This window comes from Hibiscus syriacus, unplaced genomic scaffold (genome assembly GCF_006381635.1).
Source record: "Hibiscus syriacus cultivar Baekdansim isolate YM2019G1 unplaced genomic scaffold, ASM638163v2 tig00110006_pilon, whole genome shotgun sequence".
Classification (NCBI taxonomy): domain Eukaryota; kingdom Viridiplantae; phylum Streptophyta; class Magnoliopsida; order Malvales; family Malvaceae; genus Hibiscus; species Hibiscus syriacus.
This window is the reverse complement of record NW_024062558.1, coordinates 8,142-80,230: the sequence shown is the minus strand read 5'-3', so window position 1 is coordinate 80,230 and position 72,089 is coordinate 8,142. Positions and strand designations below refer to the sequence as shown.

The 72,089-nt window shown below is 33.0% G+C and overlaps 1 protein-coding gene and 1 non-coding gene across 2 annotated transcripts; both read left to right on the top strand.

Moving 5' to 3' along the window:
- The first annotated feature begins 7,083 nt into the window (after positions 1-7,083).
- TRNAK-CUU lies at positions 7,084-7,156 on the top strand. Its single transcript has one exon. It is a non-coding gene; the product is annotated as a tRNA-Lys (tRNA).
- Positions 7,157-42,416: 35,260 nt separating this feature from the next.
- On the top strand, positions 42,417-47,701 carry LOC120212206 (probable pectin methyltransferase QUA2). The gene is made up of 9 exons (XM_039210598.1): positions 42,417-42,517; positions 43,186-43,904; positions 44,019-44,151; positions 44,554-44,794; positions 45,169-45,394; positions 45,470-45,645; positions 45,772-46,075; positions 46,373-46,511; positions 47,131-47,701. Exons 2-9 carry the CDS (start codon positions 43,195-43,197, stop codon positions 47,287-47,289), a joined length of 2,088 nt encoding a protein of 695 aa, XP_039066529.1. The 5' UTR covers positions 42,417-42,517; positions 43,186-43,194; the 3' UTR covers positions 47,290-47,701.
- Positions 47,702-72,089: the final 24,388 nt, after the last annotated feature.

Here is a 72,089-nt window from a genome sequence, read left to right as displayed (position 1 = left end):
TTACCTTACATTTCCATGATCAAAATACATAATCATATCTCAATCCACACCATACTTAGTTAGTTTACCCTGACATCATCTTCTAATCCTTTAACTTTAATACACTTATTATCACATAACTCTGTTAGTCAGCACCAGCTCTTCCAATCTAAAGCATAAACTTTCATCAAACCATTCATATATATTCTTTCCATTTGGAATTAATCTATCAATAATTTACTTAACTTATCAAATCAGTAATCTTTTCTCATACACTATACAATTTCCTTTGCTCAACTCAACATTCCAACTCCCTCTGTCTTATAAACTAATCACCAATATACTCATTCTTAAACTCTTCTAAACCATATCTACCTCATTTTCCTTCAAATTAACTGACTGTTATTCTTTCAATTTATCATACTGCTCTCTTATTCATACACATTATGATTCTCCTATTTCAAATTCATAAACTATGTATACATATTCTGATGAACTTATCACCGAGATACTTATTATCGAACTTTTCTAAACTAATAACCACATCACTGAATCTTCTATCATTCTCATGATAACATTTGTTCACCATACTCCAACTCATACGTATAGTAGCTAAACTACTTCATCTAACTTCTCTACTTCAGAACAGTGGAGACCTTATAACATTATTCTAACATGTTTTTAACTTTTTGAAAACAACCTTTGTTGTTCCAAAGCATTTCCTGAGGTGTATGTCTTTCATCCTGCCTGGCCAAGGCAGGTGAATTACTACCACCATCAGGTTTATCACTTATCAATTCACTTTAACAATTCTTATAATCAAATTTCTACTATATCATACTAATCTTATGCTATTAGTAAGACAACATACTCCTTACACTATCATATCAGAAATTTTTTACTCCGTGTTGGCATGTACTCATTTTAAAACTCTTTTACCTTCGGTTTAAGCATAGAATCGGCTAAACCTTAGCTCTGATACCATTAAATGTAACACCCTAACCCGTATCCGACCAGGATCTGAGTCCGAGGTGTCACATTGACTTTCATAACTTTGTTCTTTAAAAATCCACCAAAATCTTAAATTTATCATTTGAGAAAATGAAAACTTTACATTAATGAATACAATCAAATTGTTTTACAAACCGATCAGAGCATATTCGATTCAAATCTTGTAACTACATGCCAACTAAGTTCTATAAAACAAATTAAATATATTTAATATGTTTATGGTCTGATATTCGTAAGGAAAATGTTGACCTGTCTTGCTCCTCTTTACTTCTCTTCTCGCTTTCCAAACCTACGTGTGAAACATTCACATGCTAAATCGATGACTTAGTGAGGCATTAACGTATAAAAGTAACTCTAACTACTTATCCATGCATGAACATATCATATCATGATGCCACACCAAAACAATATAACATTATATACAATGTAATTATACACATATACATATCACACATTATTTCCATCGCTAACCTTATTCCACTATCAACATTCCTATCATTTATATCTTATAATCATATCCTCTTATATTTATTCTTTTACTCAACATATGATTCATTTAACCGAGCAATACACACATCATCATATAAATCATATAATACAATTCATATCATAAAAGCATATACATTACATGTAATATATTTATTGTTATCTCTTTGTTAGCCCATGTACATATGTGAGAACAATAGATATGTGAGTATATTGAGGTTGTGCACAATGCTATCACCACAGCTCGTATGGGATCCCACTAGGGGTATGTGAAATTGTCCCGAAGGACCTCTGTATGTCCCAAATAACCTATGAACCCTCGACTCTTGGCATGCCAACTATACCTCTAGCTCTGCTTACCATAACATGGGCATTATATCATTTCATATATTCATATCACATAGCTCATGTCACTTTGCATGGTTTCACATAAGCATATATCATATCTTGTTCACATATATTTCATATATAACCCATATCATAAGATTCATATTATTCATTATATCAATATCATATAACTTATGTAAACATTTATATATATATATATATATATCACTTATAACGGTTCCTATATCTTATCACAATAACATATATTCATACAATCATGTCACACACATACAATAACATATAACTCATACACACATGCTCATGGTCATGAATTCATGCATAATACTATAGGAAATAGACTTGTCGCAAGTCTTATTTCCATTAAATATATACTATCTAATATGCACTCACCTGACCTCACTAGTCAATACCAATTATTTATCTCATCTTGATGGCTATTACTTAACACCTTGTCCGAACATTGCTCTCTGTTGATATCTGCACAATACATGGATCCATATAAATATTCTAATTGATATACTCTAATCGTTCATTTCTTAAACTAAAAGAAGGTTGATTACATCTTTTATTTAAGGTAAGCATCGGTACACTCTGTAGCGTATCGGTACATTCCTTAACATGTGTATCTATGCACTAACTATGCATCGATACACAAATTACATTCGATGTTTTCATTTTAAGGGGTGCATCGATACACTTCCTATGCATCGATACACACAGAATAATTTCTGGAAATTTACCCTTGATGCATCGGTACATGTTGAATGTGTACCGATGCACACTAGCCCAGAATTCCAATTTAAATTACTCAACTTAGCTCAAAAACTTCATATTTCCTCCCCTTACTTATTCCTAACTCAAATCCATATACTTAAATCCATTATTACTCATTTATCACCTTTTAAACCTCAAAATCTTGTCCTCCATATATAATTCAAGAATTACACCAACTTTGCAACATGTTTAAATTTCAATTCTAACACTTCATACGTCTTAATTAGATGGATGACAAGTCAAATTTAACTTCCAATTCTAGTTATGAACTCTATTCCAAGATTTCTCTTATAACCATGTCATCTTTAATCATTTCTAACTTAATTATCTTAGAGTTTTAAGCTACCTTAAGCTTTACTTAAGCTTTCTCACTATCCCAAGAATAAAATCCAACTTTAAAACAAAAGAAAATCTTAACTATAGACCAACTTACCTTATGCAAGAACCCACGGTGGTGGAGAGGAAGAAGAAACTGAAGAAGACTCTGGAGAATTTCTCTCCTTCCACGTGTTATATAACCTCTAAAAGAAAGATAAAAAACTTTCTTGTCGAATGACCATTTTACCCTTCTTTCTTTCAATCTTTACTAAACAATCCTTCACAGAATATATTCAATTAAATCCCTAAACTTTTAACTTATTTCAAAATAAGCACAAAGTTTTCAAAATTTGCATTTTAGTCACTAACCCTGTTTTGGAATGTTACATTTTAAGAAAAAAATCTTTTAAAAGACGAAAGCAGTCTACGTGTAACAAAAAATTCAATTTAAAAATGGTTCAAGGGTCGTTTATACATGGAAAAGGATGAGAACCTCACAACACCCTAGATCAGTACATGTCGATTATATGTTGTCTAAATAGAGGAATTTTATATAGTCGAACATAAATATAAGATGTGATCCTTTTATTTCTACAGATAATTTTAAAATTGAGTGAATAATTTATAAAATACTTGAATCGACCAAAAAGGATTTAATTCAATCGAGTCTTATTTTAAAGAGAATGTCCCTTTATTTCAAAATTTAATGAGAATAGACATCAAGCAACTCTGAATATGATTCCATTAAACTTCGAAATAAAGTAAAAGTGCCTTCAATTTTATAAAACCAAAATCAAATGTACGATTAATGAATGCAACATAAATAAATGTTATGTGCATGATGAATAAAGTCATCAGTAAAATTTACTAATTAAAATACATGAACTGTAAGAAAATATTTTAATTTTAAATGAAATTTTATTATTATTATTATTATTATTATTATTATTATTATTATTATTATTATTATTATTATTATTATTATTATTATTATTTTAAAAATAAGAATATGAATCTAACGAAGGATATCCTTTTATTCAAATATTCCTCAAAAATTGCACTCTTATCACTCAATCCGTAGATTAATCTCACAAATGGCTATTGTCTCGGTTTAACAATTATTTATATACATATACTAATTGGAAAATTATATCTATTTATTACACAAACATATAATATAACATTATGACAATTGTAAATAAACATATCTAATAAAATTTATAATATACAAAATATAATATAAAGACCCATTTATACTTTGATATTTACATAAAAATTATATCATAAACATATATTAAACATATCTATTATATTCATATAATAATGAAAAATATATAAATATATTATACGGTATTGAATATAAGGACTAACATATAGTGTATGCAAAATGACAAGCTAGAATAAAAAAATTTAAAATGTTACCAAACAGGGATTGAAATGAAACATATGCAAAATAAAATATAATTGAAAATAAATTAATATAAAATTAAAAGACGAAATAATAAAATTGTATAAAGATGAGATAAAATTTTATCAAACTTAAAACTATTAACTACCGATAACCACTATTAACTACCGATAACTACCAAGCCCAAATCTGGGGTGTTACAAGACTTTCAACGTACGCTCATTTAGGTTACTCAGCCACTATTTATAAAAATAATATATTTTGATTCCACACTGATCTGACGATGGATATTGCAAATCAAACATAGATAAGATTGAATCTTTGAATTAAATTTTGTCAATTCTGAGGGGACTTAAAAGAAAATCAAACATAGAAGAAAAAAAGATAATCAAAAAGGAATAATTTAATAGCAGTTTTGTTGTAATTTAAAATTTACAATATCATATCATTATATAAGTTTCAAATAAATATTTTATACGATATAACATTTAAATAAATAAAAACAATTCATATATATATATATATATCAAGTTTGCATGAAAAATATTATTGTCATCCTTTATAGAGAACCAAATTTCTACAAAATTAACTTTTTTCTTTAATATTTTATTCAACTTGTTATTTTATACAGGTTATTATAAATAATATGAGTTCATGTTAAATAAATATATATAAGTAAATTGTTTAATTTAATTATATATTTATAATATTTTGATATTAAACATTCAATCAAACAAAACCACCATATATGTTTTCTCATTGTTATTGAAAATATTTAATCTACTATTGCTATCTAAAACTTTTAATTTTGCCATAAACCTACAAAAACGATCATTATTATTATAATATTCAAATAAGTTAAGATTAAAAGATATAAAATTTTGTAAATTGGTACTGTAACTTGTATCGTGCTATATAAAAGCACAGCATATTTTACACTTTAGTCCATTTTCATTCAAGAATATTTTTCCTCGGTGGTTAAAGGAATCGTTGTTGTTCCTAAAAATTATGGGTTCGAGCACCAACGACTGCAAGTGTAATACCCCAAATATCAGGTAAGTGACTATATTGAAAATATTAGAAATTTGAAGATTTATTTGAATAAATGGTAAAAGATGAGAAAATGAATTAGAATAGTGTTTTGAACTAAATTGTATCAATGGATAAATTAAGAGTGTATTTTGGTCCTTTAAGGGGTAAAACGAATTTAAAATTCATTTTAATAAGGTATTAAAGAAAAAGGGGGAAGGGGAAATGAAGGTACCAAAAAGGCCATCTCTCTTTTCTTCTTATTCCCGTGGAAATAGCTCTCTTCCATGGCAAAGGTAAAATTTTAATTGGTTAATGTTTTCTTTCGATTATGGGTTGTTTTTGTAACCTTAAGTAATATGTAAGCTAAAGGGAGGGTTAAATAGGATTAAAACAAAGATATGGATGAAATATTAGATATTTAAGAAAATGGGTTTTGAAATGGAATGTTAAGATATGAGCTTTTAGTCATGTTTATTAGTATATTTGACTTGTCAAAGAAGTAAATGAAAGAGTAGAAGCATTGGATTAGTTTAAAAACAAGTTAGAAATTTTGGTATGATTCTTAGAATCCAATGATTTTAAGGGGTATTAGATGTTTTAAGTATTAAAATGAAAGAATGTTAGTATGGATAGTTAAAGAAGAGTTTGATAGTATTGTATGGTGTGAATATAACAAAATTTGACCTTATTTATGAAAAAATCGGGTTGAAAACTGGAAAATCTGGGCAAGGGTATCGGTACTGATAGAACACTACCGATACTATAGGCTAAAATGGGATGAATTATTTGAGTAGTATCGATACTGATTTAATCAGTATCGATACCGACAAGGTAATATCGATATCATGGTAAGGGTATCGATACCAGGAAACATCGAATCTAAAATTGGTATTGATACCGAAAAGGGGTATCGGTACCATAGTATAGAAGTATCGGTACCAGGGTAGTAGTATCGATACTATTGAGCTTGGAACGACCAATTAGGTTGAAATTGTTATAGAAGGTTAATAATATATATACTCTTGAATAACGTTTGAGTATAATTGTTAGGAAATGTACTAACAATTGATATTGTACGTGTCATTATTTGGATGCTTGAATAGATCGAAATCAAGCTCCCGAGTCAAGCAAAACTAAAGGCAAATGCAAAGTACCGGAGCGATCGACTTTGTGTTTGGATACATAGCGAGGAAGGTCAGGTGAGTGCATTTAACTATGTACGTACATGCTATAATAATCATAGTTGTAGGAATTATTGATGTATGTATGGTGATTACCAAATGGCACTAAGTGTGCAAAAATGTTAAGAAATTCATGCTAAGTGTATGAATTTCCGTATTGGGCACTTTATGTGCAAAAAGATAAGAAATTTATACTAAGTGTATGAATTTCCGTATTGGGCACTTTATGTGCAAAAAAATAAGAAATTCATACTAAGTGTATGAATTTCTGTATTGGGCACTTTATGTGAAAAAAGATAAGAAACTCATACTAAGTGTATGAATTTACGTATGGGAAATATGTGTATTAACATAAGAAATATATAATAAAGAAGTAGATTTTTATATTGGTAATGAGTATGTGAACCACACAGGTTTTAGTAATGGTTGAGAAATGATGGTAATAGCACTAGCAACGTAAATGTTAGAATGTTTAAATTTTAAAGTATGTTTTACAATAGTTACTAAGTTTTATTTAATGTATGGAAAGAATTTTATGAATGAATTGCCCGTCTAGCTCAGTTGGTAGAGCGCAAGGCTCTTAACCTTGTGGTTGTGGGATCGAGCCCCACTGAGGGCAATTCATAACGGAGGTCTTCCACGGAAGCTGCTCTCAACCTAGCGTTGGGGGCAGCCTACTACCCTACATCCCCCTTAGCCCATTACATATGGGAATAGGGTCAGCTAATTGGTTTAAGAATTTTATGAATTAGTTTTAGAGTATGAACTGCTCTAGAACAAATAATTAAAAAAAATAATGCATATGGGTGCATTATTGGCATGAAAGGATGCCTTAGCTGAAATACATATGGGTGCATTATCGGCATAAAAGAATAATGCATATGGGTGCATTATTGGCATGAAAGGTTGCCTTAGCTTAAATGAATATGGGTGCATTATCGGCATAAAAGAATAATGCATATGGGTGCATTATTGGCATAAAAGGATGCCTTAGTTGAAATGCATATAGGTGTATTATCGGTATAAAAGAATAATTCATATGTGTGCATTATTGGCATGAAAGGATGTCTTAGCTGAAATGCATATGGGTGCACTATTGGCATGAAAGGATGCCAAAGTTGAAATGCACATGGGTGTATTATCAATATAAAAGCATACTATAATTAAAAAGGTATAATGGTGTATGATAAACGTGAATGGACATTATTAATGAAAATAAGGAATAAAAACTAATGATTATTATAGTAGAGACTGCTCTAAAATAAAAGATTAATAGGTCTAACTGTGCATTTGACAGAAAGGTGTCAATTATGCTAGTTAGATAAAAGGCTAAGTTTCTTAGAGGCTTAACTGTGCAATTGGAAAAAAGGTGTCAATTATGTCAGGTAGATGAGCTGTTAAACATTGTTGAGTAAAAGATGAATGGTTAAACACTGTTGAGTAAAAGAGGAATGGTTAAACATTGTTGAGTAAAAGATGAATGGTTAAACACTGTTGAGTAAAAGAATAATGGACTAGTTGTGCATTTGACAGAAAAGTGTCAAATATGCAAGTGAAAAGATAAATACCTTTGATAAAGGAATAAAATAATTATAATGTAATGTGATATGAATGGTATATAAGTGATATGAAGGGATGTTATAAAGGAAAACGTAAACAAAACATATTAGGCATGAAAGGATAAATATGATGGACATTCTAAGAATAATTTTCATGATGGTATGAAAGAATTATGGTTTAACTGAGAAAGTCTTAATTGGTCCTTTTGAATGATGAAATTAAATTATTCATGTAGTATTTATAAGATATTGTCGTATAATTGTAATATCCTTGCAGTATTATGTCTCACTAAATAAATATTTAACGTGTGTTTATTTCACGGGTAGGTAAAGACAAAGATTAGTTGCGTAAGGAGTGCAGCAGTAGCAACATCTTTCCTCAATTAAAGGTTGACTCATCAGTAATATTATTACAATCTTATTCATTTTGAGAACTTAGTTGGCATGTAATTAAGCTATAGTAAATATTTTGTACTGTACTTAAGTGATAGTTTTAGTATGTTGCTTTCATAAATATCATATTTTTAGTGGATCAAATTGAAACAAATTTTTACGGGTTTTCTAATGACAAAAAGTTTTATAAAGTGATATGACCTTTGTATCTCATATACGGAAGGGTATACGGGATACGGATGTTACATTTATTGGTATCAGAGCTACAAGTTTAGCCAATTTTCGACCGAAATCGAATTTATTTTAATGTAAAAAGGATTGCATTCCCTTAAGATTGTCAAAGTTACTCATATGATGTCAATTAGAGTGTGATTGACGCCACTCCTTACTAACTTGAGTGTTATTATTATGTATGTTCTAATAGATGTTGGAAACTAAGGAAAAAAGTGAGAAAGTTGATAATATTGAAAAGAGGGTCAAGATTATCATCGATCCAAGAGAATCTGACATGGCTTAAGTATCATGTCTTAGAAGGGAAAAAGCTACTAGGGATTTTCCTCCATTCTGTGGAAGGAATTCCCCAGCATTTAACGACGTTTCTGACTGTGAGAAATATTTAAGTGAAGCATTAAAGTGTTTAAAGTATGGTTAAATTGAGTAAGTAGAAATGAATAAGCGGTAAGTACATTGACCGCTAAAAGCTTATAGAAAGAGGAGTTGTTAGTGGATAAACCGATTATGAATTGTTTAAGAATAAATGTTAAGTTTTATGAATCTAATAGAGTTATTTTTTTAGAAAGTAATTTGTGAAAATGGATTTACTACCCATTTCACGTTTCAATGGATTATTATTTAAAATTGAGATTAATTCTCGGGAACTTGGAAAAGTGTCAAGTTCGTAATGAAGGGAAAAAGAGTAAATTGGTTACTTGTATAATTTTAGCATCAACTGCTATGAGGTTATCGCTACAAAATTTTCAAGTCTTACTTATTAAATGATGTGGATAATTAGACTTTCATAGACGAGATAGAAAATATTTCAACTACTCGAGAATATTTTAAATGAATCCGTAAAAGTTATAAGTATTACCAAAAAAAGGAAATGAAAGATTTTAAAAATAAAAGTATTATATTCAACTTAATCTCGAGTGAGATGATAGCAGTAAACCCTAGAGGGGGATCATGGTCCAGGAGTGAGTTGGACAGGTAGTAAACATTTAATAAAGATTACAGGGGATGTGTTCCATGTGAATCTGATGAAATTGTCATATGATGAATTAAGATCATATTGGGTTATGTTGTTTGTATCTATAGACGATTAGGTTAGAAAGATATATATATATATATAGCTTTTCTGGCTAATATGATAGATACTCAATTGATTAAAGAATAATTGTATGATAATTTCACAAAGGTTGGGAAATTATAGATGTATTTCCAGATAGAATTATGGGGTTATTTCTAGATTGAGAGGTGGAATTCAAAGTTGATGGTTATTAAAGTATTGAACATGTTTCTCTGATTTCGTATCCAATGACTTAAACAAGTTAAAAGTATTAAAGGCTCAATTATAAGATAAATCTATATGATTATGCATAGATTTTGGCGGTTAAATAAGACTCTTCGAGAGAAGAATTTGTTTGCTAAACTATTCAAATGTGAAACTTTGGTTAGCAAAGACGGTTTCCTGTGACCATGTTATTCAGTATAAGGTATAAGAGTAGATCCTAAGAGAAGCTCATGTTGTAGTAAATTAGAAACTTCCAAAGAATGATCCTGAAGTGGATTTATTTGAGGGTTGTTGGTTACTATCAAAGGTTAGTGAAAAAAAATTTGACATTAGCCTTACTGATAACCAAGTTTAAAGGAAAGATATGTCTTTTTATAGAACGAAAAAGGGTCAAGAGAGTTTTGAAATACTATAAAGGATTGTAATAGAGACACCAGTGTTTATACAACTTGAGTTGGACAAAGAATTGGTGGTTTTTTACTAATGTATATCCCAACGATTAATAATTTAGAAAGATATTCTTTTTAAGACATTAAATACGTTGACTATGCATTTAGGTGAAATCAAGAGGTATCAAGATTTAACGAATTGGGTTGGTGACCTGGTTTGAATAGAACCATCACAAAAATAGAAATTCGATTAGAATTGAATCATAAAAAAGAACCAATACAGATTTGAACTAGAGAAATCCAAAAACAGTGTAATAAAATGATTCCCCTAGTTGTAGTATTATGGTAAACGCACAAAGCCTTTAAATTTGAGGATGAATTTTCTTAAGGGGGAAGTGTAATACCCCAAATATCAGGTAAGGGACTATATTAAAAAATATTTGAAATTTGAAGATTTATTTGAATAAATGGTAAAAGATGAGAAAATGATTTAGAATAGTGTTTTGAACTAAATTGTATCAATAGATAAATTAAGAGTGCATTTTGGTCCTTTAAGGGGTAAAACGAATTTAAAATTCATTTTAATAAGGTATTAAAGAAAAAGGGGGAAGGGGAAATGAAGGTACCAAAAAAGCCATCTCTCTTTTCTTCTTCTTCCCGTGGAAATAGCTCTCCTCCATGGCAAAGGTAAAATTTTAATTGGTTAATGTTTTCTTTCGATTATGGGTTGTTTTTGTAACCTTAAGTGATATGTAAGCTAAAGGGAGGGTTAAATAGGATTAAAACAAAGATATGGATGAAATATTAGAGATTTAAGAAAATGGGTTTTGAAATGGAATGTTAAGATATGAGCTTTTAGTCATGTTTATTAGTATATTTGACTTGTCAAATAAGTAAATGAAAGAGTAGAAGCATTGGATTAGTTCAAAAACAAGTTAGAAATTTTGGTGCGATTCTTATAATCCAATGATTTTGAGGGTACTAGATGTTTTAAGTATTAGAATGAAGGAATGTTAGTATGGATAGTTAAAGAAGAGTTTATAGTATTATATGGTGTAAATATAACAAAATTTGACCCTATTTATGTAAAAATCAGGTTTAAACTAGAAAATCTGGGCAAGGGTATCGGTACTGATAGAACAGTACCGATACTATAGGCTAAAATGGGATGAATTAGTTGAGTAGTATCGATACTGATTCAATAAGTATTGATACCGAAGAGACAGTATCGATACCATGGTAAGGGTATCGATACCAGGCAACATCGAATATAAAATTGGTATCGATATCGAAAAGGGGTATCGGTATCATAATATAGAAGTATCGGTACCAGGGTAGTAGTATCGATACTATTGAGCTTGGAACGTCCAATTAGGTTGAAATTGTTATTGAAGGTTAATAATATATATACTCTTGAATAACGTTTGAGTATAATTGTTAGGAAATATACCAACAATTGATATTGTACGTGTCATTATTTGGATGCTTGAATATATCAAAATCAAACTCTCGAGTCAAGCAAAACTAAAGACAAAGGTAACGTACCAAACCGATCAACTTTGCGTCTGGATACATAGCGAGGAAGGTCAGATGAGTGCATTTAATTACGTACGTACATGCTATAATAATCATAGTTATAGGAATTATTGATGTATGTATGGTGATTACCAAATGGCAATAAGTGTGCAAAAATGTTAAGAAATTCATACTAAGTGTATGAATTTCCGTATTGGGAACTTTATGTGAAAAAAGATAAGAAATTTATACTAAGTGTATGAATTTTCGTATTGGGCACTTTATGTGCAAAAAGATAAGAAATTCATACTAAGTGTATGAATTTCCATATTGGGCACTTTATGTGCAAAAAGATAATAAACTCATACTAAGTGTATGAATTTTCGCATGGGAAATATGTGTGTATTAACATAAGAAATTTATAATAAAGAAGTATATTTTTATATTGGTAATGAGTATACGAACCACATAGGTTTTAAAAATGGTTGAGAAGTGATGGTAATAACACTAGCAATGTAAATGATAAAATGTTTAAATTTTAAAGTATGTTTTACAGTAGTTACTAAGTTTTATTTAATGTATGGAAAGAATTTTATGAATGAGTTTTAGAGTATGAACTGCTCTAGAACAAATGAATAAAAGAATAATGCATATGGGTGCATTATTGGCATGAAATGATGCCTTAGATGAAATGCATATGGGTGCATTGTCGGCATAAAAGAATAACGCATATGGGTGCATTATTGGCATGAAAGGATGCCTTAGCTGAAATGCATATGGGTGCATTATCGGCATAAAAGAATAATGCATATGGGTGCATTATTGGCATGAAAGGATGCCAAAGTTGAAATGCATATGGGTGCATTATCAACATAAAAGTATACTATAATTAAAAAGGTATAATGGTGTAAGATAAACGTGAATGGACGTTATTAATGAAAATAAGGAATAACGACCAATGATTATTATAGTAGGGACTGCTCTAAAAAAATATTAATAGGCCTAACTATGCATTTGACAGAAAGGTGTCAATTATGCCAGTTAGATGAAAGGCTAAGTTCCTTTGAGGCCTAACTGTGCAATTGGCAGAAAGGTGTCAATTATGCCAGTTAGATGAGCGGTTAAACACTGTTGAGGAAAAGATGAATGGTTAAACACTGTTGAGTAAAAGATGAATGGTTAAACACTATTGAGTAAAAGATGAATGGTTAAATTGTGTTAAGTAAAAGAATAATGAACTAGTTGTGCATTTGACAGAAAAGTGTCAAATATGCAAGTGAAAAGATAAATACCTTTGATAAAGGAATAAAAGAATTATAATGTAATGTGATATGAAGGGATGTTATAAAGGAAAACGTAAACAAAACATATTAGGCATGAAAGGATAAATATGATGGACATTCTAAGAATAATTTTCATGATGGTATGAAAGAATTATGGTTTAACTGAGAAAGTCTTAATTGGTCCTTTTGAATGATGAAATTAAATTATTCATGTAGTATTTATAAGATATTGTCGTATAATTGTAATATCCTTGCAGTATTATGTCTCACTAAATAAATATTTAACGTGTGTTTATTTCACACATAGGTAAAGACAAAGATTAGTTGCGTAAGGAGTGCAGCAGTAGCAGCAGCTTTTCTCAATTAAAGGTTGACTCATCAGTTACATTATGATAATCTTATTCATTTTGAGAACTTAGTTGGCATGTAATTAAACTATAGTAAATAGTAATGTACTTAAGTGATAGTTTTAGTATGTTGCTTTCATAAATATCATATTTTTTAGTGGATCAAATTGAAACAAATTTTTACGGGTTTTCTAATGACAAAAAGTTTTATAAAGTAATGTGACCTCTGTATCTCGTGTATGGAAGGGTATACGGGATACGAATGTTACAGCAAGGGTGATTGAGCATTCAATGTTAAATGGTTGAGAGTACTTAAAACATATACTATTTTGTAATCACCTTTAGGCTAATAATATATATATATATATATAGTTATTTTATAAGAGTTGTTGTCCAATAATATCATTATTATTATAAAATTCAAATAATTTTTGCTTTAGAAAGGTAAAGAAAAATCTTTCACTTAAAGAACTATAAGTAAATTATGTAGTATATATTTATTGTTAAAAATATTTTATTTGTACCTTATAATTTTCATTTGCTGTAACATTTAAGGTAATTTATGATAAAATTATAATTTGATGCTTCAAAAATGATAATTTTATAACTTAATTCCTTTAAAATTTGTAAAACTTAAATGAATATAGATTAAATTATAGTTTGACACCTTAAAAGTTTTTGGGTAAAGTACACCAATGGGTCCCCCGACTACATGGAACTACATTGTTGAGTCACCGACTATTAAAAATTATAAAAAGTCTCTTAAATAGAGTGTTGTTTTGTTAAGTCCCCCAACTATTAAAACTTACAAAATTGTAACTTTATCATTCATATATTCCAAACTCGTCTTTTTTCTTTAAAAATTTGACAACCGTCTAAGCTAGACATAAATCTATTAACTCGACTCTTCGTTTACATTATTTTGTTGAGTCAATACTTGAAAGCAACATCAGCAGCAATAGACATCATTAAAATATAATTTTATCATATCCTAGTCAGCGTGTTAACATCCAGTTCAGACGAACATCAATTTTTTAATGGGAAATGACGAGTTTGGAACATATAAATAGTCAGGTGATCCATTTTGTAACTTTTAATAGTTGGAGGATTCAACAAAACATCATCCTATAGTTGGAGGACTATTTTGTAACAACGTACTATAATCGGAAGATCATTTGTATAGTTCACCCAAAGTTTTTTAACTCAACTTTAGTTGCCAAAATTATTTTAGAGGCTTCGTCCCTGATCTGCTGTGGCAAATGTCAAGACTTATGAATAAGGGCATTTTCTGATAAAATGAAAGAGAGAGCATGGGTATTTACTGACGTATTTCCAAGCTCTTGCCGCTTCTTTTGTTTTTCTGTGTTATTCTTTCTGGTGAGAAGATGACAACACGGGGTGGTGGCGCAGTTGGCTAGCGCGTAGGTTTCATAGCTTTAGAGTAATCCTGAGGTCGAGATTTCAAGCCTCTCTCGCCCCATATAATTTTTTTAAAATTTTCTTAGTCATGGTAATGGATGTATATGCCCATACTCATCTTCCTTTCTAAACCATAGAGATCAGTTTATCGTACCAGACAAAAGAATGCAATTGGGATGTTTATGAAATTAAAAATCGAAGTGAATTCGAGCCGAATGTATGAATGCATGTCTTTACCTATATGTTCTTTAACTGGAAATGGAATCAGTCGCCACTAATTCAGCTGTATGGGACTTGTGCCCTGTCGATTATGTGTGTCTCTGTCTGCAACTCATCTAAGTTACCACGTGAACGTGACTGAACTTCATTCGATTTTGTTAATTTGTTTAGTTCAAGTGATTTTTTGAAAGGAATGGGGAAATCCCAACTTTAGATAATCGATTTCGGAAGGTCTAATTCTAGTTTCAGTCCCTATACATTTGGAAAGTGTCATTGATACTCGTCAAGCCCTCAACCTGCATAATTGACCCATACCAATTCAAGGAGTAGGCCTCTCTGTGCTACCAGGTCAGGCTTTCTGGGCCATTTTAAAATGGGTTTTGCATAAGCTTTTCTGTCGGCTTATTTTCTATTTACACAAATTTATTCTTCCAGTCTTGTGGTCCTCACTTGTTCATTTACTTTCCCCATCTCTTATTGGTGATGTTATAAAGTGGTGGTTGCAAATACAATGAATCGCTGCTTTCATTGGTCATGCTTTTGTTAATAAGACTGTTATTTTCTCATGCCTCATCTCATTACAAGTTTGCTTGTGTGGCTAAACCTCGGCTACTTTCATTATTTTATGATATTTGGTACCATTTTGGATGCCCTCTATAGGAGTAGGTGGCAAGGAAGAATGTAGGATTTTAGGTTAGGGGATGAATTTATAAAATTTTAAGTAGGAAATAAATTATAAAATTTTAGATGGACGAAAACACATTTTCAATAAATACAAATAAAATATCTAAAATATATAAGAATTTGAAATTTGTAATCGCCCCACCCGCCCCCACCCCCACAAAGTCCATCCCAGACAGTAAGAGTCATTTAAGTCAATTTCAACTATGAAATCCCATTCAATTTGAGAGGGTGATAGATTATGTCAGTACATAAATTTGTTTGGCCTTTTGGGTTTTGAAGATAGAATTGTGTGCTTTAGCAAATTGTTGTTGGTCCTCTCAAAAAATAATGGAAAAGTCATAATCATGACAAGTCTCAATAAAGTGGGGGCTGCTTCAACAATTCCACCATCAAGTCAATAGGAGCTTATGGAACTTGATATTTTACATGATTCATAATTCTTTAAGATTCCACTCAACCAAATTTATACACATGAACCGACGTAGAATTTTATGTTAAAGGACGAATTTTTAAAAATTTATATGAGAATGAATATATAAAATTCTACTAGGGAGATCGTTTGAGAGATAAACATGGAAATTGGATATTCAGCTTTACAAAGAGTGTGGGAAGCTGCTCGGTTCTTCTTACTGAATTATGGATAATCTATGAAATTGTGTCATGCTCAAAGTCTCAATATGCGAAAACTTGAAGTAGAGGTGAACATGGTCGAGATAGTTAAAATTATTAATAAAATATCTAACACTTTACGAGGTCATGCTCTCGTGGATATGATCGATAGACTCAAAGGTGAAGAAGTGCAATTTAGTTGATTAGTAGAGTCCATAAGGTATCGTCGATACTTTAGCTAAGCTAAGTCATAGCAAACCGTTAGGAGAAATCTGGTTTCATACACCTCCCATGATGATAGTTGATGTATCTAACAAGAGGCGAGCCCTCACACTAACGTATTTACATTTTCTTTGCTTGTAAAAAAAATAGAAAATAACAAATAAAATATCTAAAACAGTGGTGAGACCATAAATTAAAAAATGAGAGTTCAAAATTTAAATACTCATTTTCTTTAACAAAATGGGTATGTATATTTTCTTTTTTTTTTCTCATTTTCTTAACATGATGAACTAAATTTAACAACTAATCAAAATAACAGGTATGCACATTGTCTCCAGAGGGACCAAGTGCATCCACCCATGATCTAAAATATATAATTCCTTCGTCCCATTAAATATGTTTCTTTTTGTTTTTAAAATTATCTCATTCAAATTGTTTTATTAGAAAAGTCAACAAGTAACAACATCTATGTTTCCTTTTTTATCCTTATATGTCTCATTCTTTTACCGCAAAATTAGATCAATAATGCAAACAAAATAATTAATTAGCAAAATAAGGCACCTTCAAATCGCAAAATTAGATCAATAATGCAAACAAAATAATTAATTAGCAAAATAAGGCACCTTCAAATTTATCTTGGAATCTAGGCCATTTGCTATAGTATTCGTGGAGCTCGTCACGCCCACATGACGAGTTTCATAAAATATATTAAAAATTAGAACTCGTCATATGATATGGAACAAAATTGTATGGAACTTGTCACGCCCCCGTGACGAGTTTTAATTTTTTTAATATATTTTATGAAACTCATCATGTGAATGTGACGATTTTGTGTACTGTAACAAATGACCTAAATCTCAAAATAATTCTAAATCACCCCATTTTTCAAAAAAAAATCCGCATGTATTATTTCCCTGGTTTTGCCTTCTTTGCACCTATTAAAATAAATCTATCAATCACTTCTTTTTAGAGATAATTTTTTCATTTTCTCGATCAAATATATCTCCTAAAACTATGTGCATGGTAATTATGTAATAATTTAAAACTTTCAGAGAAAAATTATCCGAACAGTACCCTCGATCTACCACTAGTTCAATTTCCACACTTGAGAGTGAGTACTAGGTTGAGAGAGTGGTATCCCATGGAGAATTCGTGAAGGCCTCCATCATTTCAACTACCATATCCGTATGGAGGTTGCTTGCTCTCAATTAGATGCTTACACCAACCAGTAAACAGCAGAAGCTTGAAGATAAATAGCTGCTTTTCAATACATCATTGTCAGGCAGTAAATTGTTGATTCATGAACCCCAAATCATTTACGTTTTTCCCCATTCCTAGTCTTATCATCATACGCAGAGCTTTACTCCATTTTGGAAGCTTCTGGTTTTTGGATAAATTTCGAAGTTTGCAGGGTATCGGGCATGGTGACAGGGGACCTAAGCAACTAATTCACATGCAAAACCATTAAGATGATTGCCATATAAGAAATGGCAAAAGCCCTTCAAAATTGTGACACTTTGCCTAATCAACCCAAAGTTACTTTGAACTCATCACATGTTGTGGGGCACTTGGTTTTGAGGCTACTTAACCAAATCAAAAAGGTGGGGATTGTGGGCCTAAGCTTTTAGAATATGTTAATTATTTCTTTTAGGGTAAAGTACACAAATGGTGTTCTCATTATATGGTGTTATTTTATTGAGTCTTAGATTATTAAAAATTACAAAATGATCCTCTAACTATATGATGTTACTTTTTTTAGTCCCTCGACTACTAAAAGTTACAAAATGGTCACCATATAATCGAATGACCATTTGTATAATTTACTCTATTTTTAATAGTATGAGTGATTATAAGGATAGTATATGTTCGAAATTTTCTTAATAAATTGGCAATGCATACATCTTGTAAACGCAACTGCTCGAGCTCAATACCTCTAAAAAGAATAACATTTATTTTTACTATTGATACCGTTTGATGGATTCAACACGGGAATGACTTTCAATTTTTTTCAATTATTATTCGGAGTGGGTTGTTAGCATCTTTACGTTGTTTTTATGCTCCGGGTCATCTGCGTAATTAATAATTATAGCTCAATTTTTGCACTCAGTTTGTGGAGAGTGTGGCTCCCATTTCGTCTACTTGTAATGTCCATATCAAATTCACAGAAAACTATGGGTTGTTTAGGCTATTATGCATTTAGGATACTACATGACCCTATATTTGTCTCATTAGTAGTACTTAAATCACTCTAATAATGCATATCAACTCAATCTAGTTTGAGTTTGAGTTTGAGTTTGAGATAAATGTTTTCGTTTTAATATATAATTATAAATTTCATTTCTCTTTTTTGTAAGTATACAAATGGTTCCCAGCTATTAGTTATATAATATTGTTTTATTGAGTCTCTGATTATTAAAAATTATAAAATGGTATTTTGATTATAGGGTGTTGCTTTGTTGAGTCCATCGACTTTTAAAAGTTACAAAATGGTAACCGGACTATTCATATGTTTCAAACTCATCCTTTTTTCATTAAAAATTTAAAAGTCGTTTGAACTCGACGTTAACATACTAACTGAGATATAATAGTCGTTTGAGATTTTGAGATTATGTTAAAATTCTAGTTAGCAATTTAGCTTTCAACTTATACCATAATGCAGTTGATTGATGTATTAAAAAGGTTTGTAGACATGCAAAAGGCAAGACTGAAAATTAGCTTAGCCTATAAAAAAAGAACGAAAAAAAAAACACTCGGGTTGTGTAAAGGTTAAGTCATGACTTGAATTTCGCTGTCTAAGTGGTAATGGCTGCATGCAACAGCTCATCTTCCTTTGTGCTAAAGTATTTTGAAAACATTAATTATATTATCACAAAATTAAAATGCATTGTATGTTTTTTTGTTTACTAATTTACATGCGTTTTTGTTTACTGGTAAAGTAGACAATAATCATAGACAATGGTTGGAGAATTCATCTGATAGTATAGGTCTGATAATTTTGGTAGTGTGGTCTCATTTCTTGGTTAATATCAGTCTTTTTCTTACTCTCTATTGCATGATTTATTTATAGTTCTCTGAACAAGGGTAAGTTGAGAGTTATCAGGACATTTGTATTGATTTGATGTCATAAGAAATAATGATTTAAACTAATTTGTCAGACCACAGTATATCAACATGTGACCTTTGGTAATTGTTGATGATCACATGCAGAAAATACCCGCGAGTGATCGTTGTTGATAGGTCGTAAGGTAAACTTTATGTTCACGAAGATTCACATAAATCTTATGTTCATACATCTAAGAATTTGCGGGATTACAGATTGGCAGCTAATAACACTATTGTATTAAATTCAAACAATAATACTTTTATTTAAATTTTCTTATGTATCAAACAAATATCAAGTGAGATGACTAAGTGTATGTAAAACGGATAATTTTTTTCTCAATTCTTGAGATTTTATTTTGACTAATTTAAATTAATTTTGGTCGCATGTTTAATTTTAATAAGTGAATTTTCTAACGAAATATTTTTATATACACAAAAATTTAAATTTAAAATCTACTTAAATAAACTTAAAATCATACCCTTTGTAAAGTAGAGACTTGGACAGAAAGCATGTGACGTGATATATGGCACCGACCGACGCACACACCATATTAATGCCAACAATGATAGGTTCTTCATTCCCACCTTTGGACTTTTGTCCCAAACCCTTTGCAATTTACACATGCATTTTATTTTTTATTTTATCTTTTTGAAAAATAGCCACTGTCGGCGTATAACTACAAAACTATGGAAATTATAAGCTACGTATTCTTATTTATTTTTATTTTCCCATATAATGAAGAAACCTAGCAGTCAATGGACGGGCAGCGCAGGTGTTGAAACCCAGGTCTACTGCTCACTTTTCCATTATGGGAACTGCTTATTTGTTTATGATAGTATAATTGTTTCCTTCATTTAATGTGATTAACTAAATTATTACTTTCATTTTATCTCTCTGTATTCATTTACTGCTTAGCATAATTAACTTATATTAAAATATATAAAAATTTAATTTTATTAATTTAAGGTTATTATAATATACTATTTGTTCTAAAAAAAATTTAATCATTTAATAATGAAATCTTAAATGCTATTATAATTTTTTATGCTCAAACCTAAGATTTTAAGAGTATTTGAGTTTTCATTTAATAATGTAAACTCAAATACATGGACGAAATCAGTAATTTATTATGATGGGTTAAAGTATTTTTTATTTTTCATAAATATACCTTTTTTAATTGGATGGACATATTTTTTTATTTATTTTCTCTCTATATATATATATTAATTAATAATTAAAAAATGATGGGGCTCAAGACTCCTCTTGACTTCATGAATATTCACTATTACTCAAATATTCTTATAATCTCTTAAGTTTTAACTTTAGATTTAAAAATAATAATAATAATCTCTTTAATCATAGAGTAGTTTAATTCATAGAGAAGTAGGGTAGGGTTTTTAAATTTATGATTTCTGGAAAGATGTAGAGTTTAGAATAGATAGTACCTAATCTCACTTATTTTAGGCTGTAATTGCGGGTTCTAAATAATAATAGTAATGGCATTTAATGTCATCGACGTCGTTTTCATTGGGAAACGTATCTGAATTGCCTTTGACCTTTTCAGATCTGTCCACTGGGAATTGTATTTTATAGGAGAGGTTTTGACGTGCGATAGTTTAATTTAAGATTGAAAAATAATAATTTTAGGATATAATTAAAAATAATAAAAGTTATAATATTTTAGGTTGAATAAAATATAAAATGTTATATTTTTTATTAAATTTTTTTGTTGAATAATAACGAAATTTAAAAAAAATAAATCTAAAATATTATTACTTTTATCATATTTTTAATTGCATCTACAACCATAATTTCTTGAGCTTCAATCAGGTTGTCGCTCCTTAGATTTTCATAGTGGTAAACGTATATGTAAACAGACAGATTCAAAGTCAAAGGAGGATCACTATCCACTTAGGAAATGTAGCCGTTGAATTTGTGTACACATGTACTTCTACTTTTTATATATCCACTACCACTTTAACATTTCCATACCTTAACTTTGCCAACCAAAATAACTTTTTTAAAATTTGCATACTTATCATTTAAGGAGAATTATCATAAATCAGTCCTCAAAGCATAACTCTCATTCTAAATTGGTCTCGAAACTTTTAAATATTTCATTTTCATTCCTAAAATATGACTATAATTTTAAATTAGTCCTTAAACTTTTGAACTTTTCAATTTCATCCCCAAAATATAGAATTTATTCTAAATTGATCCTCAAACTTTTTGAACATTTCATTTTTTTATCTCAAACTATATGTATATTCTAATCACATCCCTATTAATAAAACAAAATTTAGTTTAAATAATAGTTGAATTATTTATATATTTGGATGGATTTGGGGATGAAATTTGAGTATTCAAAAGTTTGAAGACAAATCTAAAAAGAGGGCTATAGTTTAGGGATGAAATTAGAATATTTAAAAGTTTATGAACCAATTTAAAATGAAGATCATAATTTAGGGACATATGATGTAATTAACTCTAATATTTTAAGTTATTTATAATATGATTTAATACCTCAGCACCTTTATATTTTAGTTCAATTTTTTTTTGTTATGTATATTTCTTCCCAAGTTGTCCTTTCTACTATTCTTCTTAATTATCTTTTGACATTTTTTTTCTTCCTTTGTCTTTATTAATTAGATTGATTCACATCGTACACCTGATTTTAGCTTGTGGTCTCTAAACAAAGATTTTTTACTTACACAAGAATTAAACTTGAGATCTACTTAAATGATATCAAGTTGTCTACCACCTAAATTAACCTATTCCGTTAATATCTTTGTACATTTTAAATATTTAGGGGGTGAAATCTTAAATTTTACGAAAAAATATAAGGATTGCGACTTATTCTGACCTTTAGAATTTGGCAGAGGAACAACCCCACAATGGCAGTTTTTTTAAGCTTTAGAATTTAGCAAAATAAGAATGAAAAGTTTTAGAACAAAAATTACATTTTTCTCATTTTATGATTTTTTTATAATGTGATTGGTGAGGAGGATATTAACGCAAAGTTACATTATAACGTTTGGTATAAATTGAATTTTTTAATTAAAAATCATTAATATGTTTGACTATCTAAATCATTTTTATTAATTGGATTTCAATAATAAAAACAATTGAAGGAATCAAAATTACACTCACTTAAATATAGAGAGAAAAATGAGGATAGTAGTCACACAAAAATTCATATATAAAACAAAAATATTAAACTTAAGGATAAAAAAAGCAGTCTCTTGAGAATGAAGTCCAATATTAGTAACCTTCATAAAATTTATTGTCTCTGTCGAACGAGACGTTTTAGAATTGATAAAGAAGTGGTGAAAAAACCAAACAATTTGACAGACTATTTTACTACACAATTCTAATTATATCGGCAAACAATTTTTTATCAAAAAAGAGATATGATAATATGTGACCACCAATAAAACCAATCAAAAAATAAATATCTTGAGAGTCTTTGTGCGAGCACCAACACAACTGCAAATGTATGCAAAAACATACCGAAACTCATAAGAACATGCCACAAGAGTAGAGAAAAATGTACCACATGAGCAGAGAAAAGTGTGACACAAAGGCATAATTTCTTATAGGGCTGTTCATTCGGTTAATTTGGTGACCGAACCAACTGAACTAGCATTAATCGAATTAACCGAACTTTTTTTTAACCGTTAATCGAACTGAACTTTTTTTCGAAAATATTAACCGAACCGAATAAATTTCGATTAATTCGGTTAATTTTCAAATTAGCCGAAAATTTTTAAAATTTTCTAATTTATATAAAAATTAAATATTTTATAATTCAAAAAAAACAGGTTATAATTAATTTAAATAATATATAATTATAAAATAAAAATTTTATATAAAATTTTTAATTAATTAATATTGATTTAGGTTTAAAAGTTATTGGATCTTAAATTATTAATTGAGTTTTAAATGGTTTGGGCTGAGCCCATATGTTATATATAATATATTTAATATTTTTTAATTCAGAAAAATAGTTTACAATTAATTTAAATAATATATAATTATAAAATAAAAATTTTATATAAAATTTTTAATTATTTAATATTGATTTAGGTTTAAAAGTTATTGGATCTTAAATTATTAATTGGGTTTTAAATGGTTTGGGTTGAGCCCATATGTTATATATAATATATTTAAAATTTTATTTCGGTTATTTCGGTTTATTAATCGATTTTGAACCGAATTAACCGTTAACCGAATATCCAAAAAAAAATTAACCGTTTCCCGACCGAACTAATTCGGTGGCCGACCGAATTAACCGGATTAGTTCGGTTCGATCGGTTAATTCGGTTAAAACCAAATTTTGAACACCCCTAATTTCTTATTTAAAATTGAAAAAACTCAAAAAAATGACATAGTATAAAAAATAAGAAAAATTATAATAACTGACAATCAACCACCAATATTAATATTAATACCGTCGTAGACTAAAAAATTAAAAAGAAAAAGAAAGGTGAAATAAAATATTGATAAAAAAAGTAATTAAAAAAGACTTAAATATTGAGAAAAAACTTAAATTTAAAAAAGGGAAAATTCTCCTTCAGTCTTTCTTTTGATACATAAGATGAATTGACTGACTAAATCATTTTGAAAGAATATGATTATAATTTATGAAATTACACATAATAATCTTCCAGAATATTATCAAGGATAATTTCATAAACTTTCAATATTTATTAATATTATTATATTTTTTATAAATCGCGACATGATATCATTATTCATCTTGATGTATTGTTTGTAACATAAATTCATATTTCTTTTATATTAATTCTCCCTAAATCTCGTGTCGAAACGAGTTTTAAGCTCCATAATTATACTGCATTTATTTATACTGCATTAATTTATTGTAGATTTTTTATCTGGTTTTAAAAAATAGTGTATATATATCCGTGTGTGTATTTTTTAAAGAAAAAATAATCTCAGTGACCAAAAATCTCATATAATATACGATTTTAACCAACTTTTTCCGGATTTGCCAAAATGACCAACAAAATCGCAATGCGATCGCTAATTCGCAACGCGATCTCCATTATCGCAAATTCGTGTTGCATTTCGCGTTGCGATAGTTGGAAATCGCGTTGCGATGGTATACAATGTCGTTGCGATTTTCCCAATTCGCAATGCGAATAAGTAAATCGCAACGCGAATTGGGAAAATCGCAATGCGATACTGACTATCGCAATGCGATACTTACTATCGCAATGCGATAATATAAAATCGCAACGAGATACTGACTTTCGCAACGCGATTCTGACTTTCGCAACGCGATTTACATAGCGCCATTCGTATTAACGCGTATTTTTTTTTCAAATTCCAAACACGAATTTTTTCTTAATAAATCGGAAACTGAACCGTCCACAGTAATCGCAACTCATAACCTCAAACCCAAAAACACAACACTCAGTCCCATCTCCATCTCTCACTCTCTACGGCGAAATCCGTCCCCATCTCCGAAGATTTCCGTCCCCATCGCCGGCGAAATCCCTCACAATCATTCACAGTCAAAAATCCCTCACAATCATTCAGAAATGGAAAATCAACCTCTGAGGGTTAGTTTTTTTTTTATTTTTATTTTGAAATTTTTGCATTATTTTAGGTTTTTCATATTGAGATTAATGATAAGTTTACTGGTAATTTCAATAATAGATTAACCATTTCACTTAGATTTCTTATTAAATTCATTCGATTGCTGCCAATACTGCTAAACTGTTTAGCCTGTGAAGTTAGTATTTGTCTTTGCTTTGTCTTTTGGTTGAAGTAATGCAGAAGAAGAATAGTTTCAAGAATGAAAATCGCAACGCGAAAATAACTATCGCAACGAGATAATCGCAACGCGAAATAAAAATCGCAACGCGAAACCAAAATCGCATTGCGATTTTCATTTCGCGTTGCGATTTTCATTTCGCGTTGCGATTTTTATTTCGCAGTTGCGATTTTCATTTCGCGTTGCGATTGTCTGGTCACGATAGTCATTTCGCGTTGCGATTCTCTCGTTGCGATAGTCATTTCCGCGTTGCGATAGTCATTTCCGCGTTGCGATTCTCATTATCTCGTTGCGATTTTCATTTCAACCAAAAGACAAAAACAGTGTTGCAAATTTTAGTTTCAAGAATAAACTACTATTTATGTTTATTGTTTTGTTTTTGGTATATCTTGACAGTGTAATTTTTGGTATATCTAACTTGGTATGTTTATTGTTTTTTGTAGAAATTTTTTCGGCTTCATTGACATTAAGGAATAAAGTTAGCCTAGCCACTACAATTGCTTCGAAGCTTTCACCTGTACAAAGAAAATTGTTTGAAGAAACCTGCTTCGGGCCATGGCTGAGAGTACAGCATCCGGGTGGAGATGCTAGTTTGACCCATTTGTGGCTTCAGACCATGACTAGCGATCTACCCGACAGTATACAACGTGGTGAGGAAGAGATATGGTTTCATTTTCCACCGGCGTATACTTGTTTTGGGTGGAAGGAGTTCTGCTTAATCACTGGTCTACGATTCGGACACGATGATGTAGGCCGGTACACTCGTCATATCACCCGTCCATCATGGTTATCCAGGGTTTTTCCTGATGAGTCAATAGAGAAGCCAAACTTACACGTCGACGACATGAAGAAATTGTTTAATAAGAAAGATGGTTTTACTCGGATGAATGACGTCGATGTTGTCCGAGTATGCCTTCTACTACTTTTGTATGCCGGCTTTTTAGGCAGAGAGGCCAGACAACCTATTCCTCAGGAGCTAATATTATTGGTAGAGGACCTAAATGCATGGAATCTGTTTCCGTGGGGTTTGTATATATGGAAAGCTACCTGGACTAAGTTGTCGTCTGCCTTTAATGACCGCAAAAGTTTGCGGGGCGATGGGTCGAAATACACTTTGTCAGGCTTTGTTTGGGCCTTTAAGGTAAGAATTTCTATATAATGTTTTCAAAATTATAATTAATTATTTAACAATTACTAATGTTTGTTATTATATTGTTTGTAGATTTGGATATTCGAGGCTTTCCCCAGCATGCGGACATATGCATTAAAATCCTCAGATGATATTCCTAGGGCTATTTCCTGGAAGAGGAAACGTATGTTGGATTGGGAAGACTTAATACCATATGCGACAATAAATAATGTAAGTTAACACAAATACTATCATATATAAACAAGTTATTAATAGTAGACGTTTAACTTTGTTTTAGTTTTTATATTTTTAGGAGGCCAACACTCCATTAATGAGACTGACACCCACGGAGGCTGAGCTTGCCACTGATTGGTAGCAAGCTAGTCAGCATTTTTTTGATGGCACGAATAATGAGCAGCCTCCACTTCCTCCACTTCGAGAGCCATCACCTCACCCAGAGCCATCACCTGATCGACCCGACTATACACCTCTACAACGAGAGCCATCACCTATCCCGTCACATCATCGAGTCTCTTCTCCACCATCACCTCATGATAGGCGACCGACAAAGATGCCACGACTTCTATCTCCCTGTTCTCCACCTCCACGGGATGAGTCAAGGGAGTTACGTGATGAGGTCAATGCCTTGCGTGAGGAGATCGGTACTCTACGCGATAACGATGGTGCATGGCGTGTGGAGGTGTCTACTTTACGTGGTGAGGTTGCCGCTCTACGTGAGATGGTAGTATCGTTGCAGAATGAGGTTCATACTCTACGCAACGAGGTAAGTTTAAGATTTTCCATATTTAACTTGATGATAAATTTACTCGTAATTTCACTTAAATTAACCATTTCACTTAGATTGCTTAGTAAATTTATTCGGTTGCTGACAAAACTGCTAAACTTTTTACTTTAACACTGTGAAGTTAGTATTTGTCTTTGTTTTGTCTTTTGGTTGAAAGTTTGAAATATATTTATCTTTGTTTTCACTGTTTAAATATCATGTCTGTTTATTTACTGATATTTGTATTTTTATTTAGCGGACCGATAAGGTGGATGCTTTACGTCGGGTTTTTCTTGCACGACAGAGTTCACGCATCAGACGGCGTGCACGTGCTATTAAGTCTCCGTATACCCCAATAGTGTGAAGACACCGCAAGAAGAAGCCCGACTCGCCTATCATCCCTCAAGAGTCCACTCCTATCGTTGAAGAGGCCCCTATCATTCCTCGAGAGTCCCCTCCCACTGTTCAAGAGGCCACTGTCATCGTTGAAGAGGTCCCTCCCACCATTCAAGAGCCCGATTCACATGGCGTCATATGTAGGATTCTTGAGAAACCCTCTGACGTGCCGGACATGATGGATTCAAGTTGGCTCTCGTATGAGTTACCGGCCAGTACCATACCGGTATCTGAAGAGGAGAGGAAACAACTACCGAACACAATTCTGGATAACACCTTTTGGGCTAAGACCGCAGTTGATTTTTATCTACATGAGCGAAGCCAGGGGTGTTTCACTGACATATGCAAGCTCAATGATGATATCTATTTGTTGCTTGATCGGTCTTGGTGGGGCGTATTATTAGGGGTCGAAGACAATGGCTATTTCGATGGAGGGGTAAGTCTTATATTTTTCTTATATTTTCATTTGATTATTTTTTTTGTAAATTTATGTAAGTTACTAATATGTCTTTTTTTGTAAAACAGCATATCGATGCGTGGGTGTCACGTCTTCTAATAATTAGGAAACTTAAGGAAAATAAAAGAAATACACGGTATACAATTATGCCGACGTCTTTTAACGCCGTTCACTTGAAGAATCAACGAGATGAATCATTTGCGTTGGGCAATGGACAAGCTAAACTTTATCCTGCATGGTGGGAGGTCGATAAGGTTAGTGTTTATTTTAGATTGAGTTTAAAGGTATTCATAAATAAGTGCGCAAATGAATGAATTATTACTTATGATTGCAGGTGTTTATCCCTGTTTTGGAACGTAATCATTGGCTTCTCGTCGAGCTTCAGATCCCATCCCTTAAGGCAATAATATATGACAGCATGATAAATTACATATCATTGGCTGATTTAAGAGATATTATTAAGGGATGGAGCTCTTATTTGGCTAAATACTTGGATGCGATAAATTATTGGACTCGTTCTGGAAACAAGAAGCCAAAGAAGCTCAATATTACAGTTAGCAGAGACGAGACCGCACCACAATAAACGAAAGGACCCAGAGGGGATTGTGGTCCTCTCGTATGCTTGGCGTTGGACCGTTTGATCACAGGAAGTATAAAGTATCTACCTCCCACCGATATAGATAGAGCTGCAGTAGGCTTGTGGTTTCGACATTATATGGCTAGATCGATATATACGAGACGCTGCCTACCTGCATCCGCGTTATAAAAATGTCCATAAACAATTGGTATGTTTATAGGCTTGTGGTTTGAAAATGTTTGGTTAAGTACCTAGAATTCAATAATTTGATGTTTGTAGGTTTTAGATGTGTAGAAAGTGTTGTTTTAGCAAATGTTTGGTTTATGCAGGTTAATCTCAGAAGTGAGCTGCGTGAAAATGATGTATGGCTGCAAAAGTTGATTCAATAGTAGAAGTGTTATTTTCTCTAATAATTATTGCTTATTTTTTGATTGTTTAATTGATTTGTAAAAGGTGATTTGTAAAAGTTGATTTGTTTAATTGATGTTAACATAATTCTTATTTGTGCTTTTTTAATTGATTGAAATGTAATGGTTGATTTTGTTGATTTCAATCTGCATTATGTTGAAGGCAAAAAGTACTATCGCAATGCGAAATGAAAATCGCAACGAGAGAATCGCAACGCGAAAATGAAAATCGCAACGCGAAATAAAATTCGCGTTGCGATTTTCATTTCGCATTGCGATTCCCTCGTTGCGATTTTCATTTCGCATTGCGATTCTCTCGTTGCGATTTTCATATCGCATTGCGATAGTAATTTCCGCGTTGCGATGGACATTAAGATGATTGCCTATTAAGTGATAACAACTGGAACAGATCATAGCAATTTTCAAACTCAAGTTACTAATACATGCCTAACTGAAAATGTTAAAAGTTCACACATAAAATCTACATAATACAACGTTTGCATTTAAAAATCACCTAAGTTAACAGTCCCAAAAGGTGAAGCCAGTTGTGATTGGGATTTTAAAGATGATTGCGATTTTGATTGCCTTTTTCTTGACACCATATGAGCTTTGGATTTTGATGATGATCCATATTTTGGTAGAGGAAAAGATGATTGTGATGGCAATGGTGATCCACATGTCAACCTTGTATGACCACTTTCCTTGCACCGACTACATGTCGATCTCTTCTTCTCTTCACCCTTAGACAGTATACGATCGTGACTTTTTGGTCGGCCAGGTAGCCTTCTGTCCATGGCTGGTGGCAAAATTGTTTGTAAGTCATCTGGTATGTCCCACTCAGAAGGATGTGAAATAGGGTAGACAATCTCGGCATAAGTCTGTCGATATACTTCTTTAGTGTAGCAATCCATAGCGTATGTGCTTGAATCATCTTGGTTTAGATGAAGAGCAACTTTTATAACATGGCCACATGGATAACCAGATGTTTGCCATTTCATACAACTACACGTCCTTGCATTTAGATCGACAAGCCCATTTAAGTTATTATCCAGTACTTCAAACAAAGTGTTTGAACATGGTTCAACTCTCCATGACGTTGACTTCACAACACGTTTCGTTATCTTTTTTTCAGTCCATGGTGTAACACGATGTTCCAATGTTCATGTAAATTTAAATAAATAATACTTAGTAAAATATATGATAAGTTATGAATTCAAAGAAATAATACCTGCATGGTTTCTTTTCTTGTAGTACCACTGTTGAATAGAGGCTCGAAAAAACTCCATTAACATAGTAATGGGTAATTTCCGGGAATGACGACTTAGAGCGTTAATTGATTCTGCACTATTAGACGTCATGAAACCATATCTTGCTCCAAGTTGATGTACTCTTGACCATCTTTCAAACCCGACATCTTCTAGTGTTTGAGCACACTGAGGCAAAACACGTCTTAAACAGTTTATATGCTTATTGAAATCTACTTCCCGATAAGCCTTTACAGCCTTCCAGTATGTCCATTTGTGCTTTTTTATACCAGCAGACCTTGATTTTAGATTTCTATACAAATGAACACCACAAAGTCCATGAAAAACATCTGGGAAACACCTTCTAACAGCGTTGTCAATTGAGTTTGCCCTATCGGATATGATTGTCAGATTGCTAATAGGACCTATGCAATCCCTAAGATGCCCCATAAACCATGTCCATGAATCAGAGGTTTCATATTTGCCAACCCCGTAAGCTATTGGCAATATCCCATTGTTAGCATCCATGGCTACTGCTAATAAGTTTACTCCAAGGTATCGACCTTTCAAATGTGCTCCGTCAACTATAATAACTGGGCGCATGCAAGTAATAAACGAACGAATCTACAAAATAATATACACAAGAAATATAATCATTTAAATGTGAAATGCATGTAACTAACAGAAATGAGTCAACAGAATTATATTGATTTACTAACCGCAGCACCAATGTCGATAAACAGTAACTCAAGGCGTCCATCTCTATCTGTTTTGATATGAGTTACCGACCCAGGATTTTTCAGCTTTAAATTGTGACAATAAGCCGGCAGTTGGGCAAACGATGCTTCTGGCGACCCCCTCAACAATTCCAAGGCATAACATTTGGCTCTCCAAGCTTGAGAATATGATATACTAATCTTGAACCGAGCATTCATGTCAGTCATAATTTCATGTCCCCGATATACCCTGCCATTCAAAAACATTAACTCAGCCAGAAAACCACCCAACACCTTTTTGTTTGCCTGTCTATGGTGAGGAAAAACTTGGGTTCTTGAACATGTATGTTTATCAATAAAAGTCCTAACTTGAAACATTGCGCAATCTTTTATCCTCTTTGCAATCATACGCCACGTACAGATTTTTGTCAATCGTACACCTTGTTTCGAAACGATCTTTGCTTGATTTGTTAACTTTTAGTTGATAGCCATCTTCCACACATTTCGTATACAAAGCTATCTTCAAGTCTTCCTTTGTATCAAAACAATCATCTTTCTTGATACGAATAACTTTTGTGTAACAATCAACTGCTTTCTTTGCCAACTCTTCTTCCGGTAAATGAAGTAATTCTGGCATATTCCAGTTATACTCCCGTGGCATTTTCTTTTCTTCGGGGACTTTTTCTTCTTCTTTTTCTTCTTCAGGATTATATGAATTACAGAATGGATGTTCAACATGTTCATTCACAGTCGTAACTTCCTCCTCATTATCATCAACAACATCTTCCTCGGCAACGGGTGTTTCATCATCAAAATTCGGGTATTGACCAATATCAAAATCATTACACGTAGGGTCTGTTTCTTCTTCTGAAACATCATCAAAATCCGTGTATTGACAAATATCAAAGTCCGGGTATTGACCAAGATCAAATTTCGAATAATGACTAGTACTCACAATTTTTTCTCTTAGCTCATCATCGTCTAATTGGTCAATACGAAAACCGGAATTTGGTGCTGAAAGTTGATTTGGATTTGGATTAGAGAAAGGCTGTGGGTTTTGAGACCCACTTAGTTGATTACTACCCGCTACTGACCCAACGATACTACTTCTAGGTTCAACAACATACAATGTAACATCATCACTTGAAACATTAATGTAAGTAATGAATCGTTCAACATCTTCATTGTCGGTTAACAAATAAACTTTACCATTTCTCTGATAAGATAGCCTAAATCCACTTAGGGGCTCTAAATTCAATTTCTTTGAAACACGTAACATTAGGGTTTCATAAGTTAACTTCTTTAATGAAAGTTTTAGTTGAAGATTCATGGGTAAAGGCATATATTGTAAAACACCATGAACATTCTCCCATGACCCTCCAAAACACAAATCTATCCAAACATGATCAACATTAGATGATTTCATGGTTGTAACTAAACAAACGAGATGCGAAACTAAGACCTTTTGCCGGATGGGGAAGGATGTCGTTGGATATTGGAACGGATGTCGCCGGAGAGAGTGATAGATGGAGATGGAATGAGTTGCGATTTAGGGATTTAGGTTATGAGTTGTTGCTGCTGCGTATATATATACACAAAAAATTTGGCTTGCGAAACTAAAACCTGTTGCGAACTTTGAAACTCGCATTGCGATTCTGTATTATCTCGTTGCGAAAGTCAGAATCGCGTTGCGAAAGGCAATCATTACTATGATCTGTTCAGTTGTCATCACTTATTAGACATGTATTAGTAACTTGAGTTTGAACATTGCTATGATCTGTTCAGTTGTCATAACTTATTAGACATTCATTTGACTATCGCAACGCGAAAATGGCTATCGCAACGCGAAAATGGTTATCGCAACGAGAAAATCGCAATGCGAAATGAAAATCGCATTGCGATTTTCTCGTTGCGATTTTCATTTCGCATTGCGATTTTCATTTCGCATTGCGATTTTCTCGTTGCGATAGCCATTTCGCGTTGCGATAGTCTGTTTTGCCTTCAACATAAAGCAGATTGAAAATCACAAATCAACTATTACATTTCAACACAATTATGTACACATCAATTAAACAAATCAACATTTACAAATCATCTTTTACAAATCAATTAAACAATCAAAAAATAATAATAATTCTTATTTCTTCATCAATTATTGAATCAATGAATCAACAACTTTGTGACCCCGTACATCCATTTCACGCAGCTCACTTAAGGATTAACCTGCAGAAACCAAACATTTGCTCAAACAAGACTTCCTACACATCTAAAACCTACAAACAGCAAATTATTGAATTCTAGGTACTTAACCAAACATTTTCAAACCAAAAGGAGTATATATGTTAACAAAACTTGCATTTGACTTACCAATTAACAATGGACACTTTCATAACGCGGATGCAGGTAGGCAGCGTCTCGAATATATTGCTCTAGCCATATAATGCCAAAACCACAAGCCTACTGCAGCTCTATCTCTATCAGTGGGAGGTAAAAACTCTGTGCTTCCCGTCGTCAAACGCGCCAAGCAAAGGTATACGAGAGGACCACAATCCCCTCTGGCTCCCGGCGATTGCTGTGGCGCGGTCTCGTCTCTGACAACTGTGACATTGAACTTCTTTGGCTTCTTGTGTCCAGAATGACTCCAATACTTAATCCCATCCAAGAATTTAGCCAAATGAGAGCTCCATCCCTTGAAAATATCTCTCAAATCAGACAGTGATATGTAATTGATCATGCTGTCATACACTATTATCTTCAGGGATGGGAGCTGAAGTTGGACGAGAAGCCAGTGACGACATTCCAAAACAGGGATAAACACCTGCGATCATAAGTAATAATTCATTTATTTGCGCACTTATTTATGAACACCTTTAAAAAATTTAAAAAATAAACACTAACCTTATCGACCTCCCACCATGCAGGATAAAGTTTAGCTTGTCCATTGCCCAACAAAAATGATTCATCTCGTTGATTCTTCAAGTGAACTGCGTGAAAAGCCATCGGCATTATTGTATATAGCGAATTTTTTTTATTTTTCCTCAGCTTCCTTATTATTAGTAGACGTGACACCCACGCATCGATATGCTGTTTTACAAAAAAATACATATATTAGTGAATTACATTAATTTTTAAACAAATTAATCAAAATCATATATAAGACAAATATAAGACTTACCTCCCCATCCAAATAGCCACTATCTTCAACCCCTAATAGCACACCCCACCAAGACCGATCAAGCAACAAAAACATTTCATCGTTGAGTTTGCTGATGTCAGTATAACACCCTTGGCTCCACTCATGTAGATAAAAATCAACTGCGGTCTTAGCCCAAAGGGTATTATCCACAATTGTTTCCGGTAGTTGTCTCCTCTCCACTTCAGATACCGGAAGGGTACTAGCCGGTAACTCATACGAGAGCCAACTCTCATCCATCATGTCCGGAACCGGTGGGGGTTTCTCAATACTTCGATATATTACCCCATGTGAATCGGGCTCTGGAATGGTGGGAGGGACCTCTTCAACGATGACAGTGGCCTCTTGAACGGTGGGGGGGGAATCTTGAGGGAGAATAGGGGCCTCTTGAACGATTGGAGGGGACTCTTGAGGGATGACCGGTGAGTCGGGCTTCTTCTTGCGGAGTCTTCGCACCATTGGGGTGAACGGAGACGTAATAGCACGTCCACGCCGTCTGATGCGTGAACTCCGTCGTGCAAGGAAAACCCGACGTAAAGCATCCACCTTATCGGGCCGCTAAAAAAAATTAATACATAAATCAGTAAATAAACAGACATGATATTAAACAAAGATAAATATGTTTCAAACTAGCATTGTATTCACCCAAATCATTATTCTATCATAGTTCACAAAATGCTTAGATAACATTCCAGAAGTAAGCACTTAGAAAACATTTAAAAGGACAACATATATAAACATTCCAGAAGAAGAATAGTTTACTTTCGCAACACGAAACTTAAAATCGCAACGCGAAATGACTATCGCAACGCGGAAATGGCTATCACAATGCGAAATGAAAATCGCAACGACAAAATCGCAACGCGAAATGAAATCGCAACGACAAAATCGCAACGCGAAACACAAATCGCATTGCGATTTTCATTTCGCGTTGCAATTTTGTCGTTGCGATTTCATTTCGCATTGCGATTTTGTCGTTGCGATTTTCATTTCGCATTGCGATAGCCATTTCCGCGTTGCGAAAGTAAACTATTCTTCTTCTGCAAATTGAAACTTGAATGGATTGCATTACTTCAACCAAAAGATAAAAACAAAACCAAAAACAAATACTAACAAAAACAGTTTAGCAGTATTGGCAGCAACCGAATGAATTACGAGTATGAAAAATCTTAAACTTACCTCGTTGCGTAGAGTATGAACCTCATTCTGCAACGATGCTACCATCTCACGTAGAGCGGCTACCTCACCGCATAATGTAGACACCTCAACACGCCATGCACCATCGTCTTTGCGTAAAGTACCGACCTCCTCACGCAAGGCATTGACCTCATCACATAACTCCCCTAACTCATCCCGTTGAGGTGGAGGTGGAGAACAGGGAGATAAACGTCGTGGCATCTTTGCCGGTCGCCTATCTTGCGGTGATGGTGGAGAAGAGGCTCGATGATGTGACAGAATAGGTGATGGCTGTCGTTGTGGAGGTGTATAGCCGGGTCGATCAGATGATGGCTCTGGGTGAGGTGATAGCTCTGGGCGAGGTGATGGCTCCCGAAGTGGAGGCTGCTCATCAACCGTTCCATCAAAAAAAAACGCTTACTAGCTTGCCACCAATCAGTGGCAAGCTCAGCTTCCGTGGGTGTCAGCCTCTGTAGAGGAGTGTTGGCCTCCTAACAATATAAAAGCTCAAACAAAGTTAAACGTGTACTAGTAATAACTTGTTTATAAACATATGGTAGTATTTATGTTAACTTACATTATTTATTGTCGTATACCGTAGTAAATCTTCCCATTGCAAGGTCTGTTTCCTCTTCTAGGAAATAGCCCTGGGAATATCATTTGAAGTTTTTATTGCATATGTCTTCATGGCGGGAAAGGCCTCAAATATCCAAATCTACAAACAATATAATAACAAACATTAGTAATTGTTAAATAATTACTTATAATTTTGGAAACATCATATAAAAATTCTTACCTTAAAGGCCCAAATAAAGCCTGTCAAAGTGTATTTGGAACCATCGCCATGCAAACTTTTTCGATCATCCAAGGCAGACGATAACTTATTCCATGTAGCTTTCCATAAATACGAGCCCCACGGAAACAGGTTCCACGCATTTAGGTCTTCTACCAATTTGATTAGATCATTTGGAATAGGTTGTCTAGCCTCTCTGCCTAAAAAGCCGGCATGCAAAAGAATTAGAAGGCATACTCGGACAACGTCGACGTCATCCATCCGAGTAAAACCATCTTTATTATTCAAAAATCTTGTCAGGTCTTCTACGTGTAGACTCGGCCTCTCCAGCTCAGGAAAAACCCGGGATAGCCATGATGGGCGGGTAATGTGTCTAGTGTACCGACCTACATCATCGTGTCCGAAGCGTAGACCGGTGATTAAGCAAAACTCCTCCCGCCCAAAACACGTATACGCCGGTGGAAAATCAAACCATATCTCTTCATCACGACGTTGTATAGTCTCTGGTAGATCGCTAGTCATGGTTTGAAGAAACAGGTGTGTCAACATCGCATCTCCACCGGGATGTTGTACTTTCAGCCATGGCCCGAAGCATGTATCCTCAAACATTTTTCTTTGTGCAGGTGAAAGCTTCGACGCAATTGTTTTGGCCAGGCTGACTTTATTTCTCAAGGTCAATTGAGCCGAATAAAAGTTCTACAAAAACAATAAACATACTAAATTAGATATACCAAAAACTACACTGTGAAGATATACCAAAAACAATAATAAACATAAATAGTAGTAGTTTATTCTTCAAACTTAAATATGCAACACTGTGAATTTCGTATTTGTCTTTGTTTTTTGGTTGAAGTAATGCAATTCATTCAAGTTTCAATTTGCAGAAGAAGAATAGTTTCTGAAAATGAAAATCGCAACACGAAAATGACTATCGCAACGAGAGAATCGCAACGCGAAACTAAAATCGCGTTGTGATTTGCATTTCGCGTTGTGATTCTTGGTTGATTTAATAAGCAATCTAAGTGAAATGGTTAATCTATTATTGAAATTACCAGTAAACTTATCATCAATTTCAATATGAAAAACCTAATAATAATGCAAAAATTTCAAAAAGAAAATAATTTAAAAAACTAACCCTCGTTGGTTGATTTTCCATTTCTGATTGTGAGGGTGGCTCTGAGAGATGGAGATAGACGGATTTCGCCGGAGATGGGGATGGATTTCATCGGAGATGGGTGAGAGAGTGAGAGATGGAGATGGGACTGAGTTGTGATTTTAGGTTTTAGGTTATGAGTTGCGATTACGGGATATACTGTGGACAGTTCAGTGTTCCAATATATTAATATTCATGTTTGGAATTTAAAAATAAAATACTTGGCCAGGATACTAATGGCGCTTTGAAAATCGCATTGCGATTATGTATTATCGCGTTGCGAAAGTCAGTATCGCGTTGCGAAAGTAAGTATCTCGTTGCGATTTTTTATTATCGCATTGCGATAGTCAGTATCGCATTGCGATTTTCCCAATTCGCGTTGCGATTTACTTATTCGCATTGCGATTTTCCCAATTCGCGTTGCGATTTACTTATTCGCATTGCGAATTGGGAAAATCGCAACGATACTGTAGACCATCGCAACGCGATTTCCAACTATCGCAACGCGAAATGCAACGCGAATTTGCAATAATGGAGATCGCGTTGCGAATTAGCGATCGCGTTGCGAATTAGCGATCGCATTGCGATTTTGTTGGTCATTTTGGCAAATCCGGAAAAAGTTGATTAAAATCGTATATTATATGAGATTTTTGGTCACTAAGATTATTTTCTCTTTTTTAAATGCTCGAGTTTTTTAAGGAGAAAGAATCAAATTTTATTGGATTTTATCCAGGGGTGTTCGACATTTTCCGGGTCGGGCCTAGATTATAAAATCTAGTTTTTTCGGTTATTCGGTTATCCGAGTACCTGGTTAATTTTTATTTTTATATATATATATATATATATATATATATATATATATAATGAATTATTTATATTATGAATTATTAGATTTTGTATTTCGAACTTTTAAAGTTTATGTTCGGATATTAGAGTATGTAATTCGAAGTTTCGAACATTTAAATTTATGAATATTTTTTTAAATTAATAATTTAAAAATAAAAATAAAAAACCCAATTACCGGGTACCCGTAACATCCGGGTCGAGACACGGGCCGAGAAATCACCAACCCGAAAGTTCCGGATACCCGGATTTGCACACCCCTAATTTTAACCAATGTTTCCTTTCTCGATTCTTTGTCATGTGACTTAATTAAATTCCAATTGAATCAAATGTGGAAAAAATACAAAAATAAATCTTCACGAGAAATTAATTTTAGAGTAAACTACATATTTATTATTCTTATTATCATTTTTGTTCTATTTTGGTCATCTAATTATTTTTTTAAAAAATTATACATAACATTTAGTTTTGATTTTATTTTGATCACATATTGTTAAAAAAGCTTAACGGTGATGTTGACGTGTTGCCATAAGGTAATACTAGGGATGGGCATAGGTCGGGTTGGATTGAATTTTCGGTTAGCTAGACCCGACCCGAAAATTATACACCCTCTACCTGACCCAAAAAATATACACCCTTCACCTGACCCACCATTTTGAGATAAAACCCGACTCGACCCGAAATAATATATTTATAAAAAAATATTACTTTTATTCAATAAACAATAGAGATTTAATTAAATAAATGTATAGAGGGGTATTATTATAATTATCTATAAATATATAAGGTAAAATTACATTTTATTTTCAGGTCGGGTCAAATATTTTTCACCCTAAACTCGAAAAACGCAAACTCGACCCGATCACAATTTTTTTAATCCGACCCAATTGTGTAGGTTCGAATCGAAACCTGTCGGGTTCAGTTCTCGTGCCCATCCCTAAGTAAAATACCATATCGTCATTGAAAAAAATAAAAAAGTCACATCAACAATTTTGTTAATTTTTAATGGTAACTAATCAAAATGAAACCAAAACGTAACGTTATATATGCTTTTGAAAAAAATAGTTAGGTGACTAAAACAGAATAAGAATAATAGTTAAGGAACTGAACACGTAGTTTTTACCCTAATATTGATTCATTGTGAAAATGGATCAAGTGAATCCCGTGAACCTCTCCCCCAATTCCAAAACTTTCAATTTCCGTGTTTACGCCATTACCACACTAACAAACAAACAGCAGCTATGATCCTCTACATCGCGTTGTAGTTTGTAAACTTAGTCGGCGCCTACATAATGGACACGTCACTGATTCGATAGCACCGACAGAGGAACGCGTAGACTGGGCCCCCGTTTCTTATAAATTATTTTGGAAATAGAAAATATTGTCTTTTTTCTCTCTCTAAAAGTCTACTAGGGCTGCTGTGAGTTCGATTCTTGATGCTCAAAGTCGCATGATTATTTATTATTATTATTATTATTATTATTATTATTGTAAATTAAACGTTTAATATTTAAACCATCAGTTTTGATTTATTTTAATATTTAATTTTTTTTAAAAGCATATATAATATTTAATTTTTGTTTTATTTTAGTATTCATTAAAAACTTAACGTTAAGTTTTGAATTTTTTTAAAGTTTAAATACTAAAACGGACAAAAACGAATAGTTTATGTATTAAACCCGTTAAGTTTGTAACGGTGGAAGTATTAAAATAAAACAAAAACTAAATGTTAGATATGATTTAAAAAAATAAAAATTTAAATACTAAAATAAATAAAATTAATAGTTTAGGTACTAAACATATAATTTAACTTTATTATAATAAAATTTCATGTGTTTGGATCTTGATCCTCTTCGCCTGTCACTTTATCCAATGTGACATTATTTTATATAATAAAAACAAAGTTTTTACATTATTAATTCAAAGTCATTCACAGAGATTTATTAAAAGGATGTGAAGAGAAAAATCATATTCTTGAAAATTTTAAATTAATATATATATATATATATATATTAAGTAATTTTATATTTTTAATTAATAAATTATTTTCATTTTGATAATTTTATAAGTTTATTCGTACTAATATAAGATTTTGCGTACTATGCTGATCAATGAATCAAGAAAGTGGTAATGAAATTTTATTATATCACAATACATAATTTTAAAGATTAATTTTTATTTAAATTACTACTTGGCTGGTCTATTTGGTTTTAGCATATTGAAATTTCTGACCGACAATTGTCTCCCACAAAAATTTAAAATTATTATATATTTTTATTAAAAATTTATTTTCGCTTTTTAAAATTTTAAAAGTTTATCTCCTTTTAAAATTTAAAAATTTGTATTTTTACATAAATTTTTGTGTCCGAACACAGCAAAACATAATGTTTTATTCAAAACAATCGAACAAGTTTTAATAAAACAAAAGTGAAAAAAAGTGTTTGAATTTTTTTATTTGTGAAAATACTCTTCTTTCAAAGTCAACTGCAACGTTCTTGGATCTAAATTTTGATGTTGATGAGTTTCGCTCTACTGCTCCCCATTTAAATTAAATTCCATTTATGTTTTGATAACGAATTTCAAATTAACTATATCACATCCTCCATTTTAATTTAAATCTATTTTTTCACGAACTAAATGATCTCGATAATAAAAAAAATATTGTTATTCCTTAAAGTATTGGGTTCGAGTAACATGAATATTAGCAGTGTGAGCATTCGATGTATAATGTTTAAGAGTTATATATGAATAAATACTGTTTTATACTCACTCCAAATTAATAAAAAAAATCTAATTTTCTTAGTATAATTTTAAATCAAAACAAACACTATCTTCAACAGTTATCTCATAGATTTTTTATAAATTATTTAAAAAAAATATTTATTCAAAGAAAATAATATAGATATTACGAAACTAAGATAATGCCATTTTAACATTAAAAAATATTACATTAATATTATTGTTAATTTTTAATGGAGAATGATTAAAACCAAACTATATAATAAGTATGATTTCAGAAAAAAAATATTGAGTAATCAAAATAAAGTTAAGTAATAAATGTGAATGATAAAATAGATAATTTACCTTTAAATAAAATAGCAGAGATTTGAGATTTCATTAATCAAAGAGTTTGTTGTAGTATGTTTCTGAATTATAATTCTCATTTTAATTTGATCCTTAAATTTTTAAATATTTTAATTTCATCTTCAAACTATTATTTTCATTTTAAATTATTCCTTAAACTTTTGGATATTTTAGTTTCATCCTTAAACTTTGACACTCTTTCTAGATTAGTCTCTAAACTTTTAAATCTTCCAATTTCATCCCAAATTCATCTAAATATGTAATTATTTTCAACCATAGTTTAACCTAATTTTTTTAAAACATATAATAATATAACTTGACCTAACGATTTTATTAACAAGTGATGTGATTAATATATACATATAGTTTGGGATAAAATTGAAATGTTCAAAATGTTTGGGGATCAATTTAGAATGAAAGCCATAGTTTGGGGATGAAATTCAAAAGTTTGAGGACTAATTTAAAATGAGAGTCATAGTTTAGATATAAAATTAAATCATTTAAAAATTTAAGAATCAATTTAGAATAAAATTTGTATGATGAAGACATATAATACAATTAAATCGTAATTAAATAAAATAATTGAAAGATACAGCTGGACAAGAACTTCACTGGTGGCGCTCTAGCGCGTTTATTAGTAGAGAAACAGTGTCTGAAGATAAAAGCTTAGAGGAGATTTGATTTATTTTTTAAAAAAGCAACTTGTTCATCATTTATTAACAGCTTTCGCATGTATTTTGATTCATTTCATTTCATTTGATTAGTTTTTTTTTTCACGAGCTCTGTCGTGGTCGGGTCGATACAAGAACCGCCATTCCTCTTACGCCATCAGAGGGAGGTCGCCATCTAAGCAAGACAAGAAACTAATATAAGAAGAGTTCTCTTAGTTCTTAGATCATAATTTGATGAAATCTCGCTTGTTTTAAGCCTGCCTTTGCTCTATCTTCCCATCTGCACCTCTACTCCTACAAACAAGGTAATCTTTTCCTTTTGTTTTTTTGTATTATTTTGTTCCCTTCGCGTGAGTTTTCTATCTGTTATTGGTTTCATTAGATTCGATATCATTTTATATTTTCAAATGATTGATTCAAAATGGGGTTTCCTCGTTTAAATCTGGGTTGGCATTAAATTTTCGTATTGGGTAGCAAAGAGAAGTGAATTTTAATGGGAAATAAGTGATTATGAATGGAAATGAGCTGACCCTTCATTACTCTCAGGTGGCGGAACTCAGTCAAATTTTGTTGTAGGGAAATGTATCTATTTTCCTTTATTTCCTTCGAGTCTTTAAATTTCCCTTTTTAATTTTTTTCCCTTTTGCTGTTTCAGTCTTGTAATATTTCCAGGAAAAACATCATCTCCCTTTCACTGTTTAAAATTTGCTTTTCTAATAGGTTCATTTTCAACAGGGTTTATTAATCTAGTATCTTAAAATTGGGAAAACATGCATTTGATATTATTTCAGTGCAGAGTTTCTTTGCGTTAGCTAAACCATTTCATTTCTGTCTATATTATGATTTAACATTTTTGAGAGGAATATTACGGACTTATCTTGTTTCTGAGAGTGGATTTGAGTAGAATATATTTTACTTACCTCAAATTTAACAATTTAACTGAGTTGTTTACATATTATTTCCCGGATTTCAGGTTTTAACAATGTCCCGGCCTCTGCATCGAGGTGTTTCTGGAATACGGAACTCGGGCAACAGCAATGATTTTTGGGACTCTCAAGTGAAAGATAAAATGGAGAAGGAAGATTTGGATAGAAATCGCCCTTCTGATCCGAGCTATTCACCCTTCAGGTTTCCTTTTCGGGTATTTTGTCCAGATAATTCCCCTTCTAAATATGGTACCACTGAGAACGGTTTTACATCTGATCCCTTCAGTATTGGGTCTCCAAGAAGCCGGCATAAGTTAACCTTGCTATTTTTGAAGTTCAGTTTAGTTGTGATTGTGATTCTTGCCCTTACTGGATCATTTTGGTTGACACTCTCCATTTCAACATCGTCTAGAGGTCATATATTCCACGGTTATAGACGACTGCAAGAGCAACTTGTTTCTGATTTGTGGGATATAGGTGAGCTTTCTCTTGGCCCTTCAAGGATGAAAGAAATAGAATTCTGCCCTGAAGAGTCTGAGAATCACATTCCTTGCTTTAATGTTTCGGAGAATCTTGCTTTGGGTAATTCTGATGGTAAAGAGTATGATCGACTATGCGGACAAGGCTCAAGGCAAAGTTGCTTAGTTCTACCACCTGTGAACTATAAAATTCCTCTTAGGTGGCCAACTGGGAGAGATGTAATTTGGGTTGCAAATGTCAAAATTACTGGTCAAGAGGTCTTTACCTCTGGCAGTTTAACCAAGAGGTGAGTTGAGGTTTCTTTTGTAAGCCAATTTTCTCATTTAACTGCCTTCATTTCCCCATTCATTTTATTTCTTACAAAAAATATTTTTAAACTCCTTGATTTATGCAATTGCAGAATGATGATGTTAGAGGAAGAACAGATTTCATTCCGATCAGCATCACTTATGTTTGATGGTGTTGAAGACTATTCCCATCAGATTGCTGAAATGATTGGATTGAGAAATGAATCTAATTTCGTACAAGCTGGGGTAAGCGGAAATTTTCCTTAGTCCCATACTTGTACTGTTCCATTGTTCTTGGAATTTTTTCAATTTGTGTACTTTAATCTAGTAAGGTATATCTGTTTAGATTCACATATGGGATATTTTTTAAAGTTATTATTATTTTTTCTTACCTGACAGTCTAAGCAATTTTCTTTTGGGTCTAAGCATTAGCAAATTGTTAATGATACCTTTAATTGCCACCTTTGTTTTGCACATTGCAATTCTAGCAATATATGCTAAATTAGCTTAAAACCTTCTTTGTAGCGATTATGAAGAAGACTGGTGTATTTTGAAGTGCCATAATTCTTTTACTTTCTTTTGCATTAAAAATAGAAGTTTGTCTTTATAATCTCCCTACATTGTCTGAATTCAAGGTTTCTGTTGCAGGTCAGAACTATCTTGGATATAGGATGTGGTTATGGTAGTTTTGGAGCACATCTCTTTTCCAAACAGCTCTTAACCTTGTGCATTGCAAACTATGAGTTGTCAGGCAGTCAAATCCAACTCACACTAGAAAGGGGCCTTCCTGCAATGATTGGTTCTTTCAATTTGAAACAACTACCTTATCCATCTCTCTCATTTGATATGCTGCATTGTGCACGCTGCGGTATTGATTGGGATAAAAAAGGTATCAGTTAATAGTGTAAACCTTGCTCATATAGAATTTGCTGCTTCTTTCCTCATGGCTTCATCTTCCTCCCCCTACCCTCGAACGTTACATTTTCTTATTTTAATAGAGGCAATTCCTGTTGGGACAAACACATAGGTCTCAAATATTTAGTATTTTTGTGGTATCATACAAAACAAATTTGTTAATTGTTCTGTACATAACTCCTAGCCAAAGATTTGTTTTGACTGCTGCTTTTTGTTGAAAGTTCTATAAATTGGCCGCGCCTTTACCAACTCTTTGTGACCATATTTTGACTCCTATATGACTTACGCCAAGATTATTTACGTTTGAGCTTTTATTAAATAAATTTTTGTTCTAAATGTCTCCTACAGATGGTATTTTCTTGATTGAAGTTGATAGAGTTCTAAAGCCTGGTGGATACTTTGTGTGGACTTCACCTCTTACCAATGTTCAGAGTTTCATTCGTAACAAAGAGAAGCAGAAAAGGTGGAACTTTGTTCGTGATTTTGCAGAAAATCTCTGCTGGGAATTGATGTCTCAACAAGATGAAACTGTTTTGTGGAAAAAGACCAGTAAAAAGAATTGTTACAATTCTCGGTAATGCAGTTTTCTTGATATATTTTGACCTTATAAATTATTGGAAATCCTAATAAGTTAATCATTTATGTTCAGGAAGCCTGGTTCTGGTCCTCCTATATGTAGCAAAGGGCAAGATATTGAATCTCCATATTATCGACCTCTGCAGAACTGTATAGGTGGCACGCATAGCCGCCGTTGGCTTCCTATTGAGGAGAGGCCAACCTGGCCTTCTAGATCTAACCTGAACAAGAATGAACTAGCTCTATATGGTAATTTGATGTTATTTGCATACTTTTGTTTGAAGTAACAATTCCATCATGTAGGCAATGATATAAGAAATTTCTGTCTCCCATTTTGATTTATCTGTTTGCTGATCTTTCTTGATATTTTAGCAGGATTAAACTCAGAAGAACTCAATGAGGATACTGCAAACTATAAAACAGCTGTTCGTAATTTTTGGTCTCTTCTGTCACCTCTAATATTCTCGGATCATCCAAAGAGACCTGGTGATGAGGATCCTTCTCCACCTTATAACATGCTCAGGAATGTGCTAGACATGAATGCTCGTTATGGTGGTTTAAATGCTGCTTTACTGGAAGCAGGGAAGTCTGTCTGGGTTATGAACGTAGTCCCGACAAATGGACCCAACTACCTTCCCCTCATTCTTGACAGGGGCTATGTTGGTGTACTACATGATTGGTGATTCTCTTCTCTATCTAAACATTTTTATCATTTTTCTGTGTTGTCATAATATATCCTTAATAGTAATTCCTATGTATGATTTCAGCTACTTAAAAAATTACTTTTCTGATATTGTTTGGTTGTTTTCACTGAAAACTTGAACGAAGTTAGGACATTGTGTTGCTTTCGTTTCACAGTTGATTAACCGTTCTTTTAAAGATGTGATATGATTTCCATTTAATCTTTTATGAACAACATATGCCTTTCCCTTTTTGTGGCTTTATTTGTCTGATGATCCATCTGTATCACTTTCAGGTGTGAAGCATTTCCAACATATCCTAGAACTTATGATATGGTTCATGCAGAAGGACTTCTATCCCTTGAGACCAGTCAACATCGAAGATGCACCATGCTTGATCTATTCACTGAGATAGATCGGGTACTTCGTCCCGAGGTACTAGAACCAATCTATCAATTACTCAAATCTTGCCATGTTTAGCTCCTTTTATGGTTACCTTCTACAGTTTCTCTATTCCTGACATAATATAATAATTACAGTTGGTGTTTATAATAAATCTATTGCTTGATGTGTTATTACACGCCAAACACTTTTCTGCCATTGCAAATACTAAAAAACACAATTAAAAAATGTTTGAGACAAATTATCATGCTTTCGCATTTTCGTCTTTATCACGTCCTAATCTCTTGTTAGTTATGCTGCATAAAGATTATCTAAAGATTTTTTAGTGATGTTTGCTGGTTTTTATGTTTATTGAAATATAGTTTTTGGACTGATCTTAGAAACATGAGTTAGTATACTAGCAAACTACTTTGAGTATATTTCCTACATATATGCCAATGAGAACTATGCTAATATTGTAAATCTTTTTTTCTTTCATAATCCTAAATGCTTGATGTTGTGCCATCTCAAGAGTGTTAAAGAGCAAATTATTTGTTTAAAACCCTGCATCCAAAACCCATTCTATCAAATGGCCGGACCTTTCGAATGGTACCGATAATATTGTCTTCTAATGCTATGTTCTAATATATGATGCATTTGATGGTTGGTGCAGGGTTGGGTGATAATCCGTGACACTGCTCCTCTCATCGGATCAACCAGGGCTCTAACGACACTGTTGAAGTGGGACGCCAGAGTTGTAGAAATTGAAAGTAGCAGCGACGAGAGACTTCTCATCTGTCAGAAACCTTTCTTTAAGAGGCAAGCAATTTGAGAACGATTTCTCGATAAAGCCCAAGTTCAGGTCTTCGAATTCAAGCTCATAATGTGCATGTTAACTAGTCATCATAAACTCCACCATAGAAGGGGAATATATTATTTGTTTTGAACATAAAGAAGATAGAGAACGAATCTTGATGAGACCAACGGCGACAACTCCTATGGAGCCTTAAGGCAAACATAGGGCCTTGTAATTACTCAATCGAGGCAGCATCGCAAGTGAGAAACTATAGGGTCAGAATTAAAATTTTCATGTTTATGGCTCATTATGAATATACAACCACATGATTAAGATTGTGAAAGATGATTTACAGAATAAGCAAGTGCTATTAGCTGTGCAGTATAGATTTTAAAAAAGAACAAATAAGTCCTTGACAGTGCCATTTATGATGAAATTTTTGTCTTCATTTTATCACTCTCCATTTATATTGGTCAGAATTTATGCTTTTGTTGATTGTTTTGCATGCAGTGATGCATGCAACGTAGGTGTGTTTATATGGAAAGCATATAGCAGATCATTAAAAATGCAGAAACGAATGCATGTGATTCAGTTTTGGTGCGTTGTGTTAGATGGTGGGGTCTGCTCTTGGACCTACCATGTCAATGCATTGTCATTGCAATTGAATTTGAGTGTTGCTTTTCGGTTGTAAAAGATAATGTCTAGAAGTTTTATGTCTAGAGTAGTTGTATGTGAATTTGAGTGTGAGTGAACCTATTAAGTGACTTCAACTGTAAAAAGGAATGTCTAGAGATTTCAGATTCGAGTAATTGTATTTGCAAGATTATGTTGTTAATTGATTAAGATAATTTATATAAATACTATCTTATAATTATATTAGATTATTAAAAAAATTCAGCGTTTGAGTAATTATAATTTAAAAAAAGCTGTAATTTCGAAAAGTAACCCTTGATTACTGACACCAATATTTGCATTCAATTGCCCTTTATCATGAGTTATGATGTAGGCGAAAAAATTGCATTTATCTTTGGTACCGTCAATCATAATTTATTCAAGGGTTAACTAAATAGTTAATCAATTATGTTTGTATTTTATCTATTTTTTCTTATTGATTTCATAAAACATAATATATGATCACTTTCGTTTTTATTTAATTAAGATGTGATCATCACATTAACATATTAGATGACGTGGTATTTTGATATAATCACACATTTAATCTCTATTATTTACATATTCTCTTAATTTAATCTTACTTGTAATAAATTAAAATAAATTTAATATATTTATTTTTCATCAATAAATTTAAAAATGTATATTTTATTCTTATCTAAACTTTTAAAAATATATTTTATTATTAAATTATATATTTTATCTTAATTTACTAAACATATTATATCATTACTTAAATTATTAAATATACTTTAATCGTATCTTAACTTCAAAATATTTTAACATAAAATATATATTTTTAAATAAAAATAAAAATAAAATATTTTTAAATTAAGTTAGGGTAACCTACATATTTGATCACTTTTGTTTGAGTTTGTAAATCTTATGGTCACTAGATTTAAGTTATCATTTTATTAAGATTTGGTCACTTAAACGTTAGTTTCCGTGAGTTGGATGATGTAACACGTTAGTAAAAAGGTTTAATTTTTATTTTAACCCTTGAACTTTAAATAAATTACTAATCATGGATCTTTTTGTAAACCCAAAATAATTTAGGGACAAAATATCAATTTACCCCTTTTTCCATACGTTTTCTTCCCCAAACCTGATATCTTCTCTGCCGCTTGCGCGCGCACCTCGTTGATCCTTTGTTTTCATCGATAATTGTCCGAACGGTAGTGGTTGTGACTCCCAAGTTTATATCAATTCCAAGGCAATGTGCTCGACCATTGAAGTTGGGAAGATAGAAAGGATCAATAGATACTGAAAGAATGCAAGGCACAACAGAGAACCTATTCCATAGCAAAATAGATTTATCTTGGGGATCAAATATCATCTTATCCTGGTCCTTTCATCATCTCTATATTAAATTTTTTTTGATGCCTTCTTCTTTCCATGCTCTCTGCATTTGTAGACATCTACATTAACTCCGCACATCTTCATTCCTCCAGTTCCAGACGCCATTGATATTGGAGTCTAAATCATCCAACCTAGAGTCAAGGATACAGGCAACAATCAGGCATTAGTTTAGAGATGGAGATTGTAACAATAATGCCTAAAACTACATCCTTACTAAACCGTTTTCTGAACCATAAATTCAAACGAAAAACAACAGATAAGAAGAAGAGCTAGTTAGATGAAGCCTTACCTTTGGCTATGGAGGAGAGCACTTATACGGAATAGAAGAAGAGAAGATAATTTAGTGTATTTTTCACTTTCCCTTTTTCCCCATACTTTAATACCCTAATTAAAATGAATTTTAAATTCATTTTCATTTAAAGGGCCAAAATACTCATTTCATTCTTCCAGTCTTACTAATTGATCTTAAACATAATTTCTTAATCATTTTCTTATATTTTATCATTTATTCAATTTTATCATCCAAAATTTAAATCCTTTCAATATAGTAACTGACCTTTGGGGTATTACATAGCCCATCTTACTACCCTCAAAACCTAAGTGACCCAAGACGAAACGACCCCTAGACGGCCAAACAGCCTCCTAGTCTCGACAGCAACCCCAATGGCGACCCTAAATCCGACACAGCAAGGTAAACGACTAGCTCTTCTCTTTCTCTTCTTCTAGTTTCTATTCAAAAAAGTAAAAAAACAAGAAAGACAATTGCTGAAAAAACCTTTTCGATCTGCTTTCTGTTTGTCGGAACTGTCTTTCGGTTGGGCCCCGGAATTGGGCTTCGACTTGAATGAATTGGGTTAGAGTCACCACCGATCATTTTAAAACGAATTTAGGTGGGTCGGACACCATCTTACCTGATCTGCGTTATACCAGAAATGTGTCGGGTTCGGGAGTCGGTTACGATCAAGGAAGGATTAGCACCCTTGAACCACCCTTTCGGTACCAATTAATTTATCGGTTGTCTTTAATTACGAAAAAATAAAAATTTAAATTGAAATTTAGAAACTCGATTCAAATCACTTACCTTTGATTGACTGGACGACGTACCCTTAAAAAGTCAGGACATTTGTTAGAAAGAAAAAAAAGGTAATTAAAATAAACAAGATAAAAAAAGAGTATATATGATGATAATAATGATACAGGAAAAGAAATAAAAAATTTATAAACGTTAATAATAACGAATAATAATAATAACAATTATAATATAAATAAGAATATATATATACATGTAAATACGCATAAACAAAGTAGGAAAACAAATACTATAAACAAATGAAAAATAATAAAAATAACGAAAGGATTAAAATAAAATAAAGATAAAATAAAATATATAATATCGTATAAACAAAAAACATAACAAATAAAATAAAATTGAAAATGAAAAAAAAAGGATCAGATTAGAAGGGAAACAAAATTAGGGGATGATTTTGTTTAAATATAAAAAGTGTAAACAGTGACTAAATCGAATAAATTGAAAATCCAAAGGCCAAATTGCATACAGTGACCAGATTGTAAAGCGATCCAAATGTTTGGGGATGGAGGAGCTAATTAAACTTTCCCCTAATTGCATAATGGTCCTACGTATATAAATGCCCAAACAAGCCCCTATCCCCTTCATTTTTAACATTTTCAGAAAGTTATCATCTCTCTCAACCGAGAGAAACACTCTCGCCCAACCCTCCCTTTGCGATTTTCGGCCACCGCCGGCGGTGGCCGAGCAAACCCAAAACACCCAAAGCGCTCGTCTTACCCTCGAGAGCCCGGATTAGAACCCAAAACCACCTAAAATTGTTCTCTCCGACGTAGATCTATAAAATAGGGCTTCGATTTTTACCCCTCTTTCGTCGGACGGTTCGTCTTCCGATGGTTCCGTCCTCTCCGGTACCGCTCTTCGCTCTTGTTGATGAGAGAAAGGCTTATGCTTTTCTCATTTTTGTTGGTGTATGATGTGCTTTGTGTTTTGTTTTGATTTTTCTGTCGTATTTCGCTTCGTTTTTTTTGCTGTTGGTTTCTTGGTTTGGTATTATGGTTGAGGTCGTTGTGTTGGTGGTTGTTCTCTGTTTGATTTTCTGTTTGCTCGATGGTCCTCCCCTGGTACTGTGTTGGTCGTGGGTTTTTATAACCCCCCACCGGCCGTTGTGAGTCCCGACGATCTCGAGATCGTGGTTGGTTGGCCGGGGATTTCGGGATGGGTCAGTCCCGATCCCCTCGGCCGGAAATACCGGTGACCGGTGCGTGGTTTCTTGACTGCTGTTGGTGGCGTAACTTGCTTCTGGAACCTTTGATTTGATCTTGATCGTTGGATTGAGTCAGATCTAACGGTCCAGATCTAGCCGCGGAGTGATGATTATTTGTGGGTTAAACAAACCCTAATTCCCTTGCTATACTGGTCATTGATCTCTTTGTTGATCCAACGATCCCCTGTTGTACGGCGCTATGACATATGCTGGAACCCTAATTTAACCTCTGGGATGGATCAGGCCCGTTTGACTGGATTTGGACCATGGCCGTGACTTTTGGACCTGAAAAAAAAAGTAAAATAAAATAATAAAATAATAATAATAATAAATATAAAAAACTATATAATATACATTTTTAAAACTATTTCTTTTAAAAACTATATATTATATATAAATTTCCAAAAATACTTTAAAAAACTATATAATTTTCAAAAATGTCTTTAAAAACCATATAATTTTAAAATCTGTTTTAAATATTATATATTATATATGTTTTCAAAATGTTTTTCAAAATATTATATATTTTATATTTATTTTCAAAACGTTTTAAAAACTATATAATATATATATATATTTTCAAAAATGTCTTGAAAACTATATATTATATTTATTTTCAAAAATGTTTTAAAAAACTATATAATATATAAATGATTTCAAAATGTTTTAAAAACTATATATCATTTATTTTCAATTTTTTAAAATTATATAATATATAAATAAAAAACAAATAAAAAAGATATGGACGAAAATGAGTGTCAACAGCTGCCCCTCTTTGTCCTTTTTCGTGGAACGAAAAATAGGACAAAGATAAAAAGACATAAATTTTCGTTCGGTGAAGTTAAAGAATATCTTCATGTCGAATCGAATTGCAGATGGCTCCTCTGTCGCAAAGTCGAGTCCATCTTGAGGCCGTTAGTTCGAAATTTGAATCGAAATGTAGCCCGCTTCAGTTTTCTTCTCGGTTTATAGATCTTTGTTCCAAAAATTCGACTTGAAAGTAATTCTTTAACTCCAAGCTGTGGTTGACAGGCCCTTGAGATGAATGAAATCGAACTCGAAAAGTCTTCGTTGACAGATAGCTTTTCTCGACTTAAGCTATGCTGCAAATAATGTGCCTTGGAGCTGAGCGTAGTCGAACTCAAAGGTCTTTGGTTGGCGGACAACCCTTCTAGACTTAAGTTGTGCTGCAAATGATATGCCTTGGAGCTGAGCGTAGTCGAACTCGAAGGTCTTTGGTTGGCAGATAACCCTTCTCGACTTAAGTTATGCTACAAATGATGTGCCCTCGAAGCTGAGTGTAATCGAACTCGGGGGTCTTTGGCAGATAGCCCTTCTCGACTTAAGCTATGCTGCGAATGATGTACCGTTGAGCTGAGCGCAGTCAAACTCAAAGGTCTTTTGTTGGCAGACAACCCTTCTAGACTTAAGTTGTGCTGCAAATGATATGCCTTGGAGCTGAGCGGAGTCGAACTCGAAGGTCTTTTGGTCACAGATAACCCTTCTAGCCTTGAGTTATGCTGTAAATGATATGCCCTCGAAGCTGAGTGTAATCGAATTCGAAGGTCTTTGGCAGATAGCCCTTCTCGACTTAAGTTATGCTGCAAATGATGTGCCTTGGAGCTGAGCGTAGTCGAACTCGAAGGTCTTTGGTTGGCAGATAACCCTTCTAGACTTAAGTTATGCTGCAAATGATGTGCCATCGAAGCTGAGTGTAATCGAACTCGGGGGTCTTTGGCAGATAGCCCTTCTCGACTTAAGCTATGCTGCAAATGATGTGCCGTTGAGCTGAGCGTAGTCGAACTCAAAGGTCTTTTGTTGGCAGACAACCCTTCTAGACTTAAGTTGTGCTGCAAATGATATGCCTTGGAGCTGAGCGTAGTCGAACTCGAAGGTCTTTTGGTCACAGCCTTGAGTTATGCTACAAATGATGTGCCCTCGAAGTTGAGTGTAATCGAACTCGAAGGTCTTTGGCAGATAGCCCTTCTCGACTTAAGCTATGCTGCAAATGATGTGCCTTGGAGCTGAGCGTAGTCGAACTCAAAGGTCTTTGGTTAGCAGATAACCCTTCTCGACTTAAGTTATGCTGCAAATGATATCTTAAAAAATGGCTTCTCTTCAGGTCTAAGCCGATCATAGTTCTTCAGGTGGTTCCTCTGAGCGAGTCTGAACCAAATGAGACGATCTTTGAATGACTCCCCTTTTACGGGAAAGCCCACTGATGAATTCTGTCAGTCGGATATCTTCCGTTGTGGAATTGAAATCTGGCTTGAAGACATTAACTTGAAATATGTTGTTCGTTGTTGAGTTGAGCTGAACTGGATTTGTTTTGAACTGGTTCTCGAACTCATTTGAAATTGACTCTGAGAGCTGTAGATATGTCAAGTCGGTTGAGGTGTAGCTTCTCACTGCTGAGTTAAGCAACCACCATCGTTCTTTAAAGGCGTTTGCGAATCGAGTATCCTTCATCCTGAAGGCGAAACTTGACTCTAAAAGCTGCAAAAAACATGTATGCTAAAATGATGAATATGATACACCTAAGTATGTCTAAGATGCATATAACATGAATGAATTATGTGTTATCTCTTGGATGGAGTCTCGTGCTTTGTCTGCCAGTCTGGTCCATGGAATCGATTGTGCCCCATTTGCTTCTCGAGCTTGGGATTTACAGACATTTCATATCTGAGATTGTTCTGTTTGAAAATCTTTTTCTCCTTTTTCTTGTTTCAGGAGAGAAAATGATAAAAATTCTGTAAAATATTATTCGCAATTGAATCAAATTATAAACGTGAGTTCAAAGAATATCAAAGGAATCAATAGCTCTTTTAACGCTTTCAGAGTTACAGCTCTTTGACAAATGTTCAAATGGATGGGTTGGCTTTAGGTTGGCCTACTTTCTAAGGTTTTGGTAACCAAAAATGTCATTTTTTTTAAATAGCGCAACATGCTTTGGCACTTTAATTGGGTGCGGACAAAATGACGCAACTAGCATGATCAATTATTAGACCTCTTATCTCGGTCCTCTGAAATCTTCCATTTGTTCAAGTTTTGTAGGCTCCTCTAACAAAGGCAGTGCAAAAACATCGGTCTAAAAATGAAATTCTTGAAAGCTCGTGTGTAGTTGACTATAACAGGTGTTCCTTAACTCCCTTAGTCCAACATTACCGAAAATTTCTTGCTCAGATAAATTTGATTTAATTTTCCATTGTCTGGCTAGCTGAATCCATAAAGTCGGGGCGTTTAACCAATTACTTTAGAGGGACAACTTAACATTATAATCACTTTATCAGGTTTAACTGAAGGGTTCATCTCATCATAAAGTCTTCGGCCTGACAAAAGCAGTGGAGCAAACACCGAATTGCCAAGTGTCCGAGCAATGTCATGGTTTGAATACAATCTATTCATAAAGCCAGGGCTTTCGAGTTTCCTCTGTAACCAATTGCCTTAGTGGAATAGCTCAGTTTTACGGATTTAATTTCTTAAGATTGTCAAGAAGAACCTGTTATAGCCTAGGTGTTTGTTGAAAGTCAAAAATTTCATCTTTAGAGTTCAATTTTCAAGCAACTAACCTAAACCGGATTCACCTACTCGACTCTTTCATTTGTAAAGATTCTCATCGTCATTGAACGTCTTAAATAAAAAACATAGTAATTGTCATATGCAAATGATGCCCCGTGTTGTCCGCACCTTATGAAAAGAAAAGGTTGTATTGGTTAATTGTAAGAGCAGGGTACGGTGTTTGAGGGTATATTCTGGGTAAGGTCAAGGTCCTTGTTTTAAAACATGTTACTTTGTCAAAGATCCGAAACTTTGAACCATTCACAGAGTTTCTTAATTCAAATGATATTCAAAGAATTGCAAGTTTACAAATGTGATTCATTGCTCGTCATCATTAAAGTAACATAAATTTATTCAAATGTTCTTACAAAAACTTGAAAAAGTGGAAAAAAACAAGTTCAAACAGAATGCCTCAAATGATGAAATGATCTCCCTCACTTGGATGCCCCCAAGTTGTTGAAGTCGATCCAGTTCTGGTTACGCATCTTTTGTATGACCCTTTTGAATGCGTAACAGTTCTCAATTGTGTGCCCTGAGACTCCGCCGTGATATTCACAATGCACATTCTCATCATACCACTTGGGGTATGGGGGTTTCAAGGGTTCAACCGGGTATGGTGACACTACATGGGTGTCAAGAAGTTGTTGGTAGAGCTCCTTGTAGGTCATGGGAATAGGGTCGAAATGTTCCCTTTCCCTCCTTGGTTCTCTTGAATCTTGTTTAGAAGTACCTGATAGTATAGCTGCAGTTGATTTCGGTTTGGAGATCGTAACACCTTTACTGGCATGGTTGATGTTGTTAATCTCTCCATCCCGCTCTCGCATAGGAGGTTTCCTACTGGCCTCCCCATCCTTAATTTTGCCTTGCTTTATGGCCGACTCGACCATTTCTCCAGCCATAACCAAGTCTGAAAAGCTCCCTGACGTGATCGCAACTAGGTGTCCAAAGTATGGGTCTTCAGGGTCTGTACGAAAAGTTTTCGGGTTTCCATTTCGTCCAACGGTGGATGAACTTGCACAGCCAAGTCCCTCCACTTTTGTGCGTATTGCCTGAAACTCTCGTTATGCTTCTTTTCCATGCTTTGTAGCGTAACTCGATCTGGCCTTATGTCATTGACATGCTTGTATTGTTCTAGAAATGACTTAGCCAGGTCCTTCCAGGTCTTGATATTTGATTGGCTTAACTGGTTGTACCACCGAATGGCTGAGCCCGACAGACTCTCCTGGAAGCAGTGAATCAGGAGCTGGCCGTTTCCTCCATATCCTGTCATCTTTCTGTAAAACATGGTGATGTGAGCGGATGAACAACTGTTCCCGTCAAACTTCTCGAATTCCGGGGACTTAAATTTCGGAGGAAGAACCAAGTCTGGGACTAGACTGAGTTCCGCGACATCGATTTCATGGTAGTCATGGTCTCCTTTGACTACCTTCATTTGGTCCTCCAATTGTTTGATTTTTTCCTCCATCTTCCTCGCTTTGTCCTCTTTGTCCAAATCCGGTACATGGTAATAACTCGGATTGTTCTTAGGGTTAAATACAGAGGACGAGGGCTTTGCTTTTGCAGCAGATGAGTCCCCTCGAAGTTCTGGTAAGATTTCAGGTGAGATAACCACTTGCGGGGTAGGTTGTATAGTTACCCCTTCCGGTGAACCTGCCCCAGGCACATTGGTCTGTTGTAGGCCAACTAACTTGGCAACGATCTGATCAACCAAGACTCTTGGTTCTTTGTGATTGTTTCTAGAGTATTTCGACTATTTTGTTTTATCTTATCTTCTAGCTCTTTCTGTAGTTTCAACATATTCTCCTCGATTTGTGTAATTCTGGCTTCCATCCTCTTTTTCTTCAAACGAGTGTTATGCGGATGGGGTGTGTCCAATGCTTGAAGCGGTGTATCCAGTATTTGCTCCCTTTGATGAGACATGTTTATGTTAGTTAATGTGAATGCAAAGAAAATAACAAAATGCAAAGAAAATAAAAAATGCAAAATGTCTAAATATATTATGCATGAAATGTCCGAGGCATTGATCCAAAAAATATGACTGTTATTCTGAATAACCCTTATTGGTGACAAAGTGTTACGTCTGAAGAGACAAAAACTTTTTGATGGTACAAATCCTGCACAGCTTCTGACAAGTTGATTCGTCTTTTTCACTGGTTGAATATCCTGTCGAACCATTCCGGCTCCTTTGGCTAAACTTGTGCAGGTGATGGGCTGCTTGCCCCAAAAGGGTCTCGAAGGACTGCATCTCCGGCTTTCACTCTATGTCGAGCTTGATCCAAACAAAAGTGCCATTGGTGCCCTCTATCCGAAGTTTATCGACTTGTTTCTAGAATTCGTCAATAATGGTCTGCAGCTTAGCTGGGGTTTCGCCACTTGTTATCGTAGTTTTCAAAAGGATCGTCTGGGTCAACAACATTTTCCTCGTCTTGCCCCTGCAACGTTTGCCTCTGAGTATTCTTTGACCACGACTGGACTTCTGAGCTTTTTATCTCTTTGAATTGTAACCCCTTTGTCCATTAATACAAATTATTCATGTTTAACAAACACATTTTTGGTGGATCAACACATCGTTTTAAATGATGCAAACGATGAACACAAAATAAAAGAGAACAAAAAATACAAGGGTTAGTGAGGTAAATCGAAACAATAAAAAAAATGAAAACTCTTACCCCACATGATATCTACCCCGCATGCTTTAATTCCTACCCGGACATGATCTCTATCCCGCATGCTAATTTCAAACAAATCCTAACCGCATATTTGTCTAGTTCGCATGCTTTGAACAGAAAATAAAATAGGAAACAAAGCATCCTAGGGTTTGGAATGAGGTCTTGGGGTGGGCTCTAATTCCCTGCACTCTCTCGGTTTAGGTTCTAAAAAGGTACTCGAGTTCTCCTTGCTGGTGCCCCCTTGGGCTTACCAGACCCTTAGTCCTAAGCCCATCACAGGCTTGTGTGAACTAAGTTAAACTCGAGAGGACACATTCCCTTATGGCCGCACGGTGAATAAATCCACACGAAGACATAAGGTATATGAATCCCGAAGGCTACTTGCTAGGCCCGCACGGTGAATAAATTCACACGAAGGCGTCGCTTTCACCCCCACTTAAATAGGGTTTGGAGCTCGGGTATAGAGCCTGAGATGAAAACTTTGAAAAATCTGAAATCATTAAAAAATGTTAGTACAACTATTTATTTGAAAAATAATCAAAGGTAAATAACTGGAATCGAATAAATAAATTTAAATTTAAATTTACCATTTTCGCATAAAAAACAACCGAAAATTAATTTCGACCTGACTCACTTACCTGTCCCCAGCGGAGTCGCCAAGCTGTCGGAACTGTCTTTCGGTTGGGCCCCAGAATTGGGCTTCGACTTGAATGAATTGGGTTAGAGTCTCCACCGACCATTTTAAAACGAATTTAGGTGGGTCGGACACCATCTTACCTGATCTGCGTTATACCAGAAATGTGTCAGGTTCGGGAGTCGGTTACGATCAAGGAAGGATTAGAACCCTTGAACCGCCCTTTCGGTACCAATTAATTTATCGGTTGTCTTTAATTACGAAAAAATAAAAATTTAAATTGAAATTTAGAAACTCGATTCAAATCACTTACCTTTGATTGACTGGACGACGTACCCTTAAAAAGTCAGGACATTTGTTAGAAAGAAAAAAAAAGGTAATTAAAATAAACAAGATAAAAAAAAGAGTATATATGATGATAATAATGATACAGGAAAAGAAATAAAAAATTTATAAACGTTAATAATAACGAATAATAATAATAACAATTATAATATAAATAAGAATATATATATACATGTAAATACGTATAAACAAAGTAGGAAAACAAATACTATAAACAATGAAAAATAATAAAATAACGAAAGGATTAAAATAAAATAAAGATAAAATAAAATATATAATATCGTATAAACAAAAAACATAACAAATAAAATGAAAATGAAAATGAAAAAAAAATAAAAGGATCAGATTAGAAGGGAAACAAAATTAGGGGATGATTTTGTTTAAATATAAAAAGTGTAAACAGTGACTAAATTGAATAAATTGAAAATCCAAAGGCCAAATTGCATACAATGACCAAATTGTAAAGCGATCCAAATGTTTGGGGATGGAGGAGCTAATTAAACTTTCCCCTAATTGCATAATGGTCCTCCGTATATAAATGCCCAAACAAGCCCCTATCCCCTTCATTTTTAACATTTTCAGAAAGTTATCATCTCTCTCAACCGAGAGAAACACTCTCGCCCAGCCTTCCCTTGTCGATTTCCGGCCACCGCGCCGACCGCCGCCGGCAGTGGCCGAGCAAACCCAAAACACCCAAAGCGCTCGTCTTACCCTCGAGAGCTCGGATCCGAACCCAAAACCACCTAAAATTGTTTTCTCCGACGTAAATCTATAAAATAGGGCTTCAGTTTTTACCCCTCTTTCGTCGGACGGTTCGTCTTCGATGGTTCCGTCCTCTCCGGTGCCGCTCTTCGCTCTTGTTGATGAGAGAAAGGCTTCGATTTTTCTTGTTTTTGTTGGTGTATGATGTGCTTTGTGTTTTGTTTTGATTTTTCTGTCGTATTTCGCTTCGTTTTTTTTGCTGTTGGTTTCTTGGTTTGGTATTATGGTCGAGGTCATTGTGTTGGTGGTTGTTCTCTATTTGATTTTCTGTTTGCTCGATGGTCCTCCCCTGGTACTGTGTTGGTAGTGGGTTTTTATAACCCCCCACCGGCCGTTGTGAGTCCCGACGATCTCGGGATCGTGGTTGGTTGGCCAGGGATTTCGGGATGGGTCAGTCCCGATCCCCTCGGCCGGAAATACCGGTGACCGGTGCGTGGTTTCTTGACTGCTGTTGGTGGCTTAACTTGCTTCTGGAACCTTTGATTTGATCTTGACCGTTGGATTGAGTCAGATCCAACGGTCTAGATCTAGCCGCGGAGTGATGATTATTTGTGGGTTAAACAAACCCTAATTCCCTTGCTATACTGGCCATTGATCTCTTTGTTGATCCAACAATCCCCTGTTGTGCGACGCTATAACATATGCTGGAACCCTAATTTGACCTCTGGGCTGGATCAGGTCCGTTTGATTGGATTTGGACCCTGGCCGTGACTTTTGGACCTGAAAAAAAAAGTAAAATAAAATAAGTAATAAAAATAATAATAATAATAATAATAAATATAAAAAACTATATAATATACATTTTTAAAACTGTTTCTTTTAAAAACTACATATTATATATAAATTTCCAAAAATACTTTAAAAAACTATATAATTTTCAAAAATGTCTTTAAAAACCATATAATTTTAAAAACTGTTTTAAAAATTATATATTATATATGTTTTCAAAATGTTTTTTCAAAAAATTATATATTTTATATTTATTTTCAAAACATTTTAAAAACTATATAATATATATATATTTTCAAAAATGTCTTGAAAACTATATATTATATTTATTTTCAAAAACGTTTTAAAAAACTATATAATATAAATGTTTTCAAAATGTTTTAAAAACTATATATCATTTATTTTCAATTTTTTTTAAATTATATAATAATAAATAAAAACAAATAAAAAGATATGGACGAAAATGAGTCTCTAGACTGTTATTGTTATATTAATTGAGAAATGGGGAAGTGATTACAATTTTGTTTTGGAGAAAAGAAAGAAACAGGGGAGACAATCGAGGGTCCTTTTTTTTTTTGGGTTTTTATAACCCATTACATGCATAAATTGCATATTTGTTTGGTGACCTCCTGAGCATGGGTGAGGCATGGTGGTGGCATGGGGTGTTGGAGATAACAGGGCATGGGCAACATGGTGAAATTGGTGGTGGCAGCAACAATAGGGGTGTTGTTGTTGTACTGGCAGGACAAAAATGGTGATTACAATTGTAACACACCTCCCTTGTGTTCTTCTCCATCTAACCCTCATTCAATTTCGACTTCATCTCCGGCTTCAAGAGTATGTTTTCTCGTCATTTCATTTTTCCAGTTCTATGTTTTGCAGTATTTTCCTGGTTCTGATTTTGGGGTTTGAAAATTTGTTGTGCAGACTAATTCTTACGGGCAACCGACATGGAATCAGTCGAAACCGAAGAGGACAAGAAGGAAAATGAAGGGTGTTTAGCTGTTGTTCCATGGGTTCCTTCTCAGATTCCTTCAATGGAAAGCATAGATGGGGAGCAGGAAGGGACGTAAATGAGAAAGAAAAAATGTAGGAAGGGGACGACTGTAGAGGAGATGGACTTGTGGAGAGGTGTAAAAAGGGGTAAATTGATATTTTATCCCTGAATTATTTTGGGTTTACAAAAAAGACCCAATATTATTAATTTATCTAAAGTTCAAGGTTAAAATAAAAATTAAACATTTTTACTAATATTCACGTCATCTAACTCACGCAACTAATGTCTTAGTGATAAAATCTTAATAAAACGATAATATAAGTGACCAAAAACTTATGTTTTTTTGAATCCAATGACCATAAGTTTATAAAACTCAAATAAAAGTGACCAAATCTATAGTTTACCCTAAATTTAATCAAATAATTTAAGAAAAATTGAACATAAATTTATTTATTTGTATATATTAAATCAATAAATGATTACAGATCAAATGACAAAAAAGTAAATTATATCTTTAAATCTTAAAAAATGTTTTTTAGGTAAAGATGAAAATATTTGTACAATTATACTTATTAATAGTTGGGAAGTAAAAGTATACTAATTATTTTTCAGTTTAGTATGAGAAAATTTGTATACCAACTCAGACATTTAATAAATAATCTAAATAATTATTATTATTTAATAAAATAATATTTTATTTATTACATTTCACTCTAAATGTTAATAGCATTATAATTTTATTATTATTATTTTATCGTTTTCGCAAAATTTGATTAAATCGTGTTGTATATCAAGTTTTAGTGGGAGAAAAACGTAATTTTATAATTTATTTTTCTTGTTACTTTTATTAAAAGACATGGTTTAATTGTTTAACGTTTCTTATTTTTTTGATAAACAATGTTTCTTGATTTTAATTAATTTGGGAAATGATATATGAAATTAGTTTACAAGAGATATTTATTAATAAAAAAAAGGCTTAATATAGAAAAAGTGTATAAATTATACTACCTCTTCCCTATTTAAACTGCCCATTTTTATTTTTTTAGTCATTTTTTAAAATTTTGACTGTTTATCATTTAAAATTTTTATTTATGAAAAAAATATATTTTAATTGACAATTTTAGTGAGGAGTACCCATTTTCTATTTGGGTGTCTAAATTTTTTTCAGTCAATCTAAGCGCCTAACATTATAAACGTTATTATTTTAAGTACCTTAGTCATACAGACGTCAAAAAAGTTTGTTAAGTGATACATATCGAGTTTACATTTTTTTAAAAAATATTTTTTATTTTTACAAATAAAAATATTATTTTTTAAAAAATAAATTTATAGAAAAAATTTCTCCCCACACGTCCCCCAATCCCCTACACTGGTAAACCTCTCCCAAATACTCACCGTGAACGACCAAAGGTGAATAGGTGATCAAACATTCAATCGACTGCCACTGTCATTATTATTCCAAACGACTAACTAAAGGGATTTAAGGAATTTTAGGGATTTGAATATTTGAGCTTTTAGGGATTTAGGTATTTTAGTTTATGAGTTTAGGGGATTGGGGCGATGATGAGTCACTGGTGTTCGTCGATGTCTGGGGTGATTGTTCGTCAATGGCAGCGACCAAGAAAATGACTGCAGCAGTGATGACAACTTTCGATGTTGGGTTTTTTTTTAATATTTTGGGGTTTTGTTATAATTGAGAAAATTTTAGGGTTTTTTTAGATTTGAGAAAAGTTTGAGGTTTTTTTAAATTATAATTTTAAGTTTTTTTATTTAAAATGAAAATCTAAAAATTCTATAACTGCGAAACATGTCACTTAATGAAATTTTTTAACGTCTGTTTTGGCCGAGACACTTTAAATGATAAAGTTCGTAACGTTAGACATATATATTGATCGGAAAAAAATTTTAAACACCTAAATAAGAGAAAATGTATAGTTTAGATATTTTTAGCCATAAAAAGCATAACATAAACTTTTGTGTAGTAAATAAATGTAACACCTATTTCCCGTATACGTCCCCGCACACGAGTCACAGATGCAACATTATTTTAAAACATTTTCGTATTTGAAAATGTAGCAAAGTTTTGATTCTTTAAATAAAACATTTTAATATAATAATAATAAAAACGTTCACTAACTACCAATATATAAAATAACCTAAAAGTTCAAACGTAGTAAATACTACAACTCATATGTCAAATACATACCAGAGTATTATCATATATCTATTACATGTCATCTAGTGATATCAAAAGTAGACATAGATTTCATACAGTTACTAATGAGGCAACCTTTGATTTATGATGTCAGCTGCACTCCTTACTCCGTTCGTACGCTATTACCTACGCGTGAAACCATCACACGCTAAGTATTCACTTAGTAAGACATAATAATATGAATTAGGCGTAACCAAAACATAAATATATCATAAAATATCAAAAATAGGAATTTATTCGTATAAATCATAGTGGTACATAAAACTGACTTGGTAAACCAAGTTTTTTTCAAATAACAACATACCTATCAATCCGTATTTTCCAAAGTATCCATTTATTTGCCCAATGTATGCCAAATGAGAATGCAAGGTACATGAGTTGCACGTAAGTGCAAAACAAAAGCATAGGTTCTGTAGTGACAGTAACAATACACTAATATAACGAAATGGTAATTCACAAACTCATTACGAATACCATGGATGCACACATAGTGTCGAAAGTACACAAAGTACTGATACGAAAATGCAACATATGCATTAAACAAAATTGATCGATAACCATCATACACAAAGTATGTCGAAATGCACCTACGACTCTCAATGCACATACAATAGGCCTTTAAATCAAATTCGCAGATCAAACATTTATTCTGAAATATCAATAGCTGTTAAAATAATATAAAAGTTCACCCATCTATTTTAGGGTAGTTCATACCCTACAATTATTTGTAAAATCATTTTCATAAACTTTATAAAAATATTTCAAACTATGGTAAAACATGCTTTTATAAAAAACATTTGAGGTTGACTCATCGCAAGTCATCCTCATGTCATATAAGTACATAATAAATGCACCCACCTGGTATGCCTCAATACTATGCCTTACTGTAGTCTAACTATTATGTAACTTTATCCTTGCCTTTTTGTTTGCTTGTCTCACGAATTTGATTACGATCTATACAAAAATTCATATTCACACATACAAATATAAAATACAATGTTAGTATCATTACTAACATTTATAAAAAATAATAATACTTAATAGTATTATTATTTTTGAATTCTTTTTAAAATCATCCTAACTTTTCCTTTTTATTCATAGTGGGCCCTTGTCATAAATTCTTAAATTAAAGACCAAATAAGCCCAATAATTTTCCAGTATTAAACTTACAGCCCAATATCTCAAAAATACCAAAATTACCACTTAAGCCACTAACTTTCTCAATATTCACCATTTTATGCTTAAACATTACCAACTTTCTAAAATGGCTTAATTTCACATTATAACTTCAATTTCATCCCTCAAACAGTAATTTCCAGCATTGTACATAAATTATTGAGTAATTACATAATCAGCCCATAACTTTTCAAAATTACCAAATAGGTCCCTCAACTTTTGAAAAATTACACTTTGGCCCAAAAAGTTTTCTAAGGCTTTTAGAGCCTTTCAAATATCATTTATAAGCCATAAGAATTTTTCTACAATTTTTCCAAAACTACTTCATCATGGCTGAATGCTTAAGGGTTACATTACTCATGTTTTTCACTTGATTCAAGCAAGAAACCAACCTATATTCAACACTTCAAGACCTCTAAAATCAAACCCCTAACTAAATTTCATCAAAAGAAATCCTTCTCCTAAAGTTAGGTTTGGCTGAAATCAACATAAGCTTATTTAGCCATGTACAAGTGATTTTAATCAACAATCATGCTTGTATATGATTCTACAACCCCAAAAACATCATAATCCTTCATCAATTTCATAAAACCTAATGTGAACACAAACCCTAAAATTTGGGATATTTGAACACAAGCAAGATTAGCATTAAATATTAGTACCAAATGATAACGTTTTTCGCATATAACAATTTTCTATTTCACGACATAATCCAAAATCCAAAGGAAATTGCTCAAAAATCAAAAAGAATTTTTTTCTTACCTTAGGATGGTGTTCACGACTGGTTACTGGAAAATAAGCTAAGTTTCATGAAATTTTTAGCTTAATTTCATGTTAATTTACCCTTATTTAAGCTTAAATGAATAAAATATTCTTTTAATGACAAATGTCCATTTTGCCATTAATGAAACTTGATAATTACCTTAATACCAAGCCACATAACCTTATCATCTTTCCAAAGTCAAAGATGAACAAATTAATTTACCCTTTTTCCAATTTTACCAAGCAACTTTCCAAAAATTGCACTCTTCCCACTTTAATCCAACATCCAAATTTAACATAGAATAAATCTTCAAATCTATTGATCCATATTATTTTCCATTATTTTAAAATGTGGAAATAATATTTTTAAGACTAATTTATCATCCTTCAATTTTTCCCAAATTTTCCATTCGATTCGATTTATCGATTTCTTAATGGACTTTAACCATTTATAGTTTTCAACTTAAATTCCGGATCAAGAATATAATTTCAATAAAACCCCACTCTCAAGAGTAAAATATTTATTTATGTAATAAAAATTATTTTTGAGAAAATTACCACTTAGGTCCTTAAACTTTTCCCACTTTTATAGTTTACCATTAAACTTTCAAAACTTACATTTTAGTCACTAACCAAAATTTGGGGTATTATAGTAAACATAACATGTTTTTTATGTATAATAATTAATATCAAATATATTGATCAAATAATCTAGAAAGGGTAACCCTCCTAATTCAGTTTACTCCATTTATAAATGTTAGGACCTGAACCCCTTACCTCACTTAAGAGATCTAGTGTCTCATCCTATTAGACCAATTGTTGGTTGTTGGTTGTTATAATATAGTTTTATATTTTTATAAGATGTATTTTAAGATTATTTCACACTCAAATCAAATATTTTTTTACATTTCAGATAAATAAATTAAATAAAACGTAAATTAGTATTATAATTCAATATTAAAATGTGTTGAACTATATTTTGATATAACAATTAAGATAAAATGTTTTTGAATTTGAATTGAATTTATTCAAAAGTTTTCAAAGTTTTTCAAAAATAATTCAAAATCCTTAAAAGTAGAATTGAGCACAAAACAATTTTCTACGATACCATAGGCATAGTATCGATACCATCAGGCCCCAATGGCTAGTAACGACTAGTTGATTTAAATATAAACAAAGGAAGTATCGATACTCCCTTTAGGAGTACCAATACCCCTTGGTTTGGGCAGCTTTATTTTATACGAAAATTGATCCTCAACGGCTCCAAACCGCCTCCAATGACTTCTGACACATAAATACAAGTTGTGGACAGTTGAAGAAGGGTTAAAACACCTATCCAAGCAATCAAACACAAGAGAAGAGCTTTTTACTCTTTATTTCAATTCTCTTGTAAATATTTTGTTCTTGTGAGCTAAATTTTGTAAACACATTCCTTTTTAGAGGTTTTGTTTGTTTACATTCTTTTTCCTTTTGTAAAGGGTTTTGGTTCTATCTTAGCCAATTGAAAAGAGTTGTAAAGGTTATCTCTTTATCCTTGAAAAATAAAGAACAAATTAGTGAATTTGTTAGAAAATCCTTAGTGAGGAGCTAAGGTAGTAGATGTAGACTTGGTTGATAAGTCGAACCACTTTAAATCCTTGTGCCAATTCTTTATATCTTTTGCTCTCCTTACTCCCTTATCAAATTTCTATCAATTAAACCCCTTTGTACTTTTTCGATTGTCAATTGAGCCTCTTCATAATCCTAACAAAACGGATAATATTTCATTGAACCAAACATCCCTAAATCATGCATTTTATTGGAGAGACAAAATTCAAATGCAATCTTTTCATTTAGAGTTAAGTGTTAGATCGAGTTGAGTAAAAAATGAGTTATTTAAGTTAATGAGTTATTTAAGTTGATGAGTCTTATTTTGTAATTCGAATTTTATTTGATTTTTTTCGAGTGGAGTTGTTCAAGTTTCTATTTAAATTTAAATGTAAATATTTATAATATTATGATACTATTTGATTCCAATTTAAACGGTTTTCTATAAGACTATAACCATATACAATACATATACATTTCTTCATATTTCTTCCATATATGATATACATATATCATATAAAGTCGAGAGACTTGGCTCAAACTTGAAAACCAATCCACTAATTATTAAATATTTTGAGTTATTTGAGTTATTCAAGTTCTATTTTATAACTCGATTCAAATTTAAATTTTCTTCGAGTCAAGTTTATGAAATTACAACTCGAAGTCAATTTGAGTCGAGTAAAAAAGATTAATTTTTCAAGTCGATTCAAATTTTGCTCATCCATATTTCTAGCACTAGTTAGTGGAACATACCAATTTAGGGGGTAAAATTATGAGTTTTTGAAACTTATAGTCAGTTTTAGAAGTTGCAAGAAAACCGGGAACCCATCCCTGAATTTACCCAATTTCTTTTAGTAGTGAAAATTTAACCTGGTGTAATCCCTAAACCCAAAAAATTTTCCCCCAAATTAAAACAAATAAATCCCTAATTCCCCCTGTCAGCCCTTTATTGCCCCAATTCCCCGTCGTCTGACCGCCTTAGTTAGCGCCGCTACCCCCATTCGACTCCCCATCAGCTGATGACCAAAGCTCGAGCATTATCGTACCGTGAAACACTTTCTTCCGCCGTGAATCATCGTCGAAACTATCTCCCGCCGCTGCACGATTTTACATCAATTCTAGTTGTTTTGGCCATCGTCTTGCCTCACCGCCATTACCAAACATGTTCCCCAGTTGGTTCAGGTCAAAACCTGATCGGTGGGTCGCGTCAACGTCATCGATTTCCCTCCATCTCCTGTGTGGGTAAGTTATAAATATTTTTGAATATTTTAGCTTTGTTGGTTGATGTTTTTTGATTGATTGTTGGTTTGAATGGTGTTTAGCTGCCCAAGCATTAATCGGTCGACAACCCCAAGGCCGTCGCCATGCGCCTCCACGTGCTCGTGGGCTTGTTCTGCCTGCCCTGGAAATCTTCTAGAACCGATCCAGTTAGTCTAGACCAGTATGAATCGGCCCAACCCGACCCGAAACCGATCAACCCAACCTATCTATCCGGCCCGCCTGCCTGACCTGAACCGTTGACCAGTCAGACTGTTGACTTTGTCGGTCAGACCGTAGACTTTGACCGAAAAGTCAATTTTTTTTGAAAAGACCTATTTTAAGTTTTTCGACGTGCTAAGTCCGAATCCAAAGTCTGTTTTACCAAATTCGCACACGGTAAGCCTTTTTTCAATGTTTTATCTTCGAATTCAAGTTGGTTTATCATTTAAGTTCAGTTTCCTACGTAAACTCATTTGCAATGTATCCGAGGAAATATTAGACGTTGAATTCAAGTTCAAGGATAATCGAATGGAGTTTAAATGGTTGATCGATATGACATGGAAACCGAGTTAATGTCTACTACCTTTTGTATGCTTTTCAAGACTCACTGATAAATGGTAAATGCTTGAATGGAAATAATTGGTCTATTAGGGTAGTTAACTATCTTTGGACTCAGACGAAAATTGGATTAAAGACGGAACACTGTATAAGACTCTAACAACTCGAAAAGGAATTGGTAGACTGATCGGAAACAAATCTCAGTTCAATGATTTAATCAGTAAATCAATCAGTCTTAGAACACATAAATTCTGATTAATCTCATTAAAGATTAAATGTGGTAAATATTTCGATAAGAAATTACCAAAAAGAGCATTATAGGGTAAAATTATGAAAATGCCCTTGTACCGTTAAAAACCAAGACTTCCCCAGATGGTGAAAAATAACTTTGAAATGACATACTTGTGTAATTATCATAAAAACTGCATATGATTAAATTGAAAAGAATTACTGAAATATCCTCGAACTTCGTAATAACTATAATAACCTCCATTGATCAAAGGAACTAGAATACTTGAAGCCTAATATATCAGAAGTAATGTCACTGACAGATTTGCATGAAATGACGAAGATACGCTTAAAGTGTAAAAAAACACAATGGATGGCTATGAAAATGTAAACGACCTGAGAACTTATATCTTGATCCACTTGAACCTTGGAATCATCAATTTAAATTTCAGATCTATATTGGAATGCCCTGAAGTGTAAAATTACCCAATGAACGTCTAAGCACTGAATAACTAAATATCCTCAGCTCTGAAATGAATAAATCAACCTCGAATACCAATATGACTATATTATATGACCAAGTGAAATGGAATGGAAGTACTATATGTATTTGAATTTCAGAAATGATAGAATTACTCTGGAAACTCTGAAGTGATCGAGATAGACTTGACTACTAAATGACCTAAGTAACCTCAATGACTTAGGATTAAGTGGGCGACTTGGATAAGTCTGGAAACATATAGATGAACTTACATGATGTATCGTCCCTAAGGGTTATGAACCACGAATCAAGTACATCGACATTTCATGATGCCTTTGCATTGCAGAGAAATAAAATAAAGACCATTGGAATATCTGTTCGTCATCCTAAGACCCATTTAGTGATGATTCTGAAGATTATCAATCGACAAGAGTTGTCTGTATTGGAAAGTGAATACTCTTTAAGTGCAATGATTTGACTGGTTGATAGGTATCATTGATGGGATTTATATAGTTCAAGTTAACTCGATATTTCGATATATCAACACAAATCGTAAATGCCCTGATTCTTAATTTCTCCCTTATAAGCTCAAATCACTAAGAATCCTCCAAGAACCTAATGCCCAAAATGCTTCTGATTTCCTGAATAAGGGAATCACTCATGTCATATCTAAAAATACAAATAACTCAGATGCAAATGATTCTGAATACTTTTTGATTACATAGTGCCTCCAAAAAATATTTGAATACTATATGATCCTGGTAAATCACGTTCTGAATAATTGATGATTTCGTCAGCTAATGAACTCTTTCGATAGATATGCTAATTTTCGGCATTATATAGGTATACTGAAGATCCATGTTTCCCTGCCCGATAAGATTATCAAGTACCTCCAAATAATATCTGGAACCTCTACTGTGTTCCCTGATCACATGTATGTTTTCTCTGATTTTTGTTCTGATCTCTACTATGATTATGAAATCTCTGTTTACTGACTGAAATTATTTTTATATTGGGTACTCTGGTATATGGTACAAAGACTGGCAGGTTCATTCGCTACTAGTAATTCATTGTATAGGTTCAACATTGACTCGTAATTCCTTATCTCTGGCAGGTTCAGTCGCTGCTGGTAATTCCTTGAATAGGTTCAGCACTGATTGATAATTCCTTATGGACCTAAGGTGACCCTTGGGTAGGCTCTGCGGCCCCGAGAATCTTTCTTGGGTAGGCTCTTACACCCCAAGGTGCTCCTTTAGGTTATGCAATTCTGGGGAGCAACATATGGCGTTCAGTTGGAGGGATTACTATGGTTTTTGAAAAATACGTTTTAAACTGCTATTGTTTTAAAAAGATCAGTACCTTTTCACTGGTTTTATGGGAACACACTAGACACCCTGTTCTAATCTCCTGAACCCAATCATCATAAACATTTTCCTCTGAACTGGAAGCTTCCTGTCTTTTACTACCTGAAATATTAGTAGGACCTCCGATCAACATAAAAATCTTTATATGTATAAACCAATAAGAAAAATTTGCTTACCTATTATCTGCATGTCCTTCAACATGTTTTGGTAGTATTGTATTATTGAGCTTCCCAAAGCTCACTATTTGACTCATTATTTCAGGTTGAAAGAATCAAACCAATGTAGCTATCGACATTAGTAAAGGAGTTTCACCAGCGTTGCATGCGGAGTACGGTGCATGTAAATTGTATTTTGTTTTAATATCCGAGTCTGTAATCTGTTTTATTTCTGAATATTGTTAAATTTTACTTTTGTGTTTATAAATTGTTTTATGATTTTACATGTTGTAAAAAAAATTTATTTTTTATGGGATTTTACGGTGGGTTGCTCCGGTGGTCCCCTAATGTGACACCTCAGATCGGATCGGGTCACACACATCGGTTTGAGGGGGTTACAGTTAGTTAATTGGCACAAAAGAAAAAAAAAACTACTTTGATCATAAAGGAATATTAAGAAACACAAGAACACTAGAGCCGACGAGAAACACATATTTGACGTATAATCTTATGATAGGAGGATAAATTTCTAAAATTTTAGGAGGTGATAAACTTATAAAATTTTAAATGAGGCCAAACAAGTTATCAATTGAAAATATATATTGATTTGAAACTTTTAGGAGAGCGACTACCCCACCTATCTCCTTCGATCTATCCCTACCTGATTCCATTTCATCGTGTGTTATGGGTTTCTGTTATTAGTGTAGCTTCTTAACATTTAGCTCTTTTATCAATGGAGGCATGACAACTGTCATTTTGATGTCAAAATAAATTCCTTCTTCTCAATCAATAAATAAAGAAAAAATATGTAGTAAAGAAAAGTAAAGGTCGATTCCACAGGGACTTAGAAAATTCTAACTTTCTGTCTGAATTGTTTAAACCAGGTGTTAAATAGTAAATAATGGGGCTATTTGGTAAAAATATGATCAAGTAGTAAAATATATTAAATAAATCAAGGAAATTAAAGTAAAAATATGAAAGTAAATATTGTAAATAGATATGGTAAAAATAGCCATAAGCCTCGCTTTGAC

Bases quoted from the DNA above. Each gene is read 5' to 3' on its own strand.
- LOC120212206 (XM_039210598.1), top strand. From the start codon at position 43,195: ATGTCCCGGCCTCTGCATCGAGGTGTTTCTGGAATACGGAACTCGGGC. The intron at 43,905-44,018 runs GTGAGTTGAGGT...ATGCAATTGCAG, and splicing joins TCTGGCAGTTTAACCAAGAG to AATGATGATGTTAGAGGAAG. The intron at 46,076-46,372 runs GTGATTCTCTTC...TATCACTTTCAG, and splicing joins GTTGGTGTACTACATGATTG to GTGTGAAGCATTTCCAACAT.